Source organism: Haemaphysalis longicornis, unplaced genomic scaffold, assembly GCF_048455015.1.
Source record: "Haemaphysalis longicornis isolate Haplotype H1 unplaced genomic scaffold, Haemaphysalis longicornis Haplotype H1 scaffold_3, whole genome shotgun sequence".
Classification (NCBI taxonomy): Eukaryota; Metazoa; Arthropoda; class Arachnida; order Ixodida; family Ixodidae; genus Haemaphysalis; species Haemaphysalis longicornis.
Genome location: NW_027526335.1, coordinates 172,233,019 through 172,301,339, shown reverse-complemented (window position 1 = coordinate 172,301,339; position 68,321 = coordinate 172,233,019). Strand labels below are relative to the sequence as shown.

The 68,321-nt window shown below is 47.7% G+C and overlaps 1 protein-coding gene and 3 non-coding genes across 4 annotated transcripts; 2 read left to right on the top strand and 2 right to left on the bottom strand.

The window, feature by feature from the left end:
* Nucleotides 1-2,441: 2,441 nt before the first annotated feature.
* On the top strand, nt 2,442-2,514 carry Trnav-aac (transfer RNA valine (anticodon AAC)). Its single transcript has one exon. It is a non-coding gene; the product is annotated as a tRNA-Val (tRNA).
* Nucleotides 2,515-18,468: 15,954 nt separating this feature from the next.
* Trnav-aac (transfer RNA valine (anticodon AAC)) lies at nt 18,469-18,541 on the bottom strand. Its single transcript has one exon. It is a non-coding gene; the product is annotated as a tRNA-Val (tRNA).
* A 7,639-nt stretch (nt 18,542-26,180) lies between these two features.
* Trnav-aac (transfer RNA valine (anticodon AAC)) lies at nt 26,181-26,253 on the top strand. Its single transcript has one exon. It is a non-coding gene; the product is annotated as a tRNA-Val (tRNA).
* Nucleotides 26,254-48,574: 22,321 nt separating this feature from the next.
* LOC144175792 (uncharacterized) lies at nt 48,575-51,546 on the bottom strand. Its single transcript, XM_077704801.1, has 2 exons — nt 51,486-51,546; nt 48,575-48,911 (listed from the first exon to the last, which is right to left on the bottom strand). The coding sequence occupies exon 2, from the start codon at nt 48,902-48,904 to the stop codon at nt 48,683-48,685; it is 222 nt and encodes a 73-aa protein (XP_077560927.1). The 5' UTR covers nt 48,905-48,911; nt 51,486-51,546; the 3' UTR covers nt 48,575-48,682.
* Between the last annotated feature and the right edge of the window lie 16,775 nt (nt 51,547-68,321).

Here is a 68,321-nt window from a genome sequence, read left to right as displayed (position 1 = left end):
TGTGGGTTTGTTCCCGCGTTTCTCACGTTCCGTAACCTAGATGGCGCCACCATACCGTGGCAAGCGTTTGGTTTGTTTTTGCCCGCATTTAAACCTGGCTTGTTTTTGTTCTGGGAGAAAATATTCGTTCCCTGAAACAGTGCTCGCTCGACAAATGGGGTCACGTAAGACACCGTTGCTTGCTTCAATCGGCCAGTGTCGTCTGAGACAACCCCAAGCCCCGTAGTGCTGTGCAGCTGGCTAAACCAAGCATGCTGTGCGCAGTACGAACAGCAGAACGCATCAGTACTTCTATGTTTACATGTGCTTTCGTAACTTCCACTGTTTGTCCCATCATTCTTATTGCTTTGTAAAGAAGGTGCCCTAAATTTAAGCGCAAATCGCTCGTTCGTCTAGTTTGTAAGCTCTACCTAATTTTCGTCTGCTTCTGCCAGCCTCCGCCAATCGCAGAGCTTAGCTCATGTGACATCATAGGTTCAGTTGCGGGAAATGAGCTGGTGGGTCGCATGACCATTCCCGTTTTTCCTAATTATGTAGCTTATTTGAGCGAAGTTTACGTTAAAAGTGGTGTCAGTATGATTCTAACGAGACAATCTTTTGAATGAACCAAACTTGTGTTTTCTCTTCATGGCTCCTTTAAGGTAAACAGTTTAATGTTGTTCCTCATGGCAATTGAAACATATCTCGCGTGAAATAATCGACTAAAGGAGCACTTTGTACATCCCTTACAAATGTACTATCAGAATACATCCTATACTGCAGTATCTGGAGAAATACTCTCGGCCTTCTATTATATACGCTATGCTACGGTGTGTTATGTTCAGGCCTGGTTAGCGAACCGTTCAAGTAGAGTATAGGCAGATTTCACTATGAATGGGCGGAAATAGTGTGCCGTCCATGCTCTTGTAGGCACAAAGGGAGCTACAATGTACTGATACTGAACAGCTGTCTAAGTCCAGTAATGCCTTTGGCGTGTCTTTTATCGGTGCGAAATTGAGCTTTTTTTGCAGACGCAATCATCTACTCTTCTTCCCTACGTCGACATCCAAAGTTATCCTTAGTGGAATCCACTTCATTGGTTGGTGGCTTAGTTCACTTCCTGCTGTCATGTCGAACAGGACTTTAGAAGACATGGTTGGCCCACATTTTCGAAGTACAAAAAAAAAACATTCCCAAGTACTGGTAAGCATTATTTCAGTTCTTTTATCATTTTATTGCATTTTTTACACCCTTAAGAGCCCGGAGGCATTACATGAGGGATGGGAAGATAACAGGGTTTGCAGGAGTACTATTGAACAAAACAGGCAAAAGGAAGAAGGTGAACATGAAAGCCCGAAAATACAAAACAAAGAATACCTTAAATAAAAATTACACAAGGAAATGTACAAAGGTAACGCTGAAGTAATATAAAATATTCATTCAGGCGCAAAATAGAAACATTATCCGAAACGGCGAAAAAATAAGCCCATCTCTGCACCATAATAATCACAACCATCATCATTACCATAATCATCAACAGCGGCAGTAGCAGCCTATTTAGGTACACAGCAGGACGAAAGTGTCTCCCATTTACTTCCAACCTTGCCTGTCCTGCGCTTTTCGAGTATATTCTTTGCACTAAATTTCCTTCATTCTTCTCTCCATCGAATTAACGGTCTTCTACTTCTGTTGCCGTCTCTCGGTATCCACTCTGTACATACTTCGTGAAAAAAAAGCGCAGATGAAAGATTAGAAGTTGATGCTAACGATTCGAAGAAACCAGGGCTGTTAGTAATGATGTCGGTGCATGTGGGATGTATTCGGCTGAAGCCCGTACAATAGAGAATATTATACTGAAACGAAAGTTATGCCGCTCAAATGCATCGCAAGAAAACCCAGACAATTACATCTCAACAAAAACGTCGGAAAATTAAAAATATCCAATGAGGCAGCCGACTGGGAACGGCTATTAAATGCGAACACCGCCAATGAAGCCTTACGAGACATGACCGCTCAAATGATTTTTTTGTGAGGACGCATTCAGACTGCAGAGCGCTAAGCTCCTCTGTCCATCCACACAACCAATTCACATCATCAAAACAAAACACGTGACTATTCGTATTACTGCAGGGCTGCGTAAAACGATTAGATGAGTTACGCAGATTTGGTTCGCGTATAAACATTTTATTTTCTGGGCATGCAGCAGTTGCGGCCATTGCTTTTGTACTCGTATAGTTAGACCTAGGATGAGCAAAGGATACAGGGCACCTGACCGCTGGCGTTGTTCGCGGTGGTACCCAGCCACATTTCGCGTTTCAGAGCCCGACCGTTGCGACCTGCTGCGCGTATAAAGGGACAGGCGCAACCGGTTGCGAAAGTATGCCGCCGCGATATAGATCCATCGAAAAAAAAAAGGTATCGTTCCGTAGTCAGGTGCGCCCTTTGAAACAGTGAGGACAGCTGTGCTTGTGGTGTAGTGGTTATCACATCCGCCTAACACGCGGAAGGTCCCAGGTTCGATCCCTGGCAGGCACACTCCTTTTACCGGGGCTCGGACTTTGTTAAGTGAATTAAGTTCGCTTTTTCCGAGCCTCGCGAATGTCGGAAAAATATTTTGTCCCATCTTATCTTCAGATTTGACATTTGAGACGATGGAGCCTCTCCGGGTACCCTAAATGAAGGTGGACTTGGTTTAAAAAGAAAATATTAGTGCGTTGAAAATAAGTATGTGCACAGAAATCGGGTCGGCGATACTTACTGGTAATCTTTGTGACGCCTTTTTGTTGCGATCAACTATATTTAAAATACGGACAAAGATTTTAGCTAGTTAGCGTTCGGGGACCTAATGGGTTGACCGAAACCCTATAGCTCATTTCCAGGCTCAGTGAGTCTATGGCTTCTTAGCGGTTCTGCGAGCCTAACAGCAGCAGCTGCGATACAAATCAGATTCATTTTTCAGTTTTTACAGCGACTTTGTAGATAGCTATCTTCCGTCAGATATGAGTGCTTTGTATCGCGCCGACACGAAACATTTTTATCTCCAGGTTCTCGCTTATGCTCTGTCGCTCTCAATCTAAGTTGGGTGCAAACGACGTACTGGAATTAGCGGCTGCCAGAACTCTATCATTATGGCGAGTTTCATTTACTTGTCGTGATTACTTAGCTCACAGTGAATCTCTAAATGCGGAGCAATTACCGTCTACAAGCAATACATGACCGTCCACGTTGCGAATGTTGTTACTCCAAATGACCGCAACTTCTTGTTTTATTCGAACTATCCCGAAACACATTATCCAATAATTAGGCGTGGAGACGACTCTAACGTTTCACCAAACCTTATCTAGTGTTCGGAATTGCGTAGCTCATAATGAACTTGTAAATTTATGGATTTCCCGTCTCCTGTCAACACATAGGTTTCGACGGTACAGAAAGGACAGTATCATATTTGCCCGCTGGAACAAAACTCGTGTCAGAGACCCCTGGTCACCTAATTCCGACCTCCTGAAACGTTCCGTATATAAGGAATAATGAGATTACGAAACTATTTTCTTCGTTTGCCCACCGCCGGAATCATTAGACAGCGATCCGTGCTGCAACACATGATAACAAAATACGGTACTACGTTTTAAAAATTTGGCACTAGTTTTATCTCTCTACGACTGTCAGAAACGTCAAATCATTGCCCGATTGAATTGCGTATATGCTGAATATACGGAAAACCTACGGAAAACGTATGGTGCCATATCTCGCGCTTTAATTAGGACAGAAAAAAAAAACTGTGTAAAGCATTTATATTCTGACAAATCATTTGATATTTTTGGTTCTGAAAAAAAAAATGCCCGCTTATCTGCTAACTTCGTTGCCAATATCCGCGAAACACGATAGTCGTCTGGCGCCCGGCCAAGTAAATGCCTCCCTTCTCTTCCCGCTAACGTTTTATGCTGTTCCTCTCCCGTCTCACTCCTCCCAAGATAAACAAGCTAGAGTTTTGCTGAAGTCAATTTAAATTTACCACGTTGCAGTGCTCCACGCCGAATGCTTCGATGCCAGCTGTGCCGTACGGCGGGGGCGCGTTAATCGAGCCACCCTACTCCGCGTGCGTCCCAAACGAAACGTTTAAACTGTCTAGTGGAACCTTTTGTTACTGTTTCCGTTTGACTGCTTAAAATGCCGCTAGGGAAACCGCGGGCGACAGCTTTTCTATTTTCTTGGCTTATTTTTCATTGAATAAACCATTCGTGTATTTTTAATAAATAAAGCACAGCGAATATCACTTATGTATTGATGTTTCGCCCCAGATATGTGTAATACTTTCTTTTGGCTCAACAATGTTGACAAGTATGAACATCGCAGCCGGACTTGGACGTTTGGATTTGGCTGTGGGTATACAAACCTATTCTGCGGCATCTGTCTTAACTTTGACCGGGCGGATGAATTGGGGGACTGACAGAGTGGGTTATAATAAATTCTCTTTGCGACAGACAGACCAAAATTTTCGCTTTAAAGTAGCCCAAGAAAAACTATCGTCTTTAAAAATAATCTGCATTAGGTACGCGTGCGTTCCGTTTTCCCATAATTCCGTATTCACGGAACGTTTCCCAAACACAGAAAGAATGCTTGATCGCAAATTACAAACAAATCGATTTGTTTCGCGCGGTCCTTGGGCTATGCACCGGTCAGCGCACACAGTCGCTGGGGCTTCGGGGCTCGTCCTTCTTTACAGATTGGAAGGGCTTCGGAGTTATAATGCGTAGCACTCTTTGCCGAATCCCTCCAAGAGCAAGGACTGTGTAACGCCCTGCATTTCCCCGAAATGCAGGATTGGCAGAAGTAACACTTTTAATCGTTATGATAGAGTCGTCGTCCCGATTGTCATCATCACCACCACCATCATCCATCAGCCTGTCTACCACCACTCTGCAGGGCGAAGGCCTCTCCCATAGATCTGCAAGTATCCCGGTCATGTGCTAACTCCGACAAATTTACCCCCGCCTTGGAGCGGTGGCGTAGAGGCAGAGCATCCGCCTCGCGTGCAGGGCCGTGGTTTAAATTCCGGTGCGGCACGATTCGCATCCTATAAAGAAAATCCGCATGTTGGTGCAATTGCTGAAAGAGACTTGGGGTTCGGTTTGATCCCGGCGACCATTGCCGGTAACGCACTCCCTCACCAGAGCAGGACTGGCCACCCTTGGGTAGTAATGGCCACAACCTCCCGTGAATACGCCAATTCTTATAGAGGAGACGTAGACAATTGGTGTTATGGAATTTTTAGAAACCTGCAAAAAACGAGGATTGAACTTTTTTAAAAAGCTTCGAACAGAATGGCAACATTTCATCAATAAAGAAAAAAATGTGCGCAAATCAACCCTGTTAAGATGGTTAGAAAGTAATGCTGTAAGCGACACCTACAACTATTACCCATGCGACGTCCCTTGAATCCGCACACGTGGCTTTACAAATAGGGAAACGAGAGACAAGTGAAATGCCCTTACCCCCACGCTTGATTACTTCAAAGAGATATTCTTTGCTGAGGTTAAATCGATGCATGATTCATGAACGGTGGTTGGTTGAATTGTATTGGTGAAGCACATGAGTGGAAACTCATTTGTTTAGATAAAATTAGAGAAAGCTCAAACCCGTTGTTAGAGGATCTCGCTTCTCCGTCCCTGCTGCCGCCGACGCAGGCGACGAGATCGGAGGCAGAGACGGAGAAGTGACTCCAGGCGTTGGTGTGAGCTCTCTTGAATTTTTATAACTCCTAACGCATGCGCAAGGCGCGCACACAGCCGCTACACCTGCCGTGGGGGGAGCACGCAGCGGCGCGAGAGGTCAGGTGACGGTATCACGTGACATGCAGCTAAAACGCAGAAGGTAAACTCGCAGATGTGATCGGTGATTTCACCATCTGTCTCCCCCGTCTCCGCGTGGGCTCGTAGCTCAATGGGTAAGAGAGAACTCCTCGCTCTGTTTCTCTTTTCGTTCCAGGTTCGATTCCTGGCTGTGCACGTAACTTTTTTTATTTGTTCGGGTGAGTTCCCTGTTGACGCCAACATTCGAGACAGAATCCTTGGGGATAGAGGTAAAAACCCTGGCTTTAAAATCACAAGAACTGACAACCCTGCACTATGCCATGCCTCTGCAGAAAAAATATATTAATGAAAAACCAAACGTGATCAATCGCTGTAATGGTGTACATTTACTGCAAGGGAAAAAGAGACACAAGAAAACTTAAAGACAATAAATAACGTAACGTCGAGGTCTACTCATTGCCAAATCTGGCTTCATAGAACTCGGAACATTGCTGGCGCTAGGCGGGACAAGGACGACGAATTACACACAAATGAAGCGCACACTATATGATTGAATAATCACAACAAACACAACATATAAAGGAAAAATTCAGATGACGTGAATGGTGGAGTTAATCAATCTCGCTGAAAAATGTCTACAATATTTGTCATGCACGTGCGCTTGCCTACCAACTGTCAAGTAGTGCCATCTCAGTTGTCGACAGTGCAATCGATGGCGATCTGATAGTCTTTTTCTTTTCGGATGGCGTAGGCTTCCCATATCTCGCGGGTGATCGTTTCTGAAGATTTAAAGAGGACCGTGGTGCTTTCGAATTTCGCAGAGCACCCATGTCTGGCTCAGTGGGCAGCCAAGTGCCCTGGGGCTGAGACTTGCTTGCACATATTTTTGTCTTCTCTGAGTCGTTCATTAACGCAGCGTCCAGTTTGGCCTATGTAAGCCTTCCCGCATGACATAGGTATCCTATAGACAACCCCGGAGCAGCATGCGACAAACTTACTCGTGTGCTTAATGCCACATCCTGTTTGTTGTGGGGATCCTGACGCCCTAGCCATTGAGCGATCACTGGGTTTGTGCCATCACGCGGCGCTTTTCCCCTCTCTCCTCCAAAATTCCGGCTCGTCTTGGCGCCACTGCGTAGAGCCGAGCCGTCTCTCAAACTCTTGCGTGAGGTGAAGCCTGCAGAGACCGTTGCGGCGATAAAACACTGTCACGCAGCGGGCGCTCCGCCCTGGTAGCGGAGCTAACCTCACCTCATTGGTCCGTTTGAACGAGGCCCGAACCCGACTCTCGCTTGGACGCGAACGCGCGCCCTGCGCGGGGTTCCGTTCGGGGAGACGCTTCCAGGACGCCGAAGGCGTTGGCCGAAGGTATGTGACGCTTTCTTTACCAGCCGGCTGCCACTCTGTGGCGCCGGCGAAAGCCCACCAGCCCTTCCAGCTGCGGCCCGTGCCTAAGGCTGCTCCTGTTGTCCCTACGCTTGCATATAGTAAGGCCGTACCTACCACTCGACGAACACGCCGTGCGGTACGCGCCTGTGAGCGAATGGGCCCCGTCTCCCTCGCTGCTGCGAGCCGATCCGGCCAGCACGGCGATGCGCGCGCGCACAACGTGCGAGCACCCCGGAATTTGCCCTGACAGAAGAGCCCACTGGCTCTGCGCCGACGAAACGTGCGCACTTGCGCGTGGCGCCCCATCGCCCCTTTCACCTAACGGGAAGTACGTACCTGTACTGTAAATTGTGTAATTGGGACTGTAAAATATGTGACTAGAAGGTTAGTATAAAATAAACGTCTTCCCTCCGTACCCTGGGCATATTCCTTTGTCGCCCCTTTCTCCACCTGCCCAACAGAGGCGGTGTTGATTTGGCGCGACGGCGTTTCAGTATCGTGAGCGTGCTCAACTTGCTCGAACCCACGGTGGTTCCTCGCGGTGTGCATGAATGCCTGCCTTGTGCAAAGCTAGCGTTATGCATATTGCGAGGTAGAGAGACCACAAACTGGCGCCCAACGTGGGGCCATTAACTCATTAGCCTTTGGCCGCTAATTAAGCTGAGTACGCAACCGGAATCAGTCTTAACGCTTATCTGCTAGCGGTAGCTGCTACGGGGACGAGGCGACTGCCCCTCCGTACGCGAGTGTGCGTGCACCCCTCGTTAACGCAGCCCTACGGGCAGTGCGACGGTGCAACCGCGCCCCACTGGAGCGGCGGTATACGTATTCCGGGAGAAAGGCCACAGCCGCCACTCGGAGTAGTGCACGCGAGATATATGCTTGTTGCCGTCCCCTGAGAGTAGAGCACGAACATGGTAGTTGACGCGCTATCTCGTGCTTCGTAAGCCATCGAGATTTATTGTCCAAGTGTGACTTTAGCCGGCGGCGCAAAAGCGTGTGCCCGTAAAGGAGGCGAAATTGACAGCCGTTGAGGGGAGGAAGAGGACCCAGAGTTGAGAAAGGACGCGCGGACACCCCGCAGAGAGGGGCAGGCGCTTTTCGCGAACTCCATACCGCGGGAAAGCGGACGGGCCTCGGCTGTAAAATCAGGGGGAAGCGATGCCCGTTTCAAGGCGGTTGTATTGAGCCGAAAAGAGCTAGTAGCCGGCTAGCAGAATGACCCGTTTTGTCGCCGGATTTGCGACGGTCTCTGGGAGACACTTTTTTTTTAATTTGATTTTTTTAGACGCCGAGACGTAGCTTGTCCTGCTGCGGGCGTGCGCCGAGATGCTACTTGTCTTGTAGCAGGCGCGGGAGGGGGGCTGAAGTCAGCGTGTGTCGCCGACGCCCCGGGGGACTCATTTCTGCTTGACGGTGAAGGACTCGTGCTTAACTACGTAGCCACCGATGATGAGGCAATTGAACCATTCAATGTGGTAACCCCCTAAGTCTGAGTTGCGCACTGCTGCGCTAAGCTCATGACGAACCATTCGCCGGGCATTTAGGCGGCTCCAAAGTTTTGGTAAACTGAGTCGCTCCGTGACCTGGCCCGGGACGAGGCGAGACATTTTCGCTGTTGCCGATCCTGCCATGTCTGTCAAACGGCGAGGGCGCACTGTGGGAAGCCGCCTGGAATTGTGAAGCCATTTGACAGTATGCGTCCTTGGCAGGTAGTCGCTTGCGACTTGAAGGGACCTTTGCCGAGAAGCAAGCAGAGCTTTACTTATATGGTGTCACGGGCTGACTATTTGGCGCTAGAGCACAGTGGCTCTGCGCGGTGATGACAAGGCACCCACGCTCATCCAGACTTCCCTCGGCCAGCTCATCACCTCCGTAATCATGGCACACTAAAGGGCAGGTACTTTCGCCGCCCGTGCTGACCACTTCTTTCAGTCTCAGTCAGCGCGGCCGCCCTGGCCGCCCCAGCCCATTGTGTGTGGTCAGTTTCCGCTACCCTCCAGCAAGTTGTAAGCAAATATTTCTCTTTTGTTTGGTTTGTAAGAGTGTGCATGTTACGGGGCATTGTTTGTCTTATCGTGTTCCATTTTATGCCTGCTGAGGGCGAATGGTGTATTTAGTACCCGTTGGTTTGGGTGATTATTTTGCGCGCGCATTTCAGCGCACTGCACGTTGGAGTTGTGTTGACTTTTTGTACCATAGCGTGTAGCGTGAAGGCATTTTTTTTTGCTTATTTATATGGTTCTGTATGGTCCGAGTGTTTGGCCTTGCTGAAGGCGATAAGTGTTACTTTTCTTTTTTTTTGTGCAGGATGTAAAGTAGTGTTTCTTTTCTGTGTGTTGTTTTTTGTTATTTGTTTCGGTACAGGAAACCTCTTTTGTCTATGCATGTAGGACGAAGTATGTTCTATGGTTCTTTTTATTTACTTCTAAGTAGTAGCGAAAAGGGCTAGCTTTCTTTTGGAGTTGCTCCTTCGGGGCATACGGTATTGCCTGGAGAGAGGGTGGGGAAGTGGAAGCTCGGTCGGTCTTCGAGGACATCCCCCTGCTCCTCGCGCACGGGGTTCGAGAAGTAATGGGCTTGTTTTTGAAAGTGTCGGATTGCGGCCGTCCACGGCCCCAGTGTTGAGGCGAGCAGGCGAGCAGCGTGTTTTGGAGGCCGTTGCGTGAACTGTGCGAAGTTGGGAGAGCGAGCCAGACTTTGGGGGACCATATACTCAGTGCCAACGGGAGGTTGTGTTTTCCTGGAAAACGCGGGCCGGGCGTATGCTACGAGTGGAGCGGACCGCGTTGTGGCGAAGGAACTTGGCCCCGGTGGCACGAACACTGTGACACGCATGTTGTGCGGGTATTCGTGAGTGCGTGTGGTGTGTGCTTCTGCCGGCTTCAGCGAACCCAACGGTGCATTCCGCGAGTGGCTTCGGCTTCGTCCGGTGCGGGCCGCCATCACGTGGTGTCTCGTCGGTGTGGTGGAGGGTCCGCAGGTGCCCGTTTCTGGAACTTGACCGAGCCCGGAACAGTTACGCTGACTATGGGGGTTCAACGGCATGTAAGGCTGGCGAATGCAGCCGGGCTGCCCGGCACCGACGAGAGCGGGACGGGCGGCCAGTTGCGAGCTGCGGAAGAGGTGCCCTCTCCAGATGTGGGCAATGTGGTGCCATATCGGAACCGCACTACGCGTCATCGGCACCACGGCTGTCGTCCGGCAGCTGCCTCGCTCGCGCTGGGTGGCAGCCACCACCCGCGCCGCTCGTCGCTCTTTGGCGGGGCACCCATCGAGTGCCACGGGAGGTATACACCTGAGCGGGCGCCATCGCGGTCATCATACCTGTCGGCTGGCGGCTCCAGCCGCATGTCCTCCTGGCTGGTACCCCCCTCGTGGAGTGCTATCTCGCGCAACGGTGATCGTTCCGGCACTGGTGCCCACCATCTTCTCTCCTCGATTTTCCACAACGAACGTTTCCCCGAAAAACTTTTGTGCTCCCAACCGCCGAACTTTGCACAAGCCCCGCGGAACGGTGTCTCCCGAATTTTTTTTGCAAATATTATTTTCGCACCGCAGCGTAGTTTGTATAGCATGCCTGTGCCGTCTCTTTTGTCCTAATTCTTTATTGTCGTAGTGCGTGTTTCTTTTTCTTGTAATCCTATGTAGCATAGTATCGTCCTGCATGTATATACTATTATTACCATTATTGTTATTATCGTAGTGTCGCGTTCATTGTAATTGTATATTTCAATAGCTTCATTTTGTGTATGCATGTGGAACCGATTATGTATCTCAGTGTCGCGTGTAGTTTCCTGTGTGTATCATTCGTGCTGGAGGGGGGTAGTGTTGGTAGTGTAGTTTGTAAATATTTTGTATGGGCTGGGGACTGAGACTGCCCTGTGCATGCATACTTTTCTACTCTTCGCCGTCTTTTGCATGCCTGGGCGATGGCCGGTCAACTCTTCTCAGACCGGCGAGGGCATTTAAGGAGAGGGGAGTGTGGGGATCCTGACGCCCTAGCCATTGCGCGATCACTGGGTTTGTGCCATCACGCGGCGCTTTTCCCCTCTCTCCTCCAAAATTCCGGCTCGTCTTGGCGCCACTGCGTAGAGCCGAGCCGTCTCTCAAACTCTTGCGTGAGGTGAAGCCTGCAGAGACCGTTGCGGCGATAAAACACTGTCACGCAGCGGGCGCTCCGCCCTGGTAGCGGAGCTAACCTCACCTCATTGGTCCGTTTGAACGAGGCCCGAACCCGACTCTCGCTTGGACGCGAACGCGCGCCCTGCGCGGGGTTCCGTTCGGGGAGACGCTTCCAGGACGCCGAAGGCGTTGGCCGAAGGTATGTGACGCTTTCTTTACCAGCCGGCTGCCACTCTGTGGCGCCGGCGAAAGCCCACCAGCCCTTCCGGCTGCGGCCCGTGCCTAAGGCTGCTCCTGTTGTCCCTACGCTTGCATATAGTAAGGCCGTACCTACCACTCGACGAACACGCCGTGCGGTACGCGCCTGTGAGCGAATGGGCCCCGTCTCCCTCGCTGCTGCGAGCCGATCCGGCCAGCACGGCGATGCGCGCGCGCACAACGTGCGAGCACCCCGGAATTTGCCCTGACAGAAGAGCCCACTGGCTCTGCGCCGACGAAACGTGCGCACTTGCGCGTGGCGCCCCATCGCCCCTTTCACCTAACGGGAAGTACGTACCTGTACTGTAAATTGTGTAATTGGGACTGTAAAATATGTGACTAGAAGGTTAGTATAAAATAAACGTCTTCCCTCCGTACCCTGGGCATATTCCTTTGTCGCCCCTTTCTCCACCTGCCCAACAGAGGCGGTGTTGATTTGGCGCGACGGCGTTTCAGTATCGTGAGCGTGCTCAACTTGCTCGAACCCACGGTGGTTCCTCGCGGTGTGCATGAATGCCTGCCTTGTGCAAAGCTAGCGTTATGCATATTGCGAGGTAGAGAGACCACATTGTTTAGCATCTCTGGTTTGGTTAGTCATCTTGCACAGCATTTTTAGTTTTTGGGAGCAAAAAAAACAACCGGGACATCATGCCTCGTGCCAACCTCCTTTAACCTGTGGGACAATTTGTGGATGTACTGCAGAACGATCGGCCGCTTATTTGGTTTTTTGCTGTCTTTCTCTTTGTAAATCTCCTTTACCACTGTTCTTAACACTTTTTTCTGCAACAGAGACAAGTGCTTGATTAGTGAACCCACTTTTTGTTATACGATCAATTTGAAAAGACAGACTTTCCGTGACTCTGTGTTCGCAGGATTTTTTGATGGCTTGCGACATGCAAGAAGTGACTATGGCTCTCTTAATCAACTTTGAGCTTGCCGAATCGTATGGCAGCAGCGCCCTCTCTCCTCTCGTGCGATAGCACCACTTCTTGCATGTCGCAAGCCATCAAAAATTTCTGCGAACACAGAGTCACTGAAAGTCTGTCTTTTCAAATTGACCGTCTAACAAAAAAGCAGGTTCACTAATCAAGCACTTGTCTCTGTTGCAGAGAAAGTGTTAAGAACAGTGGTAAAGGAGATTAACAAAGAGAAAGACAGCAAAAAACCAAAGAAGCGGCCGATCGTTCTGCAGTACATCCACAAATTGTCCCACAGGTTAAAGAAGGTTGGCACGAGGCATGATGTCCCGGTTGTTTTTTCTGCTCCCAAAAAACTAAAAATGCTGTGCAAGATGACTAACAAAGCCAGAGATGCTAAACAAACAGGATGTGGCATTAAGCACACGAGTAAGTTTGTCGCATGCTGCTCCGGGGTTGTCTATGGGATACCTATGTCATGCAGGAAGGCTTACATAGGCCAAACTGGACGGTGCGTTAACGAACGAATCCGATAACACAAAAATATGACCAAGCAAGTCTCAGCCCCAGTGCACTTGCCTGCCCACTGCTCCAGACATGGGTGCTCTGCGAAATTCGAAAGTAGCACGGTCCTCTTTAAATCTTCAGAAACGATCACCCGCGAGATATGGAAGCCTACGCCATCCGAAAAGAAAAAAGACTGCATGAGTTCGCCATCGATTGCACTGCCGACAACTGAGATGGCACTACTTGACAGTTCGTAGGCAAGCGCATGCGCATGACAAATATTGTATACATTTTTCAGCGAGATTGATTAACTCCACCTTTCACGTCATCTGAATTTTTCCTTTATAAGTTCTGTTTGTTGTGATTAATAAATCAGTTGGTAGTGTGCGCTTCATTTGTGTGTAATTCGTCATCCTTGTCCCGCCTAGTGCCAGCAATATTCCGAGTAAAAAACCAACTGGCCCCATTTCAAGCTCTGGTTAAATATAGAACTCGCAATGTAGACAAGCGGCATAAGAGTGCTGTGCATTACTAGATAATTCTTGTAGTTTCTGCAGTCTTTTTTTATTTTTTGCTATGTAACAATTCGGTCCCTACAGTATTCTAAATACTCCGAAGTGTGAAAATTCTTCGGTGCTCGCAGTTCGCGCCCCTTACTCCGCTCGAAAATCAGCAACTATAGCATCAACGGAAACAGTAATATTAAAACACATTTTGTTCCTCGTTCCATCCCCGCGTCATCCGTTTATAATTGATTGTAGGGTTTAACGCACCGATGCAAGCCAGGCGATGAGGCGCGCCGTAGTGGAGGGCTCCGTTATAATTCTGACCACCTGGGTATCTTTAACGTGCGCCGAAATCTCATACACACGGGAGTTTTTGCTTTTCGCCTCGATCAGGAAACCGGCCGCAGCGGCCGAGAATCGAACCCGCGACCTCATGCCCAACAGCGCAACGCCTTGGCAGCACCCACCACAGCGGGTGTTATCCGTTTGTAGACGACTTGCGGTAGTACCTGGGGATGTCCACGTGGGCAACTATACTGATATACTGATGGACATAATAGGCGTTGAGTTATTTGTACTTGTTGGTTCACCGGGGAATCGTAGACCATTATGAACTGGTCACGAGAAACCATTATGACAAATATAGTGGAGGATGTGCGCGTTGAAATAGGTGTTTTTTTGTAATTGACGTCGGGTTATTGCTTCCTCCTTGATTAGTTGAGGGTGAGACTGAGGCAAGGTGAGGCGAAGGTTGCGATAATGGTGGAGGATGCCGTAGTAGCGTGATGGAACAGCGGGAGGTTGAGGAGACTTGGGCTGTGGGTTCTGACCCTGAGGTAAATGGCTGATGTGGAAGGGTGCGGGCAACTGCTCGGCCGCCTCATTATTCGAACTATACCTAAAGAAATGTTATTTTAAAAATGTCGTTATTCTAACTATAGCGGAAGATATTGTAGTAATATAGTGCACTCTAACGACTGCTTACTCATGCAAAGTGTTATCCTATTACCTGCAATGGATAATTGTCAGTCACAGTTGTATAAGAAATAACATTGGCTCCTACCGGAGGTGTGTGGTAACAGAAAGTCCCAACAGATGGCGAGCGCTATTGTAACGCCCGAAAATTGAGCGGAATTTCACTTCCTGATGGGTGTAATTTAAAACTCCCGGTGGCATGTTTATATGTTTGTTGGGAGAAAATCCTGAAATCGGTTTTTGCACGTTTGAAGGGGCAGAATTTGTCAGCAAAAGCGAATTGGGTATATCAATTGGGCTGAATAATTAGTGAGATATCCGTATAAACACTTAATTGTAAGAAAATCCTCATTTTAATTTTTTTGCTCATAGTGTGTGAGTGTGAGAGAAATTGTGGGTGTACTGCCTTTTTTTTACCTTACATTTATTCGCCCTTCTTCATCTCGCCCTTCTATCTGCCTATAAAGAGAGAGAGCGAGAGATGTTTATTATAGTCGCTGAATTTGGAATGGTTCCCTAGTCCGCGAGTCTACGAGGTGACCAGAAAGCCTTCTCTCTGGATGCCAAAAGTAGCTAGATATCCACATAGCCGTTGACCTCCAGGTTCTCGCACAGCTCAGGGGTGGGAAGAGGGGATCGGAGAGGAGGAAGCTAGGGATTGTGCCCACACTGTATTATATTATGAGGTGGAGTTCCAGGTTGCGAACAGAACTGACATTCCGCAGAATATTTGTTTGGAAACATACGACGCGGGTGAACTGGGTGAGGAAAGGTATTATTTTGTAGTCTGTGGAATAGCGATTCTTCTTCCTTAGAGAGGACAGGTTGAGCGGGAGGAAAGTGGAGTCCAAGATTGGCAGATAGATGCAGTTTTACCGGTCCCTATGTGCCTACCATCTCCTTTCCTAACCCCCACACGAGCAGGCGTTCCTTTGTCCACCCCAAGGTGTGACAAACTACTTCTGGAGGACTTTTCTTTGAAGTTTCGTTCCAAGAAATTCATTCTTTGAGTCATTACGTGTCCATTGGGGTTAAATGTAAAACAGTTCTTGTACGCTTGTATCGGTTACCTATAACAACAATAAACATGTTCGGCATTTCAACGGGCCTGCGATAGAAAGAAAAAATTGTGAAACAGTATTTTAGCGCTTTTCACTCTCGCAGGTGTATAATTTCTAAAAAATCAGCAATATGAAGCTCCTGCACTATAATAACAATGTGCGCTTTAAATTTGATGACTCCATGACGGGCACTTTGGCTGGGCTTTGATATTATCTCGCAGGTCTTTTCCGCGTGCCAGGGTCTAATTTAAAAAAAACTCTGTTCACCCCTGAAGCAGCGTCGCTTCAAGCAAAGCAATTCGATATCTTAACGGGTAAATGACATCACGAATTTACAAAAACGCTCTTTTCGCCTTTATCTTCTTTAAGGGGATTAATTTACGAAAATCCCACTTTTGTGAGCCCCTACTCCACAGTATAAATGTACCACCGAACTTTTACAGGTGTGGCAGTTTTGGCTGGGCCGGTCGGTCGGTCGGTCGGTCCGTCGGTCATTCGGTGGGTCTGTTGGTCGGTCGGTCGGTCAGTGAGTGAGTGAGTGAGTGAGTGAGTGAGTGAGTCGTTCTGTCAGTTGGTCAGCCAGTCAGTCGGGCTATTTTTTACGTGTAGGTGTACAGAAAGACAATGTTATGATTGGCGGCGCGTTTCCTTAATAGTACCAAGTAGGGACAGGTGGGCTACCTCACGCGGTTTGGAGCCATAAGGTCGACCCCGTCGGAATCACCGTGACCGGCGATGCCGAGATAGCGCCCGCTGCGGGAAGAAAAGCGACGCGGAGAAAACCGGTCGGGCGCTCCGCTAGTTCAGCAGTGCCACAAGGGATGGCACCACCACGCCGCGCGCTGGCGCCGCGAAAGTGTGCGTGCGGGAGACGAGGAGTCAGATCGGAGGGCCGTTTTGGGTGACATCGGCTGAACAACGCGGCCGTGGCGGACCATGTCTCTCAGGTGGGGACTGTTGTCCAGCGTTGTGAGTGCTTGCCTCCTTTTCGCGATCACGACCGGATGGCGTGGTTCGTGTGCGCCATCGAGCTTCGTGCTCGCATGATTTGGGACATCCCAAATAAACGGCCGTGATTCGGCACTACTGTCTTCTGTGTTCTCGTATCGGCGAACCTCTCTGGGCTGCCTTTAATGCTTTGGCCCGTGTGGTTGATGCACCGGGAGCTAGCATGGTGGCCTACGCCGTAGAGCCCGGCTAGGTCGCCCCTAAGAAAACACGTATTCCACAACCCCAACCTCAAATGGATCTCAGCGTCACCATGCCATGTGAGGTTGAAGTAAATTCGAAAGGAGTCAGTTACGGTGTGAGTTGAATCCGGGTTTTCGACCTCAACCTCCGCTGACGAATTTGAGGTTGAGTAAGGTTGAAGCTGGAACGGAAGCTTCACCAGTATCACAAATTGGTGCACTTACTTTTTCGCCGTGAAAATCACACTCTAACAATTGCATGTGTCGACTGCAAGCGAGATCTAATATGTATAAGTATTAAGGTTTACCTACGCACAAACCTCCCAAGGACCGCTTCACCATCAACGTCCTCATCATAATTAAAATGGAAACCTGAAGTACACGCATAAAAATGAACTATCCACGTGAAACATATGTCTGTATAATCTACCTCCTTCTGCAACTCAGAGAAACAAATCCGAAAACCAGACCGAAGCATTGCAAAAGTGTCGTAAAAAATCTTGAACAATGTAACGCGTGGTATGTGCACAAAAACGCATGATTGGTGAAGTTAGCACGCTTAATCATTACAATAGTGCAAATTTAGATTGTCGGACGACATAAGAAGCAAGAAAACACATAACAAATTAACAAACCCAGAAGACATTACAAATCAACTAACCAAGTTAAAAAAGGCTGTCTAATCAATTATCTTCACATGGCTGAGACAATAATAAGCAACCAGGAAAAAAACGGAAACACGACAACAAATCGTAAAAGAGTGCCAGGAGTGCTACGCCTTCTATCTGCACGAAATTGCGTGTTCGCGAATTCAGATATTTCCTGTTTATAGCAAGTAAATCTAGATTAATATAAAACAGACAGAATAATCACAAACCTGAAATACATCAAGCGTAACAACAAGACGCCCGATTTGGCTTAATAGGAGCCCATTTCACTGCTTAGTAAAGCTGTCAATAAATATTAGAAGAAACACAAGCGACGGAATGCTGGTGCACAACAAGTCTTGAAATTTCAGGGAAGATTTAGAGGGTGCCATTTTTTCAACATTCACAGAATTGTCCATGTCGTCTTCTTTAACATTGCTACTTTGTATTTTTCTCTCAACGTTCTCTCATTGCTTGTATTTGTGCATTTGTACTCTGCACTGTGCCTTTCCTAGTGTTATATAAATATCATTTTGTTGGTTTTCTTTTACATTCGTGGCTACGTCTCCAACTCTGTGTGGTTAGAGAAAGCCGTGCATCTGATGGCCCTCCCGCGTCCCCGGCGATCGGCAGTGGGATTTTTTTATTGGCATGCACCTCTCACGGTGACAGATGAACACAGCGCCGGTTGACACGAATAACAGATTTGCCTTCCGGTGCTCGCATGACGTCACGGTGTTCTCGGGGTTGTGCAAACAGCACGTTTAGCATTTGGGGATTGCGGCGGTACGCATATGGGCGGCCAAGACCACGGCTCACAATCGGAAAGTGGATTTTACAGGGTAAAGTTTGCCGTTTTTATTATCCTATCTACTGCTTCCAAGCTTACAGAACTGCTCTAACGGGACCTTCTATTACGCGAAATTATCCCTCTTATTCTCTTAACATTTCTAAAAGTTGTATCCGTGGCCGCCTTCATGAAACGTAGGTAATCATGACATAGACACGTAAATGAATAGCGGCCGCAGTTGTTGAGTTCGCAATCCGTGTCCGCTCCCTTTTTTTTGGAAAAGCTCAGCTGGCGTACTTGAAAAAAATGAACCGTGTGCCTGCCAGGGATCGAACCTGGGACCTTCCGCGTGTTAGGCGGATGTGATAACCACTACACCACAAGCACAGCCGCCGGCTGAGCTTGAAATGCCGCATTGGTCGGCTGCAAGATTTCGCGCCGACCTACTTTCATAACCAGTTGCCTCTTTTCCAGTCTATGAGGCACATATCTCCACCCTCGATATCAGAAGCATGGAACTTCGATAGAAGTGTTTGTACGTGTCTGGGTAACCCGGTAGATAGAGGCTGCGCCAGACGCCCTACACATCGTGGCCCTCCTTCTCACCCTAGCTGGGAACTATAGTAATACATGACCCAAGGAAAAAGGCGCGGCTTCGTAACCAGTACATATATTGTTTGTATAAGCGAAGCATGTACTGCCCAATCCAGCATGCTTTTGAGCATTTTTTTTAATGAGTATACATTGTTTTACGCGTAGCCCGGAGCACCAACCATGTAAAATCCCTTATCTGCTCAAAAATGCGCGATAAGCGAAGTTAACTGACCGAACTAGTGTAAAAGTGTAAACGCAAATTATTGGTGGAAAAAAATTTTAGGAATAAAAAATAACAACAATAATTACCCAGGAACACGAAAAGGTTTAGATCGACCCCATGCGCCCGATTAAATGAAATTTTAAAAAATTTGAAAGAATACAGACACATAAATTCGTACAAAAGCAGCCCCCGTGGGCGCAGGAATGCATATTGGCAAAAAGAACACATTCATTCTGTATAATTGTGCATATGAAGAATACTGGTGGAAGAATATCAAAAGAAATGTAATACACAAAGCACGAATGACAAGAAATAATTTAACGAAACAAAAAGGTTCGTGTAATCCACTGCCCTCACATAAATAAGACAAAAATAAAACCCGAAAAACGCGCAGGATCCGGGGGCCAAGTCGTGGAAAAAGCCCAAATTATGTAATACCCCATTTCCGCCCAGACGTACGTAGACAGAAGTACGTAGACAGAAGACATTTTTTTGTTATTGTACTTCAGATGTAGCGTGTAAAGATAAACAAAAAGTAACAGAACTAACCGAACAACAAAATTCGCTGAATCTATCCAAATAAATCGAAAGTGCACAGACAAGACAATGAAAACCAAAAATAAATGGGCTGAATGGTCGCATCACTCTCAAAACGTTTCGGTATAAATTTTCGAAATTGTAGGACATTTTTTGTTGAGATAGTTTTGTGGGCAACACCACCTCAGTTTATTCCTTTCGGACCACACCATGGTTAGTTCCTTGATAGGGACTGTGTGTCCTCATTCTGGAATAAGTTTCTAAATCAGCAATAATATCTCAAAACCTGTAAATACTGTTCACTTAATGCGCACGAGCCACCTTGCCCTTGCCCTTCTTGCAAATATTTACCAATAATATCTCGTTATCTCTGCTGACGCTAGATATAAATACTCCTACTGGTACAACAAAGACTGCAAATAAATGTTACACGGAAAAAATGTAATTTCGCTTCAATAAATTACTTCGGTGAATTCATTGACACCTCCTTTGAAAACTTTGATGACCGTTCTGCTGCAGCTTAGAGGGGACTTTTTCCGCATAACATGTATAAATAACTTCGTAAACAGATTTCTTATTGTAATGTAATGATGGCCAATGTGCATCCGCATTGGCAAAAAAGTACGTACATCAAATCATTGTCCGACAGAGACGCCTTTATTGCGTCACAAGCTTCTTCCCGCCGTAATTCACGCTTTTCCGGCGACATTTACCCCTAGATTGTGGTACAAGCTGTTTTAAAGGGAACCATGATGACGTCATACAACTTCCTTTAATTGGAAGGATTGGGCATATGATATTTTGTTACAGCTTCATTCGGCGGAGACATTTGTGCCTACACAGCGGTCGTGAAAAAGCCGGATTCGAAATTTCCCGCTCATTGCCCCGTTATATGAGGTGTAAATGGGCTTGTGAAGGTAATTGGGGTAGCAGCCAACACAAGGCAGTAAATAAAATGACGCAGGGCAGTCCGAAACAAAAAAGCCAGAAATTACGAATTCCTGATGAAACCTAGTAAACAAAATGGCTTTTCGGAGTGTAATAAACCTGTACCGCATAGCAGCAAAGCCATTTTTTTTTGTTCCTGCTTCAGGCGATGAAAGCGGCTAAAATTGGATGACTGAAAGTGCACTGCGTCGCTACGAGAGCTGCTCGTTCGGAGCTCCTGACATTTTTTATAGCGATGTCATAGTTGCGAGAGCTGCTCAAGAGATGGCGCAGCGCCCCCGGAACTCGTAAGGCTCCTAAGTAATATGAGGGGCCTTAGGAACTCGTACAGCCAATCGCAGCTTCCGCCGCCTATACATGTTGATAGCATTTTGTTACTCGCCGTATCGATTCACTGTAATATTTATGCATGCCCTACTCAGCCAAAAGCCGATGGCGGCTCTACAGGTGTCGGCTTATTTAACGTGTATTTCATACTATCATTTCAATGGCTAGTTAATTTAAACATCGCTGCTAGTTTATTTATTCATTATGTTTTTTTAAAGCAGATATACTCTTCCCGAACAACTTTGTCATGCTTGGGCCGGGCCACCACGACGAACACTTTTCAAATGACCAGACAATACGCATTCCATTATTTGGAAAGCACGGAGCCAGGACTTTCCGCTTACTTTCCTGGTAGACAACACTCCAAATGGACAACCCAGCAATTCACCAGCGCCCGTTTCGGTGCCACTGACTCGTGATTCCAGCGTCCCATTTCACTAAGTATCCCGCGCTAGTAGGCCGCCCATCGTTGCCATCTCTGGGTAATGGTGGAATTCACGAAGTCTTATTCCTACTTGATCTGGAGGGAGAGCGGTGTTGTACCAAGTGGGACGTGCAAATTTTGCGCGGCGCCAAACACTACACGGCACGTTTTATGCGAGTGCCAACGTTTTCATCCAGCAGAAAGCACCCTTCGTCAGCCCTTTGGAATAAAGACTCAATGGGCTCTCTGAGGAGTACTTACGTCGCTGGCATTCTTCGTCAACCGCCTCCAAGGTGACGAAGGCGCTCATGTTCCCTTTGCGGACGACGAACTTGAGCAAAATTCTATATAACCCGAAACACTCTGTGACAACGACTTTAGTCAAACGTCTAGTCCCTAACACCGCGAATATCTCTCTATACTTTGCTCCTAAATCTATCCTTCTGTTTTCGGTATTTATTTTTGGCAATATTTCCCCTGTAACCACTCGGAAGAGAGTATAATAAGCTATAGCGTTGCTAACCTTCCTTTCTTTGTTACCTCTTTCTTCCGTTCCTCCTTGTCCGCATATCCTTTCTGTTCATATGGAAGGGGTTGTGATGCGGTACACGGTCCCAGGTATACTGCATTAAGAAAGCGGTGCGTTAAAACCGACGCAAAAAAAAAAAATTCTTGGGGTTCTTAAGTCAGCACACCTACTTTGAAGTCGAAAGCCTTGTTATACTCATCAACCGCCTGTTCATATTTGGGTCCCCTCCTTCGCTGTCGTTTTGTCGTGTTCTCGTGCGAATTCCTTCGACCGGCTTCTTTACTGCGACACTGTGCTTGCGCCTTTTTGTCGCTTTCGTTCCTTTGCCTTACGACACGAATTACGCTAGCAAGCAGATTGGCGCACGCCACAGCTTCCTATATGTTCAGGGTGTTGAGCAGCTTGCCTGTACGTTTTCTACGCTCCCGTTCAGGTTTGCACGCTTAGGTGTCACGCGGCACGCAATATTCTGTAGCTGTTCCGATTCCAATTCACAGATATTTTGGGCACACTAGCCCCACAAAACTTCCGGTTTCTGGACAAAAACCCTAAGCTGTTATGTGCAACGAAGGAAGGAACCGATGAAAGTACTACGCTGCCTCATAATCGTCGTTATGTTCTTTTTTCCTTTGCATTGCATCCTTATTGTTTGTGTAAATATGGAACGTTTTAGGGAATCGCGCAAGCTAGGACCGCCGTTACGCGGATTGGAACTCGGTACCTCCCACATACGTAGCAAGTGCTGTACCTCTGAGCCATCGCTGCGGTGGTGCATGGCTCAGAGGTACAGCACTCGCCCCGCACTCGGGAGATACTTGGTACGAATCCGCGTACCGCCGGTCACCCACCAGTTTCTTGATTCGGTACAGGCATGCCTGGCCTATCCGATTCCGCCATTACGGCACGGTCGCCATTACGGCACGGTCGAAGCAGTTTGAATATGGAGAGGGCTCCATGAACGTGGAAAAAATACCTGCAGAAATCCAGAGAGTGGTCTGTAATGCGTAGTCTTCTAACGCCGCTTGTATATATTGTGAGTTCTTTAGAGCCACATCTGGCCATGAGTAGCCAAAGTCTTCGGGTTATTTTCTTCTGTTGAAGATTTCTTTCATTTCTTTTCTCCAATAATTTAAATTTACACCATTATAGTGATTATAGAAAAAGAAGAAGATCAGACACACACACCGCATCTGAATTAGGCATGAGGCGATTATAGACATCTAAATCCCTAGCCCGCACGATAGTTGGAATTTATGCAAAAGAAATTCATGCAATTCACTCAGCTGAGCTTGTTGGTCACGCCACATGATCACAAGCTTAGACCAGCGACCGAGGCACAAAGAAAACCTGCAACGGCATGTGCCCGAGCACTGGCATCGGCGGCGCGGCGCCTGCTGCGGAAGAGAAACAAGCTGTCGCAGCAACGTGGCACGCGCAATACGCGGTTCTTTTCTGTTTCGGTATTTCGCATCCCGCGCAAACGTGGTTTGGTTTGGATTTGCAGCACATTCTAATCACTATGCCTAAGTCTTCTAGTCTTCTGCGAGGAGCGACGGAAAACAGGGGATCCCGTTCGAATTAACCGTTCCGGATACCGACGCGTTCGAATTCGCGGGAGTTTCCCCCATTAAACTATACAGGGCTGTACCGGTACCAGGGCGTCAGTTCGAATTATCCGGAAGTTCGAATTACCTGAGTGCGAATTAATGAGATTTTACTGTACATACAATTCTGTGTCATATCAAATAAGCAGGGTTAATAACGTATAATGATGGAACCTTAACGTCAAAATGATAATATTTTCAAAGTAATTATGTTTAAGCAAGTAAAATTGAGAATAGCTTTAGAAGTAAGTTCTGAGTGCTGAGCAAATACTACTCGCAAGTTGTCTATCGATCTACATCTACTCTCCTAATTACGAATTTTCCCGCACATGCAAGGTGTCGTGCAGGGTGGACCCATTTTCGCAATTTCTTCGTTCGCATTTTCAGCGTCCTCTTCTCGGCACTTCCGGTTGAATCCAAGTTTTATAGAGGAGATGTATAAGATCATCATCATCATCATCACCATCAGCCTATCTAAGCCCACTGCAGGGCACAGGCCTCTCCCATTATTCTCCAATCACCCCGGTCCAGTGCCAACTGTGACCAATTTATCCCTGCAAACTTCTTGGTCTCATCTGCCCATCTAACATTCTGCCGCCCCCTGCTACGCTTCCCTTCTCTAGGGATCCACTCTGTTACTCTTAAAGACCAGCGGTTATCTTGTCTTCGCATTACATGCCCTGCCCGCGTCCATTTCTTCTTAATTTCTACTAGTATGTCCTCAAGACGCGTTTGTTCCCTGACCCACTCCGCTCTCTTCTTGTCTCTTAATGTTACACCTATCATCTTCCGCTGAATTTCTCGCTGAGCCGTCCCCAATTTAAGTTGAACCTCTTAGTGAGCCTCCAAGTTTGTGCCCCGTAGGTGAGTACCGGTAAGATGCAGGTAACATACCGGTATAAGATGCATATTTTTAAATTCGTCCGTTAATTTCTGTAAAAACATTTTGTATATTTTTCTTATATTTTGGTATTTCAAAACTCCGTTCTACAAATTCTCTCCATTCTCGCTATTATAGCTATTAAATGTGTTACTCCTGCCTCTTGAGCATTTTTGTGGAACTGCATGGCTTTACGTGGTTTGTTCGTTTTCGCCATTCGTTTATTTGTATTTCCGTCGTTCTTATCCGGGCGTATTTAATTTAGTCCTTGTATTTCAGAGATGTACAAGATTAAGATTTTTTATTTCGTCATACCTTCTTGCAAAATGTTTGTTTTCTATTTTCCTCATTTTTTTGGTTTTTCACAACTTCCTTCGGTAGTTATCTCCCTTTACGCAATTATAACGACTGAAGGTGTCACTTCCGCTAATTGTGTATTTTTGTGGGAATGTAGGACGTTGCAACGTTTGCTCATGTTAACCATTGTTTTATTCGTATTTCCATCATTCTTTTTCGGTCATTTTTATTTTACCTGCGTTTTCGGAGGAGACGAACCCGCTACATATTTTCGATTTCATAAATTCATTTTTGCAAAATTTTTATTCTTTCTTTTTCCTTATTATTTGGTTTCTAAAAATACCGTTCGACCAATTATCTCCATTTACGATGGTATAATGATAAAATTGGTTACTTCCGCCAATTATTTCTTTTTGTGCATATGCAGGCCGTTACACCGTCCCGGCTGTGGAAGAACTGCGAAAAGAATGCTACGCACTGGTAAACAGAAAATGCACCCCTCGGTGTAATGACCACGATGGTTGAATGCTAGGGAAAGCCATGGAACTCCCGTGTTAGTAAAGCACTAATTAGAACAAGAGCAGTGCAGCACACCGTCCTGACCAGAAAGCTTCGCATTCTGCCACCGTTGTCGTTTCGACAGAGGGGTAATTGAGTTTTTTTTAGTGCGAATGCACTTCTTAAGCGACCCTGAACCTGCGTCCACCGGCGATGTCCGCATAGCATAGCCACGTGGGGGATTGGCCAGGAATCACCTCGTCTTCCTTGGCAACGGGGGGAGATGGGCGCGCGCTGCCTGGCCGCTGACATGGCACATACCCACGCGGGGGATTGGCCAGGAATCGGGCGTGAGAAGGGCTAATGCACCCGCTTAAAGGAGTACTGACACGAAATTTCAAAGCTGAGATCCGCTCTAGCAATCAAGTACAACGACAACACAAATAGGTGTCTGTGAATAAATGCATCTTTCTTTCTTTGTAGTTGTGTGTGTGTGTGTGATCTCTCTTTCGCGAACATTACCGAACCGCGCAAATTCAACTCGTGCATTCGCACTTTCACATTCTTCCCCTCGGGGAAATGCGGGGAATTTTTATCTCGTTAGTTTATTTTTAGTCTCTTTTCTTCTAACGCCTGTTTTACAAAATTTACCTTAACAAATAGTTTGCATGTTTGCGATTATAAACGTTTAATGCTTTAAGTTTTCTAGATTATGCATTTTTGCGCTGATGCAGGTACCGGTTAAACTGTTAACGAGCTTGGGGTCCTAGTTAACCCGGGAAAAAATTCTTCCCAGTAAAACTCAACGTTGAAGAACCTTCCGGGGTTCGGCGACACATACTAGTCACGTGAAAAGCTTATATGTGCTTTGTATGAAGATTCGGCATCCGGCCACGGTCTTGCACCCCTAAAGTGCAGAGTTAGGGTTAGAAAGGTGCGCGAATGGATGCGTATGGAGTTGAGCGCCACTTCCCTTTGCCTTGTTACCCTGCCGCGTGCACGGGCTGCTATCAACTAGCATCGCTGCCATGGAAGTTAGCGTGTCTTTGCGCGACGGTTGCGATATGCACCGGCGCCAGTGGGACAGGAGCAACCGGTTGCGAAAGTAGGTCAGGGAGAAATAATTCAGCCAAGAGATGCGCCTTTCGGGGTAACAGCGACAGCGGTGCTTGTGGTGTAGTGGCTATCACATCCGCCTAACACGCGGAAGGTCCCAGGTTCGATCCCTGGCAGGCACACGTATCTGTTTTGCCTTGTTTTGCGTAGCTGTAAGCACAAGTGACTTAATAAATATGCGTAGGCACAAGTTACTTCATAGAAGGAAGTTGGATTCACCTGTCTAAATAGTAGGTGCGATTGAAAGGTGAGAATCCGCGAAACTTAGCGGTATGTTTTCAATACCTGATTCCTGGTATTACTATTTTTAATTAGAAAGGCGAGAGATTAAACTGTAGGGTTAAAGGGATAACATGAATGTTTTCGTGCGCTACAAGGTTTGACTGTAGAAGTTTTGAAAGCTTGACAGCCCTAGCTGCAACCAATTGTGAAAACAAAGGAAAGTCATCGAAATACCATAGGGGAAACTTGTGGTTTGCGCCGCCCACAATTGGGCCGATCTGCACCGTTGAGGGTGTGGGCCAAGAAATAATTGCTCTGACGATCTCCAGTAACGAGTGGCGGCTGTCAGATTCTCGGCTTTATATCATTTGATTCAGCGGAGGGGGCGAGTTACTGCCTGGAATCTAAAATAACAAAAAAAAACGATATTTATGTAACACTATGAGCAGCACAACACAGCCTGAAATACATAACACCAGCGATGGAGCAATGCTGAGAAATAATTCGAGGTAGTGATCTTGAATAAGATGACATTTGCTTTTCAGCGAATATGCAAGACAACTATTGTACTAGAATATTCACCGAATGCGGCCGCTGATATACAGCTGTATCGGGGAGTAAACTGGCTTGTGTCGAAGGAAACTTTCCTAAGTAGCGGATCCTTTCTGAAAGCGAAACGGTGATTCGCCGCAAAACGTCCCGGTAGCCGACGTTGAAGGCTTGTTTTGAGCCCAGAGCTGGTCAATCTTTTGGTTGCGCCATCCATGAACCGAAACAAATACTAATAAAATACCGAACGCTCGTGAGCGTGCGCCTCGTGAGGAGCGCCAGGCGTCGTGCAGGCTTGCGCGTGGGCTTGATGTGAGGGGCACATAAAAAAGAAAAAAAAATGCCGAGTGCAAGTGAGAGTACGCATCGTGACGAGCGCCCGGTATCGTACAACTCCACCTACGAGAACACTCTGTCCAACGTTCGTGGCGTGATCTCTTGCGTGCTAAGCCGTTGCGCTGCTGAGCACGAGGTCGCGGGTTCGATTCCCGGCCGCGGGGGCCGCTTTTCTGATGGAGGCGAAAAGCAAAAACGCCCGTGTGTACGAGATTTCGGCGCACGATAAAGATCCCCAGGTGGTCCAAATTAATCCGGAGCCCTCCACTACGGCGCGCCTCATCGCCTGCGTTGCGTCGGCGCGTTAAACCCCACAATCAATCAATGATCTCTTGCGTGCTCTTGTCTTAACCAGTTCACGCCAAGTTCTCGAAGCCGGTTGCCGCTGGTTCTAGCGAGTGCTAACGCGGTACACTTTGGAGGAGATGTGAAAGGTTCGGACAAAACAATGCGAGCCTGCCAATCTTTCAGCAGCAAGTTCGGAAAAAATCCTTGTCAGTAGCAACGGCCGGGTCGCCGACGAACGGAGAGAGGCCGCCAGCTCTGCTGTTTCTCCAGCCTTGCACCACTAGTTGAAGCTGCGGCATTTTTTTCTAGTTACTAATAAAGAATGGGTATACCCACAAAGCAATATACTTTATTTTTATGTAATGGTGGCATGTTACTTGCACCTGAAGGTAACCGTGGCCCTAACACGTTGCTTTAGTATGGATGTGAGTAACGTATTTATCATCACAGCGAGCTGGCCTAGTTAAAATAATGCATAATTAAAACTTGCGCTGAAAAACCGGTGTGGGGAGAGGTGTTGGAGTGGGTTCGTCGGTGTGTTACTTCCTGTGGCACCGTTCGTTGGTGCAAGTAATTTGTGTGTGTTAGATTTGCAAAGTAGGTTTTTCAATAAGAACCAGGCCATTACCAGGTGCACGACGTAACAGAGAGGACCACCTTTTGAGGACATTATCTCGCATGTTTTACAGCAATGAACTTAAGTGAGTTGAAGGGTCACTGACGTGAGTTATAAACAATGTCTAATGATCCTATTAGATTGAATTCTATGATCCTTAGAGCACGTTTATGCAATCCTGGTAATTTAATCGCAATGTCACCAATTAAATCAGCAGGACCTCGCCAGCGCTTTTCGGTACGCGGAATCCCGGAGTCCCTAAACCTACAGTGCGTACAGCGGGTATCAGCGTGGGAAGTTTTCTATTGTTGACACTAGGGGACAGTAGGTGAATGTTTAGGAACAGTCTGCTTCTTTGTCATCGTCGTTTGCAGGAGGGGCAACTTCTACATGGTATAAAGAATTACGCTCCTGAGTTTTGACGTTGCCTTAAAAAATGAAACATCGGTGCACTACCCAACCATCGCACTTCCATAACCACAAGGAGTTCTGGGTAGAAATTGTGGTATCTCCTTCAAAGAATGGGGCGTAACATTGGTCCCACGTGAAATACATTTTGTTTTTCAAGTATGTGCTACAAGTGTAGAGCTCTGCGTGTACGCGTTAAAGCACAAACGTTGGAATACCACATGGGTACCGCTAGTGGCTATTTCTTAACTTGCACACCGAGTAAACACTAAAGCTCATGCACCCAGTAAACATTGAACAAGTGAGCCCTTTCGTATTAGTCATATTTGAGCTCTCGTGCTTTCAGACAGCCGGATATAAACCCTTCACTTCTAACGCAAAACGTCGTGTAACTTCACCATATTGATGCGGACGTGGACTTGGTTTTTCCGCACTCCTCCTTTATCGAAAGAAGGTAAAAGGTTGAGGTGGTGCATGGTCGGGGGAAGTGGACTGAAGAGGGGCAGATGTTTGCGAGGAGACGAGCTTTGGCAGCCTGAGGTCTTTGCGGCCGTCGTGTTGAAGATACAGCCCTTATTTTGATGCCTGCCTCTACAAGAAACATTTGAGCAATCGGGTGCTCGTAGAAGCAAACAATGCGTATAGCGTTCAGTGCTGCAGTGTTGTGTTTGTTCTGGCGAGCAGACATTATAACGAGCAGCCACGGCGCTAATGCCGTGCTTTCTCAGAAGTAGCACCGGGCAACCGACGAAACGCTTTGTTTAACCCATCGCAGCATGGATTCCGGAAGGGTTTATCTTGCGTCACTCAACTCATACAGTTCAGACATGATATCGCACTAACACTTGATGGTCGTGAATCTGTTGATTGCATTTTCTTAGATTTTAGAAAAGCATTTGATGTAGTACCACATAAACTGTTATTGAAAAAAACTATCCTTCTATGGTATCACCCCTAAGACTTTGTCATGGCTTTCAGCGTACCTTACCGGTAGACAACAATATGTAATCATCAATGGTGCAGCCTCTCATACCTCAGCTGTGTCGTCAGGGGTGCCCCAGGGATCGGTCTTGGGGCCTTTGTTGTTTCTGCTTTATATAAATGATATCAGTGATAACATTACATCATCCATGAGGCTCTTCGCTGACGATTGTGTGCTGTACAGGAAAATTTCTTGTAAAAGTGATACCCACGTAATTCAAAATGATCTGAACAAGATTAATACTTGGTGCGAAAAATGGGGCATGTCTTTAAACCTGGAAAAAACTGTCTTTATTAGGCTTACCAGAAAAGAAAAAGTCCACTACCCAACTTATAAAATAAGAGATTGCTCATTAAAGGGTGTAAGGGAATTTAAATACTTAGGAGTTTACTTTACATCAACACTCTGCTGGCACAGACACATCGATTATATTACCCGTAAGGCTTCAAGGACATTAGGTTTTCTGCGCCGCAACACAAGCACCTTTCCGCAAACTGCCAGAGAAATATTGTACAAAACAAACATACGGCCTATACTCGAATATGCTTGCACGGCATGGGACCCGCCAACCCTGCTTGACAAAGCTAAATTAGAAAAACTTCAAAGCCTCGCCACCAGGTATGTGTTAGAAAAATTGGCAAAAGAGACAAGTTTTAGTAGAAATACCCGCTTGAACTTACTGAATTGGGAATCACTTGAGCATCGCAGAACTGTATTTAGCTTAAAATTATTGTATGAAGTTTATTTTTTACAGAATGGTATGCCGCGCGAATCGTATATTTTCCCGCCTCATCACATATCCGCCCGCATAGACCATATTTATAAAGTTCGTGAGATAGATTGTAAATCTAGTGCGTTCTTTCACTAATTTTTTCCTAAAACCATTCGTCAGTGGAACAGATTACCTTCTTCCGTGTTTGTACACCATTCTAGTAACACGTTCCTGTCCACAGTTACGTCATTCGAAGGCCTAAACTAACATTGTCATGTGTTTGCTACAGTGCAGGTTTTGCTGTTTCCTCAAATCACCTGTCGAGTGCGCTTACTATTGTGTAATTGCTTCTTGTAATACATGAATTGCATTTTTGCAGTCTCGCCGAACGCACTGTTTTTTCAATTATCGTACCAATGCCGTCATTTCACGTGGTGTGTCTGAGGGCTATCGAAAATGTTATATGCGCTTTCCATTGCTTTGTCGTTTTTTGAACCTTCGATTCCCGCTTGTGTAAAGTACTTGTGAGTGCCTTTTTCTGAATTATTGTAATAATGCAGTATTTTTTCGTGGCATGTCTTCAGCTATTTGAAATGTATATATGCGTTCTCATTTAACTTGCTTTCTTGCTTGCTGATACGTACTTCTTGTGACGGCCTTTTTGTACACCCCCCCCCCCCACTTTAATGCCGCAAGGCGCTGTGGGTACTAAATAAATAAAAAATAAATAAATAAATATTTTACACTGAGGACGCGTGAACGCTTAGAAGTGTGGGCAAACTTGAACCAATGAATAGCGTGAATGACTTCGATTTCTTGATCGTTGTTTTTTTGGGGCATCTGACTATAAAAAGTCAGTTAATGCACGTACAAAAATTGTAATCATGGACACAAAATCGGGCATCGTTTCTCACCGTCTACATCAGAAGATGCCACAAATTGCCGATGGCGGAAAGAAAAATTACACATCGGAGATGCCCGGTCTGACATGACATTCATCACAAAGGTTCCTGTAACCTAAACGTGTGAGGGTGCCGCCCAGTTGAAAAACCATAATGCTCCCAGCACAAAATTCATACAAAAAAGCGAACAAGAAAACGCTTCTTTGTGGTTCTTTCTCTGTCCGTTTTGCGTTTTATTTTCCTGTAAGTATTATGTTTCTTGGGGACAAGTAATTTATTTCAAAAATAAAGGGGTTCTACTTGACCTGAAAACTGAAGTGCGGAGCAGTGATCCACCAAAGGGGCTATGGCGCACTTTCTTGACTAGTTTCAATATCAGCCTGGCATTGGTACCTAAAGTATTCAAGAGACGACGACGCTGTAGCGCAGGAAATGGCCTATAAAGAGACACTGGATTTCTCTCATTAATTTGGTGTAATTAATACTTTAACTCGTAACTGTTTGTTTATATTTTTGTGTACGTTTTTGCTGCGTAGCAACGGCAGACTGCGCGGCAACGGCGCCGCGCAAATGTCACCCCCAACACTTCGCATACGAGTAACGTGTACCTCCGTGGCGAAATGCGAGTGACATCGGCTTTGTAACGCGAGGGGCCCAGGTAAGATCCCGACCAGGGGAAGAGGGGATGTTTTGAAGCTTCCGTTTGGGCGCGTGACGCCGCGTGACTACGGGGGCTGGAACCGTGACCCCGGACGACCTACGACGACAAGCGCGGCGGCCCTTAATGTGCTCCGTAATTGAAAATGATTGGCATATTTTGTCCAAGGTGGGAATTGCACACGGGGCACCGGGTGCGAGACCGGCACATTAGAGTGTTTTAGCATACCGGGTACAGTCCGCTAACGCTAAGGCGGCGGGTAGCGGGGCCCGACTGGGGAGAGCAAATTCGTTACGGTGGGGTGGATTAGTTCCGCGCGGCCTGTCTTCGCAATGCCCGCTCGTTCCCTCCGCTGAGGCGCAACCTCCTCGCACTCCCCGCGCGCGCATGCGCCGTCAGGCCCCGCTAACCCGCCGCCGTAGCGTGAGCCTCCGCTAGCCGCTATGGTAAACTCTCTATTGTCGGGACGCCACGCTCCTCCACTGTACTGGCTGACTTAAGGTGCGCTTAGTGTGTCCACATTTGCCCCGTGACAGAGCGGCGAATGAGGAGCAGGTGCGCATCCCTGCTTAAAGGGCTGGTGAAGAGCTTTTCAAAAACATTTTGTTGTGGGAGTAGCGCCCTTTGGTTGGCGCTCTTAGCCGGCGCCTTAGCGCCGGCTATGAAAGACGAGAATAAAGAAACGAGCGGCACGGGCTTGGTGCGCCAGCACGGCACGGGCAGTTCGATTCCTAAAGGCTGCCACGCTGGTACTTTCTCTCTTGCGTTGCGCTGCGACCCCGCGGTACCCGACGGTGGTGACCCGGACTAAGACATGACCGACCCCAGCAACCTCGCGCCCTCAGGCCCTCTTTTGCCTGACGTTTCCTCGCGGCCGCCGGACGTCGCAGTCATACAGCTCCGTCTGCGCACCTTCGTGAGCAAGAACCCACACGTTTGGTTCGCCCAGGTCGAAGCCGTCTTCGATCTGTACCGCGTCACCTCGGAGACTACTTGGTTTCGCCACTTGCTTTGCAACCTGCCGCCGGAGGTGGCTAATGAAGTGGCAGACGTCATCGGTGCACCTTTGAACGATGCTCCGTACCAGCGGCTGAAACAGAGTATTCTGAACCGAACCACGGCGTCCGAGAGCGCGCGCCTCCGGCACCTGCTCACCCACGAAGAGCTTGGAGATCACCGCCCTTCCCAGCTGCTCAACACCATGCGACAGCTCGTAGGCGCGAGCAACGTGGACTCGAACGGTGCACTTTTAAAAGAGCTCTTTCTGCAGCGCTTGCCACAGTCCACTCGCATCGTTTTAGCTGCTGCAGGGGACTTGACCCTCGACCGCGCCGCCGAGCTTGCTGATAGAGTTCACGACGCGACTTCTCCTTCAGTCGCCCCCCTCGCTTCGACGGCAGAGTCATCGGCCGTGTCCCGCTTAGACACTCGGATCGATCAACTCGCCGCTTCCATTGAAGCGCTTCGGACGTCCTCTGATCGCCGATGCGGCTCCTCCCCACGTCCTAGCCGTCGTTCGTCTTTCCCGGGCGGTTCTTGCTCGCACAGCCCTCGAAGCTCGTCTATCTGCTGGTACCATCGCACTTTCCAGCACCACGCCTGTCACCGCACTTCCCCATGCAGCTGGTCGGGAAACGCTACGCGAGATCACTGATGGCGGCATGTGACCTCGCCTTACAACCTGGCCGCCTTTTAAATGCAGAGCATTTCAGTAACTCACGATGTCACCCGCGTTGACGTCCGTAGTCGTCCGTAGTCGTAGTCCGCACCCCTCCCCCTACACAATATAAAAAAAAATACTATCCGGCGCCTGGTTTCGATCCCTCGACCCTGCGGGCGGAACGCAATGTACATGGTGTTCTACCCACTGCGCCACAAAGCCGACACAGAATGGGAGGCTACGAACGCGCCTTATATCCTTGACTCATTCAAATTACTGCTGACGAGTGCTCTCTCATCAGCAGTTGCAACAAGTGCAACAACATTAACGTAACGCAAACTACTTAACGTCGTGCGCCCCCAGAAATGCTCTGCATTTGATCGTGCCCCTCGCGAGGGGGATGTTTCACTGCGTCGCCATGCGAACGGTTTGCCATTATAGTTTCCGCCCGCTCCGGTCGGTGTCGCCACGGTTCAAACCACGGCAGGGGAGCTCCGCGGGCGTTCGTTGATCGGCGTGCGTTCCGGCGTGGTGGTTTGGTGGTTGTGGCGAGTTCAGTCTGCACTTGGGATTTTTTCGACAGTGAAGCAAAACGTTATCGCATCACGACCCCTTGATTCGGCTGTCGCCAGCCACAGAGTGGTACTGGCCTTTATGACACTGACCACCCATACAAAAATATTCGATGGTCGGCTATAGAAAATCCTTCTTATGGTCGGCTTTAGCTATTTGGCCCAATATTCTTTAGACGTTTCTATGGGTGTCTTTAGCGAATCATATCGACATTCCTATGGGTGTCTTTAGCTTCTTCTATAGCCGGTTCTATGGTTGTCTTTAGCGATTCGTATCGCTATTCCTATGGGTGTCTTTCACGTCTTCTATAGCCGGTTCTATGGTTGTCTTTAGCTAATAGTATCGACATTTCTATGGGTGTCTTTAGCTTCTTCTATAGCCGGTTCTATGGCTTTCTTTAGGTCTTCTTTTGATATCGCTATGGCTATAGAAGAAGCTAAAGACACCCATAGGAATATCCATAGGAATGGCTAAAGACAGCCGTAGAAACGTCTAAAGATAATTGGGCCAAATAGCTAAAGACAACCATAAGAAGGATTTTCAATAGCCGACCATACGATATTTTTGCATGGGCTGCAGCCAGAAGGGAATCACCACTACTTGAAACACAGCGACAGCAGCAGCCTCTGAGAAATTATTAACACGCGGCCATGCCGGCATATAGCCTTGCGGATCTCTAGAACTTCTGTGGCACTTAGGTTGTGTGGCTATATGCTCCATGAACACTTCAGCGATATAGGGGGAGTGCAAGGTTGCGATTGCAAACACGTCGCCAGTTTTCATTCACAAAAGGCTTAAACACGGGCAAACAAGGAAAGCAAAACCAAGGGGTTTATTCATTCCATTCATTACATAAAGGGCTACTATCTACGCTACTTCGCCGCCAGTAAACTGTTGTTCACATACACCGATCGAAACACACAGCACACGCATTCCAACACTCTGGCTCACGCTTACGTCATTCGCTCGACAACCACACTACGCGGCACATTTTCCACGAACGCCCATTGAGACACATATACCTACAGGTGCTGGGTAGTCCACAGAAAATAGAACACTCAGAAGTCATTCATTTCACTCAGTACTCAATGCACAAAGTTACAAGTATGGTGGTTAAAATGGAAATGCACTGTTAATTAAACAATGAAGAAGGTAGCACATTCTGCAATAATAAAAAACGTTTTCCAAGTCCGTTCAATTAGTTCCTTGTAAGTTTTCTCAGTTCGCGAAAAAGTAATTATCTTTGTCTCATCACCACGGCGAAATCTTCACTTCTGTGTACATTACAATGCCTATGTGGCGCAGGGTAGCTTGGAAACGTATTCTTGAAAACCAAAAAAAGTCCTGCATTTCTCGCACAATACAGCCTCTTTAGTTCGTAAGATCACTCACCCTGGTGTTTTGCGTACGATGAAATTCTTGTCGCGGTATCGCAGGTATCCATTTTCGAATAACTAACGAGTTGATGTTGAATTAATTGTGACACTGTCACCGTAAACGCCGAAATTTCCCACAGAAAAGCGGCACATTTGCTTGGAGTCACACCATCAACACGAACACATTGCAGTCGAGTCGTAAATTCCCAACATTACGCAACACGTGCCATGCCCGCGCACATGAGCAAGGAGACGAGATGTGGCTGACTGAGTACATCCTGGTATAAGCAGGTCCATCGCGCTAGCAAATAGTGCGGAGATACGTGCCCATCTTTCGACCTTTTTCTAACTTGTTTTCTGGTAAATATTTTATTTGGCGAATACAACATCGCTTAACGTTTTGTTTTCTTCATCTGAAAAAACTATATCTGTGATCAGTACTCAGGGAAAATTGTCTGTCACTATCATTGCTGCGCGCACGAATACTAACACAGCACGGAACGCCTGACCCTCTTTTCAACGAAAACTTCCCTTCGCACTACGGGGCCGACGGGGCTACCGCGTCGACGCGCGCGGCACTCACGCCGCCCCTCCCCGGCCGGTCGTTGTCCCCTCTACCTTTTCAACGCTTCCCAGAATTTCCTTTCTGTTCCTGCTTGGGTCCAGCTTGGGTCGCTCTCCCCCTTTCTCAATGACTAATTTCAAAGTGGGCTCCGCCGGAGGAGGAATGCGGTCGTTCGCAGATGCCACCATATTTCTGACTGCGCCCTCACGTACCAGGGGCCGCGAAAGTTCTTTCCGATTTGCTTCGACGCTGAGAGGGCCGTTTTCAGAGAAGCCCGCTTTTTTACTTGACCGCGGCAGCGAAGGGCCGCAGAGAAAGAATTCTCCGAACTTATACGTCTTGCGGCCGACGTTCATTTGCAACCTTTTCGGACACACAGTATCCAAAGTTGCAACCTGAATTTGAGCGTTAATCCGTCTGTAGCTTGCTTTAATTGTACTTTTCCCGTATTGTTGGTATAATAAGTACCTAACATTATTGAACAAAAACTTTCATATAACCAGCTGATGAACCTCATCATCGTTATTCAGTCTGTGTTGTAGATGTAGCTAGGTAAATCATGAGTGTACAAATTATGCGTCATAAGTCATATTGAAACCAGCAGAATAGGATTTAGTGGTTGCTCGAATTATACTTTTATAGGCTAACACCTTTTTATTAGCCGCTAGAGACTTGGAGCCTTGTCACTATGTAGTTAGCTAAGGAAGCTTTGATGGATGCAGGCGTGGAAATTCTGCGCCAAACGCTTTCCTAATTCCGGCTAAATGTTCCTTAATTGTCACATGTCTAAAGGTTTACAGTTATATGTTGCGCTGTAGCCAGCCGCAGAAGCTTTTATGGGTGCCTCCCCTTAGCTTTAGGGCAGATTCTCTCCAATAGCTGGCAGAAGACAGCTGAATGGTTCCAAGTATGTAGACATAGAGCTAGACTACGGCCTATATCCAGCCAAATAAGCTCTTATGGCTTTCTCTCTTTAGCTTTAGGACGAATTCTTTTCAATAGCTGGCGAAAGACAACTCACTGGTTTTGAGTCTGTAGAGTTAGAGCTAAACAACGGCCTATAGCCAGCCAAATGAGCTTTTATGGCTTTCTCTCTTTAGCTTTAGGGCGAACTCTTTTCAATAGCTGGCAAAAGACAGCTGAATGGTTTCAAGTCTGTAGAATTAAAGCTAAACAATGGTCTATAGCCAGCCAAAAGAGCTTTGTCGCGGCTGGTCTATAAAACTAAAGCCATAGATTTTTCTTTAGCTGGCTACAGTAGCCTGAATAGCTGTGACTCTATAGACTAAACATACTAGGATGTTCTATAGTCGTCTAAAGAGAATGGTATGATTTACATTCTTTAGTGCAGGATGCATAAAAACTTCAATAGCTGGCTATAGCCTAATTTATGCCCTTTTATGGGTGACCATAGGGACCCATTGGTGGCCATAGCTCACCATACATTTTTCTATAGACGCCCATAAGGCATTTTTGTATGGGCAGGCACTTGAAGGTAGTTATGCCTTGTTAGAGTAGCCTGAGTGACAACAGATGCAACACACGCCCTGGATCAATATGTGGTTAAACGTTGTGAGTTTGCGCTTTTGGGGTTTCAAGACGATCTGAAGCATTTGCACTCGGCGGTACACTTAGGCAGCTCCAGTGCAGATCACCGCAGGAATAAGAAGGCGTTGTCTGAGAATTACAATGTAGAGACGGAGAAAAGAGCGCTTATCCTTCATTGAGTTCAGAGAAGGTACTGAGTAGAAAAGGAAAGAGGGATATGCGCTACGAGTCTGCTCAAGCGCTAGAGTGGTAACAGATAAATGCACTTAGACGTCATGCGCCGTACAAATTCCCAAGCATTATAGACCTCTTGCGCGCTTATCACCGGCAAGAAATCTGTAGTTTCCTTTCTTAAAACCGGCGCGAAGTGCGTCTGTGCCGGTTAACGAACAAGGAATTAAAAATGGAATGAATACAATACACCTAGAGTTATGGCAGAACGTCTACTTACGCTGTTTTTTTTGTTGTTTGTTTGGACTGTCGTTTTGTTTTATCATCGGGTCAATGAACTCTTAAAGGGGGGGGGGGGCTAATGCCGCGAAGCATGCATTGGGTTTGTTTATTTATGTCTTGATTTTGCCGCCCGGCTGCGCCGGGCTGTTTTATCTGTGGGCCTAGTGAAGTGCGTGTTTCATTCCTTATTCCTGGTGACGGATCGTATTTCTGGTTTGCGCCTCCTTGTAGACACGGGTGCTGAGGTCAGTGTATTGCTAGCCACCAAGGATGTGCGTACTTCTTAGTCACCTGGGCCTACTCTTCGTGCAGCGAACTCTACCTCTATCGCCACGTATGGTCTGTGGTCCCTCACCCTCGACCTTGGTTTGCGGCGTGCCTTCCGGTGGGTCTTCGTAGTAGCCGACGTCAATCAGCCCATCCTCGGCTCCGATTTCCTCACCCACTTTGACCTAGACGTCAGCATGCGTCACCATCGCCTGATTGACAGCAAGACGCGCCTTTCCATCCTGGGCGTACTGTCTACTGTCGCTCCAACTGGCATCCGCACGCTGCTTCCCTCATTCCCGTACGCAAGAATCCTGGAAGACTTGCCTGAGGTTACGAGACCCCGCAACTTAAAGCAGCCGCCCAAGGACATGCGTTACCCACCACATCGTCACGCGTGGTCCACCAGTCGCAGCTCGGCCGCGTCGTCTCTTTGGTGAGTGTCTGGCGACTGCTAAACGTGAATTCGAGCACATGCTGGAACTCGGTATTATCCGCCCATCGTCCAGCAACCACGCGTCTCCACTGCATATGGTTCCTAAGAAAAGTGGAGACTGGCGTCCGTGCGGCGATTACCGAGCGCTCAACGCTCAGACTGTCCACGACAGCTATCCCCTACCCACATCCAGGATTTCACAAGCCACTTGGAAGGGTGCACACTCTTTAGCAAAGTGGCCCTTGTCAAAGCGTATCACCAAATCCCCGTAGAGCCTGCCGATATCCCGAAGACGGCCATCACTACACCCTTCGGCTTGTTTGAGTATGTGCGCATGCCCTTTGGGCTACGCAACTCAGCCCCAAACATTTCAAAGGTTCATTGCCGAGGTGACGCGCGGCCTTCCGGCTGTATTCGCGTACATCGATGACATCCTAGTCGCGAGTCCTACTCCACAAGATCACGAGCGTCACCTCCGAGAACTCTTTGAACGCCTTCAAGAATTTGGCCTGGTTGTCAATGCCCAGAAATTCGTCTTCGGGACGTCCGAGCTCGAGTTCCTGGGCCATCACATTTCGGCGCAGGGAATTCGTCCTTTACCCTCTCACGTTCAAGCCGTGAAGGACTTCCCCGAACCTACCAGCCTCCGCCAGCTTCGTGAGTTCCTGGGCCTGGTGAATTTCTCGCGAAGCTTCATACCCCACTTCGCCGAGCTTCTGCATCCACTGACTGAGCTTCTTCGCACAACCAAGAGCTCCTCATCCGCGATTTCCTGGTCTCCCGAAGCTCAAGCCGCTTTCAACGCTGCTAAACAAGCCGTTGCCGATTCGGTGCTTCTCATCCACCCGAGAACCGACGTCCCCACTCGCATCATGGTGGATGCTTCCAGCGTTGCAATCGGCGCTGTTCTCCAGCAGAGAATCGACTCTAAGTGGCACCCGCTGGGTTTCTTCTCTCAGAAGCTCCAACGTGCCGAGACGCGCTACAGCGTTTTTGGTCGTGAGCTGCTCGCCATTTACGCGACCATCCAGCACTTCCGGCACTTCTTGGAGGACCAGTCCTTTCACGTTCTTACGGACCATAAGCCTCTGGCGTACGTTTTCCGTACGAACTCCTCCAAGTACGTCGCACGGGAACTCCGTCAGCTCGCCTATATTTCGGAATTTACGATGGACATTCGGCACATCAAAGGTACCGACAATGAGGTTGCTGACGCGCTTTCACGCATTACCTCCATCGGCAGTGCTGCATCTACTGTGGACTGGGAACGCCTAGCTCAGGCGCAGATTGAAGACCCTGAGCTGCAAGCACTGCGGGACCACCCGGGTTCCCTTAGTCTACAACTTGTGCCTCATCCGTTCGTGCCTGGCTCACTGTGGTGTGACATGTCAGCGGCGGCGCCTCGACCCTTCGTTCCGGCTGCCTTTCGTCGTGCTGTGTTTCACTCGCTCCACGGCATCTGCCACCCCAGCATCCGAGCCACGGAGCGCCTCATTACACAGCGGTACGTCTGGCCGAGCATCAACACTGATGTCTTTCAGTGGGCCCATTCATGCCTCGCTTGTCAGACAGCCAAGGTGACCCGCCACATGAAGACCCCAACGCAGCCTTTTTTGCCACCTAGGTGTCGCTTTGACCACGTGCATCTTGATTTGGTCGGACCATTTCCTCCCTCACGTGACGGCCGGTACATTCTCACAATGATTGACCGCTTCACCCGTTGGGCCGAAGCCGTACCAATTCCGGACATCACGGCAGAAATGGTCGCAAAAGCCTTCGTTTCGACATGGGTTTGCCGTTTCGGCTGCCCCGGCATTGTCACCACGGATCGAGGCAGGCAGTTTGAATGTACTCTGTTCACTTCCCTATGCCGCTTGCTTGGCACTAAACACTGCCGCACCACGGCATACCATCCCTGTGCCAACGGCATCGTTGAGCGGCTCCATCAACAGCTAAAAAGTGCTCTCACTGCGCGCCTGGATAGAGAGCACTGGGTTGATCACCTTCCTGTAGTGCTTCTTGGCCTGCGTGCTGTCCTTCGTCGCGACCTCGGCTGCTCAACTGCTGAACTTGTCTACGGCGCACCCCTGCGCGCCTTCCTGGCGATTTGTTCGTCCCTACGGCCTCCTCGCCCCAGCCGCTTGAGTACCTACAATGCCTGCAGGACTGCATGCCGCACCGGCGACCGGTCCCGCCTCGGTCTTCTGACCACCGCATCTTTGTGCATCCCGACCTGGCGTCTTCGACACACGTTTTCCTCAGGCGGGACGCTGTAAAGGCGCCTCTTACCCCTCCTACGATGGGCCGTACCGTGTCCTTAACAAGACCCAGAAGTCCGCCACCATCCTCTTGAATGGCCGCGAAGAAGTCGTCTCGTTGGACCGCCTCAAACCAGCCTACTTCGAGATGCCACCCAACGAACTCCGCGCAGACATCGCAGGCCTAAACACTCCACTGCTCGCCCCCAAAACCAACGCCCGCCCGCCTCGCCGTCGCGTTAAGTTCGACATTTCGTCTGGGTGGGGGGCCGTGTAGCGCCCTCTGGTTGGCGCTGTTAGCCGGCGCCTTGGCGCCGGCTATGAAAGACGAGAATAAAGAAACGAGCGGCACGGGCTTGGAGCGCCAGCACGGCACGGGCAGTTCGAATCCTAAAGCCTGCCACACTGGTACTTTCTCTATTGCGTTGCGCTGCGACCCCGCGGTACCCGGCAGGGGCATTACATTATGTTTTTCTTGACGCTGAATACGAAAAACATGTTTATTTTATGTGTAAATACACCCAAACCGTCTTTTTTTTGTCAAAACAAACGACCCCTGCCCACGGGCGCGGTGAGAGCCCTGGCTGCCTTTCGCGATTGGGTGGCGACAGATGACGTCATATTCGGAAAGGCCGGCGCTGCGGTGACCGCTCATCCTGACGATCTCATTCTGTTCCCGTTCAGATACGGGCCAGAAGGTCCTCTGGTGAATGGAGGGCTTACACAATCTTTCCTTAGAATAGGAGAGCCTGATGGAAGTATAAACGCAACATGTTCGCTCGCGGCGAGCTTTAGAAAGAGGTTCTCCCCCGAAAACTCATGGCCGACTTGTTTCTCGGGTGCAGGGAAGTTGCGCAGATATTGGTTCGCTGCTTTCACTACCAGCGCTAGTGAAAATTCATGGCACAATTTTTCAACCCCCCATCATCACCATCCTCGAATGTGGAACTTTGTTTTTACAGTTCGACAGGCGGCAACAAGCTTTGTGCAGCGGCCTGCGATGCGCACAGGCAGTGCGGCCGCCGCCGGTCGCTGCGTCGCGCAGAGGTGCTGGTGCCGGGTCGCTGCTCGGCCAGTCAGCGGAACGTGACATTGCTGCACATACGCATGTTTTAGAATAGGGAAGCCGAACGTTGGTCGTCCCCAAAAGGTAGAGGAACCCAAGCGCAGCACGCTGGTCCCCGACGAGCTTTAGAACGCCTTCCCCAACAGGTCCAGCCGGCTCAGGTTGCACGGAGTCGCCGCTGATGTTGGGAACTTTAGGCTTAGCCCCATGGGAGATAGTTGGTCGCTGCTATCTCTACAATTGCGAACGACTATCCTTAACATAGTTTTTCACCACACTATCATCCCCTTTCTCGCATGTGGAACCTTATTCCTACGTTGATAGTCATTGTAGCAATCGGCGTTGTGGTCATTCTTGCGCGCAGGTAACGCCATCCATCGGCCTCTCGCCGCATCTCGTGCTCGGGCAGGTTCCTTTGCGGCCGTCGACGAGCCTCCGCGACCGGTCGGCGCTCCGCATCGCGATACAAATTCGATCACCTCTTTCGAAATCACCTTGGATAACAATCCCTAACACAATTTTTCACCACACTATCATGCTCTCTTGACGTTTACCTTGCTTTTCGCAACGGCCTTGATTCTGGACGGCACCGAAGAGCGGTCGCTGCCGCGGCATGTGTGGTGTGAGCCGTTTCGTGCGCCGTACGGGCATGCACGCCGTTCGTGCATGCCCGTACGGCGCACGAACGGCGAGTGAGCGACGCGCATCCGCGCGCAGAAAACGCTACATGTTTTGAGCTTGTTTGTTTTCTTCTTAAAATCTAGCTATTCAGCTAAGCTGTCGTCACAGCCAACAACGTTGATCGGGAAAACGAGCAAGAAGTTCGGGAAGCCTAGAGCGCTTTGGTCCCCGAAATTTTCTAATTCCCTTATAATAATGGACCGGGAACTTGGGGTACCTCCGTATTTGTTTGAGCCCGTCGCTTCGCGTATGCAGCACAGAGCACCCGACGACACGGCCGGCCCCGCGACTATATTCGTGAAGGCAATGTAGTAGCCACGGGCGCTCGGGTAGGAAATCTCTAATATTGGAGTCGCATTAGGGAATCACACAATAGCATTACGGTTAAAAATCGACGCGGAAGCAACTCTAGACAATGGCGATTATTAAAGTGCAGATTACACGCCTGCTTAACTCGGAACTTCACCCAGAAAACTGGGGCACAGCGAAGCGGCGGCGCACGTCACTGGCCGCCTTCCGAATATGACGCCACTTCCGGTCGCGGCCTCTCAGTTTCTCGCTCTTCCGGAGATGCGGCGGAGAGCAGTGGGCGGGGCGTAGGGTAAACTTTAACAACGAATACCGCATTCCCCAAGCTAAAAATGACGATAAAAACTTTACAGGCATAAACTGACCATTGTAATAATTGTAAAAAGCAGAGTTTTGCCCGGTTTTAAAAGCACTTCAGTAGCCCTTTAAGAGGAGACCACGTCTCCGCACAGCCAACGAGAACGCCGATTTCGAGGTAGTGGCTTTTAGTGACGGCGCGTTTCATGTTGACGTAATTATTGAGGGAAGGAGCCTTTTACGTCGCTGCACCACCAGTTTCTTTGTCGCCTCACAGCAGTCGACAATGCAAACACGTAAACAAGTTGAAGCGCAGCAGGTTACGAACACAAGGAGAGCCATAAGACTAAAGCGTGAACCACGTGAAGTGTTTTCTGCCCGCGAAAACGCGCCGCGCACGCTACCGGCGCGTTCACGCAGCCGCGGAACCACCCGCACGCTGCGCGCGGCGCGGCCGGCGGCGGAAACAAGGCGGCGGCTTCGGCCGCGACGTGGTGTCGGGAGGTCGAGCGGCCGCTTCTAGGCGCTCTCAGAAATTCCGCTCAAGGCACGCACGAAGTTGCTCGTGCGATAAAGGAGCTTATAATGTGGGCAAAAAGAGCACTATAAAACATCATCCGCGCCGCCAGTGAAAGCGCCCATGCAATATCTGCCGGAGTGGTAAGCCTAAACATGTCGCTGTATCGAGCGCTTCGAAACTGCCGCCATGAGGCGCGCGCCTCCCCATTGGCGCAAGTCGTCAGGATCCTCCCACTGCCGCGCGCGCCGCGCGTCAATTTCTGAGTGAGGCTGGTGAGGCAGAAGCTGCCGCGCGCGCGGAGTCGTCGACGCGGGCGTCAAAAAATCGCACGCTCAACGCCGACGCGCACGAATAGCGTGCAAAAAGGCACCTTGCGGTTCACGCTTAAAGAAGTACTGACACCAGAATTTTATGTTCCTTTTTTATTGATTTTATCAATGCTTAACAGCCTGGCCAAGTCGAAACAGCACTTTAAATACTTGAGCGAGCGATAATTAATTAAATTGAACGGCCTGAACATCGTCCGTTTTGGTTTCCCGCGCTTCCAGCACGGAGGGCGCGTTTGACAGAATCACGGGATGACCTCGCCGTTTTGTGCGGGCGTCGAAACACCGCAAGGCTGGAGGAGGCGGGGTTTCGACCACGCCGCCGCCGGAGCTGAGCGGATGAGCTGCCTGAAGGCGCTAGGCCTTGCATTGCGGCGGAAATTTGATGGCCGATTTCACTAAAAGACCTGAAGCCAGCTTCTGTTGCGATTGCGATTCTGGGCATTATTATAGGTTCCTTTCCCACGTGTGGAACTTTACTTTTGGCAGAGTGTTTTTTTCTGGGCAGCGGTTGTGCCTGTAGCTCTGGCTATGTTTATCACTTCATGAGCGGGCCCGCGTTCAATCGCCGCTCGCCGGGACGCACGCGTGAAGCGGCGTATTTGATGATTGGTTGGTTGGCGTTGGAGGCAGACCGCCGCGTCACTTCTTTTTCCTCTCACGGAGTAATGGCACGCTGATGTCCATTTCCTGTGCATAGCTCTGCATGCTGTTCCGTCGGTGCGGTTCTTCAGATCGAATTGAAGTATGTTCCACTCGTCGCAGGGCGCTCATATTTCAGTCAGAGTATTCTGTTGAGTAAAGGAAGCGAAATGTGTAATACTGTTACACCGAAAATTGGTGTCAGTACTCCTTTAAGGAAGCAAGGAGAACGATTGATTGATTGTAGGGTTTAAGGTGCCGACGCAACGCAGGCGATAATGCGCGCCGTAGTGGGGGGCTCCGGCTTAATTTTGACCACCTGGGGATCTTTAACGTGCACCCAAATCTCGTGCACACGAGAGTTTTTGCAGGAAAGCGAACGAGACAACTTCAGCTCAATGCACCGGCAAAAATGTATTTGATAAGTATCGCCAGAAGAGCTGTAATGCCTACGCATTCAAAACCACGAAACATACTTAAAGGGACACTGAAGTGAATTTGTCAACCTCCCGTTTATGCTTGCACTGCGTGAGTGGCTCAAATTAACACACTTTTCATCGTTTATCCGGTTGATAAGTCGATAATTATTTTATAAAGCACAAAAGAAGAAACACTACCATGCGCGGTCAGTGGAGGCCGCGCCAACTAAATGCTATGACGTCGGGAGGAGGTGCACCATGATTGGAGGATGTCCAAGATTAGCATTCAAACAAGTTTCGGTTTCGGTTCTGTAAAACAACATGCTTGACATCCGACGTTATCGTTGGATGGTCATTTGCGATATCTCAATAATCGTCATACCGCGCTTCTGCCATGTTCTCGGTTGTAAAATGCGTAAAATACCGTATAAACCGGATTATAGGTCGACCCGGTATATAGGTCGACCCCTTACCTTGAGGTGGGAAAAGTTGACAAAAAAAAATAATTCTGCACAGAAGCTCACTCACAATGTCTATATTTATTTTCGACGCCCGTCCGTCACTGCCACTCACTATGCCTGCCGAAGTCACTCGTCCGAGCTCTCAGAGTCGTCCACGGATGACTGCTTCGTACTGCCATCTTCCATGCCATCAGGCGCGTTGCTGATGGAGCACTTCCTGAACGCTCGTGTAACCATGTCGTCGGGCAGCGACTGCCCAGAGAAGGACACCCAGGTTGACACGGTCGCAACCGGCCCGTATAGGTCTTTTTGTTGTCGCCGGCTATCCACTCATTGTACAGTTCGCGGAGCCCGTCCGCGCATGGCCTCCGGAGCGATCGTGAGCGAAGTTCCCGGACGAAGTCCGCCACTTTGTTCTCCAACTCGGGGTGCACCGCTTGACGTCCACGGAACGATCGGTTTCGGGGGTCGCACGCGCACAGCTTAGCTTTCTGGCTCCGCCAGTACCGCACACTTTTCTCCGAAACGCCTAACTGGCGTTGCGCCGCCATATTCCCATTCTGCTCGGTGAGTCAATCGCCGTCAGCTTAAACGCCGCGGTGAACTGGCGTCGACTGCCGCCACTCATCTCGGAACCCAGACGTACAGAAATGTACGCACGCCCGCAGAATAAACGAGTAAAAGACGAAAAACTAGAGAAAAACGAAATCAAATAAAGGCCTGATAGTGCGAGAGAACAGTCCGACACGAATGGCGATGGCACGCGATGGCGACGGACTGCGCTTAAACATTGTTGCCAGACAACGATTTACATTCTGCCAATGACCGCTATATAAGACGAGGGGTGACTTTTGTGCGGATTTTTTTGGAAAAAAACTCGACCTATATTCCGATTTATACGGTAAGCCTCCTAGTACGGCTTGGAATCACAGCAATCACTAGCCGAGGCCTACGCATGCAGTAGATGAACGCCCTCCGCGTCACCGCAGACGCTCAAATGCCATGCGCTTTTCCCCCATATTCGGAACTTGCCTCACTCATGCTTGTATTGTAAAAAACGTGTTCGCACCAGGGGCGGTATTCCCGAGTTTTGTCCCTTTTGCGTCCCTTTCAAAAGTGTCCCTTTTGGCGAGCCCTGATTGGCTAAAAGCAAACAACCGGAAGTGACGTAACGCAAGCGCAACAAACCTACTGCCAACGCCCACTGCTTAACCGGAAGTACGTCACGATGAAAGGGACTCAAAAGGGACGTTTTCAAAAGGGACAGTTACGAGAATACCGCCCCAGTCTAAGGGTCAGCTGATTCTGGCCTGTGCCCACTGCCCGCAAGCAGTTGGTGCTTATGGCAACAACACGCCAAAGAGAACTCGCTAGCGCGTCAGTGTCAGTCCGCGCGCGTTTTGCGAACTCGTTCGTGGAGCAGTGAACGTTACGGCCCAAAAATGGTGAACTCAGTATAGGAAACATCGGCCGAAAACGAAAAAAATCAACTTAATAAAAGAATGTATCCTCGGAGATTCGAACTTGCAACTCGCAAAACAACAAGCCTAAAGCTCCAGACCACTCGACCACAATCCACCGATGACTGCCTTGGAAATATGAGGTATATAATGTATAACCAGCTTACACTTTTATTTAGTTTTAGCATTTCAAGTAGCTTAGGGAGACTAGTTGTTGTATAACGCTCGTGGAGTAAGCGTCCCCCAAATTTCCACAATATCGCACGTCTGGCAATTGCTCGGTGGAAAAGCGTTCGCAGATGCGTAGTCGTGCTGCTGACCGCTCTGCTTGTGCACCGAGCTAAAAAAAGTGCTTCCTGCACCCTAGTTTTACGCTGTACGGTACAAGTGTCAGTTGATGGTATTTCCTTAGTGCCTATATTGACTTCGCTGACTCCTGCCGCCCTTAAGTAGCCTGAGAGTTTCCTACTAGCGTACCAGTCAGCGAAGCGTCGGATGTGCGCTTGTGTGGAGCGACCTGGACTTGTAGCTTGATACAGTGTACAAACTAACAAACTAAAGAAACACACATCGTGGCTTAGTTTCAACTGAGAGAGTGAAGTGCGACGACCCGTCGGCGGCCGGCAGACTGATTGATTGATTGATTGTAGGGTTTAACGCGCCGACGCAACGCAGGCGATGAGGCGCGCCGTAGTGGAGGGCGCCGGATTAATTTTGACCACCTGGGGATCTTTAACGTGCGCCGAAATCTCGAACACACGGGCGTTTTTGCTTTTCGCCTCCATCAGAAAAGCGGCCGCCGCGGCCGGGAATCGCAGGCCGGCAGACTAGGCCGACTGACTCTGTCGGAAAGTCGACAAGCCGTGCAGTAAAGCATTCAAGCCAAGTCATCTCCTCCTGACGTCACACGAAAACACCACTGAAAATGGGCGAGGATGCAGTGAGGAGGACAGCATGTTAGAATTGGTTGTTCTACTAATCAAATCCGAGTAAACACACTCAGAGTGGCCGAAACATGGCTTATGGACTCCGGACTACAATTTGCGCTCTTAATCCCGCAATGTTTAAAAATCACTTCAGTGACCCTTTAGGTATCCGAGGAAGTTTTTTTTACCCCTAACGAATCACTTCAATGCCATGTCATCATTTGATGCGTTGTTTAAAAAATGACTTAGCACTACCTTCATCCTCCTGCTAGATATATGCTCCAAAAAACTACAAGGTATTGCGAAACATTCGCTACAACACCACGGAAATGTTCAGAGTTACCGCACATTTGGCAGAGCCGGCGTCAGTTTTGAAGGCAGGGTATGGTCTGGTTTGTGCATAATTTTTTGGGTCCTAAATTTAAAACAATACGTAGCGGTTGTTTACTTATTCCATGAGCCTCATATCCGCCCCTCAGCTTTGTGATCGGAACGTTTCCAAGTAACTAGCATGAGAGACGGTCATATATGGCTTGACAAAAATCCTTTATTTCATGGAAGACTAGCTGGGTTATGCCGTCACTCGTGCAAGTTCCTTGGCAGTGGTCGCACGACTGGATCCACCTGGGTGTTGTTTAGCCATAGAAGCCACGGCCGTATCCGCCGCCATAGCCGCCGCCGAATCCACGGTTGAAGCCGCCTCCGTACCCGCCGTAGCCTCCGCCGTATCCGCGGTTGAAACCGCCCCCATATCCGCCGCCGTAACCGCCGTAGCCGAATTGGGCGGCGGCCAGGCTACACAGGGTGGCCAGTACCATCAAGGTGGCCAGGAGGGACTTGCTGCTCACGGCAATCATGGCTGGGCTGTAGGCACCGAAAGTAAGAAAGAAGAGCGCATGAGCGCACCAGTGGAATCTACAGATACACCCCGCACCCTTGGCTCAAGCAAGGAAATATTAGGCCCTCGTCGGACCCAACTGCCGAAAAGTTTGTTCAGTCCAATCCAATCTCTTTCACATCATCTTCTTCTTCTTCTTCATAATATTTTATTTCCTAAGGGCCCCTTTTGGGGTATTACAAAAGCGGGGGGGGGGGGGGGGGGCAAAAAAACAATACAAACAATGCCTACCTCCGTTGTTAACCAGCACTGTAGAATCACTTGACTGTATTGAACCATGAATTATGTTTTGCAGTTACATATTTTTATTTATTGTTCGTGGATTGATTGATTGTGAGGTTTAACGCGCCGACGCTACACAGGGGAGCACGCGTGCCATAGTAGAGGGCTCCTGATGAATTTTGACCCCCTGGGGATCTCTAAAGCGCGCCGAAATCTGGAACACACGAGTGTTTTCGCTTTTCACCTCCATCAAATGCATTGTTCGCGCTGATGCACTGTGATGTTAGTGCTATATTCAGGCCCCTCCAACTGGGGCCTTTAAATGAGCCTGCAGTATTTTGTAAATAAGTAAAAAATCATTAATAAAGAAGTAAATTTAAAAAACCCAAATGAATGGTCAAGTAAAAAGCAACAAAAGACTACAATTAAAAACGACACCAAAATACGCGTACACAAACCCAACAAAAACTCAAGACATGTTTTCGCATGATTAGTTTAGAGTATAGTAACTCGCGGATTTTTGAAGTGTCTTGCTTTTCAACGACAGATTTTGCGAGGGAGCCCCATTTTTATATTGCAACGGGAACGAAACATCAACTCTCGTGCTTCTGACATCCACAATTCCAGATATTTTAAGTGTTGCTTCATGCTTGATGACCAGCCGGTGAGATTGTCGTCCTGGTTTGTGCGCCTCAAGATTTCGGTCGTTGACAAGGCATTATCATTTATTCCAGAAAATTCCATACACCTGCGCAATTAAACATTGACACCACACACCTGTATTGTAATCTTGACACCTAATGATCAATAGGCAGGCAGCACGTTTGAAAAGCAACAAGTGCTCCGCATCTTCTACGAACAGTGCAACAAATTATTATCAGACAGGTCGTACGCACGCATAAACAACAATGTAAAACTTTGTAAAGAAAACGTCGGTACCACTAATAAACAGTTCAAACAAGTGCATTTCTGCGTGTTATCGTAGTTGTATCTCGCACAGGCCTTTGAAATAAATAAATAGTATGAAATGAAAATTTGCAAACGGAAACTAATATGCATTACACCTTCATGCAGGTACTTCTAAATGTGCCTGTCGTGCTACGAAAGCCTTATTGACGTACCTAAAAGGCACAGGTCATGATCACACATTGCACATAGTTAAAAGCATACCAACTTCATTATCATTATAATCATCGTCGTCACCACGTTCATCTGGCCTAGCAAGCCAGGCAGCTTAGCTCGGCTGACACAGCCAGCTTCATGAACAAAACGTTCTCTCTCACTCCCTCTCTCTTTTAAACGAATTTTTATGCTGACAACGATTATCAAGAGAAGAGAAATGTGATGCTGGAAAAAACAAACAGTACCTAGGTGTTGATCGGCAGTTTCGCATTTTTTTTCCTATCACCGATGCCATATACCAAGCTAGCTCACTGCGGCATATGTAGGGTTTCAAAACACCTCGATAATAGGGAAATGAAAAGTGCTATGTGGTAATACTTGTAGAAAGTACGCTAAAACCGTCGTGCCGACTGACCTACATTTGCCTTCAATAAATGTATATCTCGATATATTTACAAATTACAATATGCAATTCGCGACTTCGTTTTTAAGGATAAAATATTCTTTGACCTTCGATTACGTGGAGAAAATTGCTGTAACGTGCAGAATATAGCTGTGTTCTGCCCAACGCCCTATAATCAAGAAAAGGAGCTTTTGTAAATTGGGGCCACCTTCACAAAAAAGCGAAGCTACGTCAGCTCTCAAGCCATTGAGGAGAATAATCGGCGTTTAATAAGAGGCCTCGAAATCAAACACCCCCTTTTAGGTGAGACGTCATGCAGGAATTTCTTTCTATCAGCCTAAAATAAAACTCTGGAAGATATTTCGAGGATATTAAGCAGTATGCTCGGCATGCTCTCGCGTTTCAGGTACTTCATGCATCATACTTCAGAAAAAAAATTGCTGTACTTTATTTCTCAATGCTTAACAGGATGGGCTTAGAGTGCCAGTTCTGTACATAATTTTTTGAGTGCATATAATTTAATTGTGCTTCTAGAGCGACCCCCAAAAAGCAATGTGAACAGAACAGAAGAAACTACGCCTATTCTGTAGCCGTATTGGGACTACGTATACAATTCCCACTCTATTTTGGTGCCCCAACGACAGTTTGTTGACAGCCTTTTACCAACCATATTTTTTTACTAAATCATTTTCAGAAGGGCGTGAGATAAAGTTAAAAGCCAGCATTGAAGTTTAAATGCAGAGATAACGCCAAATCTTCATCCAACTCCCGTATACTCCTAAACAGGACTCACCTGGCTGGTTCGAAGTGCACTGGGCTGGCAATAATCGAGGCTCCGTTGTTGTGTGGCGGGCAAAAATAGCACAGCTTTTATACCCACCTTGGCCGGACGGACGTGCTCGGGGCGCACCCGTTTCCACCGGTCGGTTGCTTCCGTCCGGACGAGCTGTTTCTTCTGCCCCCGGGAAATTCACCGCCAAGGCTTTGCAAACAGCATACCCAGGTTCAGGGCATCGCGGGTCGCTACGTGCTGGAAGCAACACTGACTTTAGAAATTTTCGTTACTAACGACACCAGAGAAAATAGAAAAAACCACCGTAAGGTGAATGACTGCACGATCAGTAGTCTAAAGACAACGCGGATCAGTCTCTATCGTTTCTGAGAATTCTTGATATACACCAGTTGTACATTGGCATGCCAAGCCCAAGGCGTAGATCAGATGGCCGTGTTGTTACGTGTTCTAGTATTCATGTAGCCAAACCAATGCCGAATATGCGAAACTGGTGCATCTATTTTATGAGCGCAACAAATCGATCGTGATGGACTAAGAGAAAGCGGCAGCCCACGCTTCACATGGGCTACCATCCTTCGCCAAAAAAACTTGAGTGCTTTCGTGGGTCTCACGGGAGGCATAAGAAACAAAATTTAACAAAATTGTTATATGCAGCCACATTGTCAACCGTTTATGATGCGCCGTATTGTGTATCAGTAACGCAACTTTGCTTCCCTGGTAATGATGCATAGATCGGTAGTACGGGAGACACATAACACATCATCTTTATTTATTCTACAAACAGTTCGGTTCCTCTGGCAGTGTCTCATCATGCGTTCCAACTTTCCCGCCAATCAATCGGACAGCTACATCTTGGCAGCAATGATTTTCTTACGTCTGTTACAGCTTCCCTTTGCTTCTGCTAATGCTGCAATACTGCTCTCCATATTGTGTTAATTGATTGAATATGGGGTTTAACGCGCCAAAACTGCACAGTTTCTGATTGATTGATTGATTGATTGATTGATTGATTGATTGATTGATTGATTGATTGATTGATTGATTGATTGATTGATTGATTGATTGATTGATTGATTGATTGATTGATTGATTGATTGATTGATTGTAGGGTTTAACGCGCCGACGCAACGCAGGCAATGAGGCGCGCCGTAGTGGAGGGCTCCGGGTTAATTTTGACCACCTGGGGATCTGTAACGTGCGCCGAAATCTCGTGCACACGGGCGTTTTTGCTGTTCGCTTCCATCAGACAAGCGGCCGCCGCGGCCGAGAATCAAACCCGCGACCTCGTGCTCAGCAGCGCAACACCTTAGCCACTGAGCCACCGCGGCGGGTCAAAACTGCACAGTTTCTGAGGCACGCCGTAGTGGAGGGCTCTAAATTAATTTCGACCACCTGGGGACCTTTAACGTCCGCCGAAATCTCGAACACACAGGGTTTTTGCTTTTCGCCTCTACCAGAAAAGCGGCCCTCGCGGCCTGGAATCGAACCCGCGTCCTTGTGCTCAGCAGCACAAAGCCTTAGTGACTGAGCCACCGCGGCGGGTTCTCCATGTTGCGTCGTTGAGCTAGAGCTGAAGTTAAACTATTCAGTCAACTCCCGAGCAGCTTAGAGTCCCTAAGGTTTAATCCACTTTTCCCCATATGCCACAGGAGCATAGAGCCTGGATAGGCAATATCAACGCAGGCACGAGTAATGGGCGGCTGAAGTTATACCCTTTGGAAAATGCGGCATCTGTGCACTCAGACCACAGGTGAGGGCTTGAATATTTCTGATGTTTGGTTTTCCGCGTCTATTTTTGTCTATGCTGAGAAGTGATGGAACATTTTGATTGGGTTGGTGCTTACATTGTTGCTCCTACCTTTCGTACGTTTTCTGCTACTGATTTTTGAATACTTCCTACATATTTGCTCCAGGAAGCTTGTATTGTAACGTTTAATGGCAGAAAAGTCCCAGGACAAGTGGGGCTATAAGCAAAATAGGCAAAAAAGCACCGGTTTCATCTTCCAAAAGTTTCATTGTTAAAATGCGGGCTTGCTCGTTTGGACTGGTAACCACAGGTATCGGAACATTATAGCAAAGCCCCTAAGCATGACTCTAAAGAGCTGATTTCTGCGTGTCACTCATGCGACAGGAAAGTACAGTCACTGGGCGTTGTTTCCCCAGCTTATGCGATATACTCTGCGTCTCTGTTCAAATCACTGTTTTGCGCCTGGATGTCTCAATAGGACTATGAGGCACACTGTTGTTGAGGGTTTGCGAACAAATTATACCACATGTGGTTCTAGAACACGCACCAAAATCTCGTTTGGGCGTTTGCGCAATAATTGTGGATTTGAAAAAAAAAAAGAAACAGTGCGTGCTGTTTGACCGTAAAAAGCCGAACTCGTGTGCAGCGGCTCTGCCCGTATGCTTTCGCGACACAATGGTGTCTGGTGAACGTCCGATCTCGCATTTATTTGCCATTCTGGGGAGGTGGGGGGTTGGGGCAGGGATGTAGGAACATATGTCGAATACTGCGACGGAGACACTCGTGCCATCTAATGCAAGAAGGGAACTGTGCGAGTAATTTTTTAATAGGTTCTGCGTGTCGAAGCTGGGCTGACTGGCTTGGTTGCACGCATCCGCGAGTTGTCATGCGCTGCTGTCGCCTGTGGCGCAGTAGTGCAGTTTTTCAATTACACGGAGCAGTTTCCTTATTTCTGGCAGCAAGAAGCGATTCAGCGTACAAAATTTTTGGTTCGCCAAGGAAAATCACTGACGATATTCAATCTGAGAAAATAGTCAATTACCAGAATTCTCCAGCGGGGTACCGTGTTTGTCACGTCTGCGTATTTTTTAAAATAACATTTGCGCAAAGTCACGTCATTTTGAGAAAGTCCATGGACAGTGTTGATTGATTTTTTACAGCTACGGCCGCTAAATCTGGAGGAATGCCTCGGACATTCCTTTTACGGCGTCCGACAGAACTACGCGTGTGAGTGAAAATATGACATAGAAGGCGGGTACGGCTGATTGCTTAGAGATTTCGCAAAATCAGCCGGTTTCTGCGGCGTCGTAGTGCCCCGGAGTGCCCGAACAGCTGGTCCTTGAACGAGAGTAGCGGTGGTGAAGGCGAGGCGAGCAGGAGGAGAATGGGGAAGAGAAGTGGGCTCTGTGGACATCCTAACATGAGCTCGAAAAGTGATATTGTGGCTTCGCGTGAAATTCCTCCATTGCTTCTATAGCCTTCATGAGAAATAGAGGGGCGGAAAAATGAGCCGACCGAAAGATTTCCCGCACTGTGAGCATTCTCTGCGTTATCAAACAGCCGTTCACAAAGAGATAGTTTGGATTCCAATTGCTGAAATGTACTAACACGGGACAACTTGCTTTCACACTACCCTGCCGCTGTAATCGAGTGTTATCCCCTGTGCGTGTGGATAATGTATGACATGTATGACTGCTTTCTTTCTTTTTTTTTCACGTGGTTGCCATTTGCTTCATTTGTATTCATTTTTTCCTGGAATACGCTAACGCATGCAAAAAAAAAGCGTAACTCCTTAGGAGACTTCCAACGCATGCTTCTATCAATCACTTTTGACGTTCCTGTTATTTTGAAACTAGCAAGACAGTGAGTAGCCAGAGACTGTAGGAAAATAAGAAATTACAAGACCGTTCTTATCATTCAATGCGGCCTATCCGCATGGCGTCAAACCTACCGCAGTAATTGACATATGCCCACATAAAATGGCTAAAGCATTCATTGGTTCATTAGTCTCATTCACTAAGGTTATGTTTGCGAGGCGCATGCGTCCTGCTTACTAATGACGTAAGATTACCCGTTACCACCGTTACAGGAGAGCCTCGGAGATTTGCGTCTTGACAACTGAAGCCTTGCCCCGCCGAAAGAAGACCCATGTATGTGCATATTGAGTGCATACACGTCTCCGGCGATGTGTCTCCTTGCCTGAAGGTCTTAATGTGCCCGGCAGATCACAGTCCGCTCGTGCCGTTCCTTCGTATAGGGGTGGCCCAACACGAAGGGAGACAGAGAAAAATAACTTTATTGCGTGACAGCAATTATTCCTGGACATCGGCCAATAGCCCCTGAGCAGTTGCGGCGTCTTCGTCCAGCTAAATGTCCCAGACTTGATCCAATGGGTCGGAAATGAGCCGTACGGTCTCCCATTGCTCTTCACTAGTGCTGTTGCTACCTCACGACTCCGCCTGTGGACAGGCCCGCAGCGTGCGTGCCAGGTCTGCTTTGTCTTGGCAGGTAAAAAAGAGCGCAAAAAAGGGCAGAAATTGGGAGAAGGACGACATAGATGCGCTACCCAAGAATGTTTATTCCAAGGAAACGATGGCGGCTTAAGTGAGTTCGGTATGAACACACGCACAAAAACAACACGACACCGTCGAAGATATGACAAAAAGTAGCCACTGCCTATGAAAGAATTGGCTCCAATCTACGCTGTGAAAGTGGTCGCAAAGCAAAGCTTTAAACGACATCTACAATAATTGCCCAAGCAACGTCACTTGAATTCACACACGTGAACGAAGCAGCGTCGGGCACGGACGGGCTAGAGCGGCGGACGACGCCGCTGTTGCCCGGCCGTGCGTCGGCGGAAAGAAAACGAAGAGGAGCGTCTTCGGAAGGGTGAGACAGCGGAACCTAGCCATCCTGATGTGGTAGCTCTGGGCTACACGACCCCGCGCGACAGAAGCGCAGACACCGAAACAATTTGACATGTGAGCTTTTAGGTTCTCATGTATACCGATTTAAAGTAATTAGTTTAGTATGTTTGAAAATTGCGAGAAAGCTATTTGTGAGAAAGCTATGATCGCTATTTATCAGATCTTGTGTCTCCTTTCACATTAGGTAATACCTCTTAAAACACAACCGAATTAGTATTCACCAATTTAGAAAACGGAGTCCTATTCGTGGCCAGCAGTTCGCAGAAGGCAGCGTTTCTTTAACGACCATACTAGTACCTATATGTGGTCTCTATATTTTGTTTTCCCGCCATTCAAAGCAATCCTTAACGCCTCTTTGCCGTACGCTCACTTGATTCCATCGGGTCCGTGTTCCCCAGCTGGTCAGGTAGACAAAAGTTAATAAACTTAAGCTGTGCAAAAAAGCGCGATTGGACGCGAAGCATCGCCAAAACAGGCCCACAACGACTGTTGCTACAGCAGACGACAAAGCCCTCCTGCCGACTCGCCCGGCGGTGCGAGCAGTCACCTGCGTGCGGTGAACGCTAAATAATAGCGGCCTATCGCCACGACCTCTACACTATGCTCCGTGAGTAAAAAGTGCCCTCCCCGTTCCCATCCGCGCTGGGACTTCCTTGTTCCACACGCCACTAAAAAACCGTCGGCAGGTAGAGGTAGAAAGCTTTGCTTTAAAATAACCGCTTTCCCCTACGGCATATTGTAACCGGCGACAATGTGGGGAAAGCAAATTGGTAGTGGCTCCTGTGTTATCGTTTATGGTGCCCCATTGTTTGCTTGTGTGTTCGTAAAAATCCCTCTTAAGCCGCCGTCGGTTTCTTAAGATAAGCAGTTGTGGGTAAGCACATCTGTGTCGTCCTTCTTCCCATTTCTATTCATTTTTTTTGCGCTCTTTTCTTTTAGCTACAACTCACCAGCTACCCCAACAGAAGATTTCATTGAAGTACAAGTCCTTACACCGGTGGCACTTGTCATAATATTGCTCGCGGTAACCACGACTGTACGCAACCGGGTTGCAGTGCGAGTTCGCTTGCAGAAGTCGCCAAGCCACCTATTACCACTTGCTGAGGTTAGGATGAGCTGTGGGAAAGAAATGTCCTCCTGGAGGCCGATCAACTAAGTGACCAGTGTTAAAAAAAGCCGCCGATTGACTCAACGCACAGCCCGACATTGCACTTGCACGTGGGACTGGCCGCAACCTCCTCAAGGTTGATGACGCCGTGTCGGAAAAGCCGATGGCCTTCGCGCTGCGCGCCGCTTTCAGCCGTCGTCACTGGTCATAAGCGGTTTGTTGACGTTGCGCAATACAAGTCACGTACAATGTGTGACTCGCTAGGATGGCCTTCGGCGTACTTACCTGGCACTGATCCGAGGCCTTTCTTTCGCACCTCTATTTGGCCAGAGCTGTATACGCGTGTGTCATGGTTTTTTAATCTAGAGACGCGAAACAACAGGCACTACTTGTGAAATTGAAATATTGTTTAGAAGATACCTGTATACAGAGGGCAACTTGCGGCGAGGTGAATACCGCTCTCGCTACGTCGTTTTGACTGCTTAGGCCTTACAACGCAGACACATTAAAACCCGCCGGTCCACCTGTACCGCTTGATGTGTCACGCAGCGTGCAAAACTGGCATTATTGAAATGCGATAGAGCCAGCATAATTTCAGAAATACTCTTTATATAGCCCCTAAACCCACTCCCTCTTAGCAATTTGTTTGTGTATTGTAGTCAGGCCGACTGTAAAGGGGCTTGATGTATAGCTATTTGAAAGGCGGTGAACAGCGCGGAAAAACAACACAACATGGAAGGGTACACAGGCACAGCGCTGACTAACAATTGGTGTTTATTGTTGCTTGACGAGCCATAAACAGAAAAAAAAAAAACAGGAAACACGTGACTTTTTATTCATGGAACAGATTAAAAACATACACTAAAAGAACGACAACGAAATATATAAGGCGTTCTTTTTAGAGATGAGCCAGATCCAGAAACCGAAGCTAGGTCACGTAAAACTAAAGTGACCAGAAAAACTCGGCAACTATCCCCTAAAAAAGGGTGGCAAGAAAATAGGTTGAATGACGCTCCCCAAATGTGTACGGAGATAGTAGTTCGTACCGAAAATGAACCAGATCCAGCTTTTCACGGATCAAAATGAGCCAAATCCATTTGCCCAATAGGAGTTTCCTTTAGGCTTTGAATGTTCAGACTTGTTCGTGGGTGTTTTCAGAAGCTTTCTTTTTTTCTTTTCGGAGCTGGCTTATGATGCATTCAGACAGTAATTAGGAAATTGGCGAAATATTTGTTCCCAGATGTCAACGACGAAGTAAACGGAAGACGTGAACGAAACGATAATGAGAAATCTCAAACGATGATTTTATCTTGCCTTTCCCGTAACTACGGAGTAACTTTTACTCCCATATTTACCATTTTAGCACTTAACTAAATAGCAGCCGCTTACAAACCCTGGCAAATCTTTCCGCCCCCTCTGAGACTACGAACTTCATTAATGTGAAGAAGATATGAGCAGCCTTCTTGAGAAGCGTTTTGGAAATTCATGGCAAGGCAGCGAAGAGCTTGCTTACTTCGTGAGTGCCTTCACGCATGCCCAAGAAAATTATCCAAGGGAAGAATTCTAAAAGAGCTGCCAACGGTGCCAAGAGGACTCACCTATTCTCCATGTGTAGTTCTACTGTTCTTGAAGCCCTGTTGCATATCTTTAATGCCTTTTCCACCAAAAATAAGTCGGACCATGCTTGAAAGTCAATTTAAACAAAGTTTTTATAAAAATGCCGCAACAACTTGAGGGTTTCAATTCATCATTGGCCATATCCAAACTTGTCACTCTAATATTGCTCAAATTCACAGCATATTTTTTAATTACTTGTGGGCATAAACTCCCGCTAGCTGACATGTAAAATATATCATATAATAGCTTTGACGGCGTTGCATTTAGGCCTGATAACAAACTTTCTCCAATTCGTGTTAGGTGGATTTGGCTCAATTAGAAAAAAAACGCCTCATATGTCACAGCAATCCGCACTCCTGAGACATATACGTAGCCACTAGCACACCTCATTACAGAGCACGCACGAAATCCCCCCTAGCCTAAAAAAAAATCAACTTCTTGCCCAAGTTCTCTGTTTTTTCCTATTTATTACTTCTGAAACGATAATCAACATCAGTTGTTCACCAGCGCTGTGTCTGTGTGCCAGTCCTGCCGCGCTGTTCTCCCGCGCTATTCATCGCTCTGATATGTTCAGTCATGGCCGAATTAAACACGATCACGAAAATATGAACCAAAATACATTTTCCAACTTTGTTACTGCAATTGCACTACGCGTCAATTAATCTTGGATGAAAAGAAAGCGGGCTATTTGTGTGTTCTCATTCATTTTTCCGTGATCGCGTTTCATTTGTGCATGACTGTATCAGCTGGCCCTCCTACAACCGTGTCGCGTATAGTTCGGTTTTTGATAAAGGGCTTCCTGAGCTGCAGTAAAACGTTTCTTCCCAGCAATGCATTTAGGCATGGCAGTGAAGTCGACTATATAAACGGTCGTCCCATAAGAAAGCAAAGGGTTTTATGGAGGATTAGCCTTCGTTTTTTCATATAGGCCTCATGCACCGTTACAGAGGCGCCATTGAATTTGAACTCTTGGTGCCTGTTTTTCCCATTGCCTCATCTCGCTTGTTTTGTACAACTCCGGTGGTGCTTTCACTAGCCGCCTCGTGTATTCCGTGCGCCAGCGTGACATCACGGAGCGGGCCATGTGTGAAACGGTGAAGCGGGTTCCAATGAGTATAAACCCACCAGAAATACTGAAACAATTAAGGTTGCTTCAGCCAAGGCGAAAAACTAGACGCCACCAATCGCATATTTGGCGTCAACGGAGAAATTCAGACCGAAACAAAGCCGCCAGTAGTCCTGACAAACGGTGTTCCCCAAATGAATATTATGAACTGCAAATAACAGCTGGAGGTATGCGAATAGTATTGAATATAATATTTAATGCTGCATCATTTTGTGCACTGTAGCGCAAAGCATAAAGTGTGTAATAGCTTGCAATTGGACAAAAAATCCCAACCGGCGATTGAAGTTAACACGTGCGGTCTCTGCAATTTTTGAAATGTAGATAATTTATCGAAGAAAACCAGAAAGGCACAAACTACGAAAGAATACAAACATACCCACGGTATCACAAAATCTACCTTATTCACCACCAACACGAGATTACGGCGAAATTATAAAGAAAACCGAAAGCACATGCCGAACTACACAAAAAGTCTGTAAGAAAGCACCAAACGTTTAACGCATTTCATTTGCCCAAGAAGACATGATCATCGAAGTTAAAATGTTTGCATTTATAATAATATGTTATTTATATGTTATTGGACAAAGGGAATTTGAATATATGAACGAAGCTACGAATGAACTAGCGAAATAAAAAATACACTATTACACCGTACTCACCTCCCGTTATTGAGAAAAAACACGAAACAGCAAACAGAAATAGGAAAAAAACATAGAAAAGCACCAGCCTGGTTTCAAAATACTCAAAATGAGCAGGAGTGGCGTAGAGATGCTTACACTGTCGACAACTCTCAAAATCTCTTAAATTTTTTTGTTACACCCACAGAAACCTGCTTTTTGTACTTGAGAGGGAACCCGACGAGGATATTTTCAGGAAGCTGCTTCAAGGCTACTTGCCGCGGCTGGTGCTGGTTAAAGAGCCATGAAGAGAAAATACAATTTAGTTTAATTTGAAAGAACTAGGATTCAGTATCTCACTCAGCTCCATTACAGCCACAAAAGATGTTTTTTTAAAGGAAAAAAAAGCAGAAAATGTTTAAAAACTTTCAGTTTCCGCCACAGTGACGTGTTATGAGCAAGAATGACGTCATACGGGCCAACAATAAAACATAATTTTCAGTGCGTTAACTGCGCGTTAGCATTCAAGTGATGCGGTCAAATGGGACCAGAGGCCCCATTACAGACGTCCAGTCATGTGTCGTCACGACAGGTCAGTTCGGCGGCCGCCAATCGCACAAACAAGGTTCCGTGACGTCATAGAAAAGTTCCGGGAAATTGGCCAGGGGGTCGCGACTGCTTCACACGTTTTCTTTATTATCTCCGTTATTTTTCGAAGATTGCCATGATATTGGTATCATTGGTTTCGGGACTAAGCAGTCTTTCTAATGAGCCCAGCTTGCATTTTGTCTTCATGGTTCCTTTAACACTGCGGCGACGCTGGCTGCTTACATTTGCATGAACCACCACGACCGCAAATTGTCTACGGAGTTGCCGCGTGTGTGCGAGAGCGATGTCTGCGTCCAACGCTGAACTTATTGCAGCAAACAAAACGCTTTTCAAATGTTAGCACGACGAGCTCTTTTGAAATTATTGAATATCAAATTTATGGCACAAGTCACCCTATGCCGGCTACAAGTAATCCCCTGTACCCGAAAAAGGCACACGCTCTAGTTCTCGATGTGAGATACGGGTTTGCTGATATTTATTTTTGGCTGGCAAGGACGGTGTAAGAATATATCTAGGTGTTGACACTGACCGACCGCCGCGCCGGTGAACGCGACCACGGGCGGTATTCTGAAGTTTTCTCCGCTTCGTGTTGGTGTCAAAAGTGTTCGTTTGAGCGTGCCCCGATTGGCTGAAAGCGAACACCCGGATGGGACGCACTGCAAGTATAGTGTACAATACGAGACAAGTATGTCGTGCGGCGGACGAACCGATGCACAGCGCGGGCTCCTTTTGCGATGAAAAAAAAACTTTATTGAGCACCGGCGTTCCCCAGAGCACTCCTGTTGCAGCCAGCGCCACCTAGAAAATTTTAATCAAAGCTGAACAGTAATTTAAGATGTTTTGTGAAACATTATACCATAAAATGAAAAATAAGACCATTTAATGCAATAAATAATAATGAATTTATGAGACAAAATTCTTGAAGCCATCAGGTAAGCAACGGCTCATCAGAAATTTTCATCGCAAAAGAGGCCCCCCCGACAAGCCCTGAACGACACACCTCTCTCTTCTAGTAAACCCTAATGCAATCACAGTGGAGCGACTAAGTGGACCCACGGTTTTCCAGAGCAGACGATTTCGAGCAGACGATTTTTCTTACCTTTGTTGTTGGATCGCTGCGGAACAGGAGGGTTAAAATATTCAGGGAAGCTTGAACTCACACGAAAGACTTAAAAGGGGAAGCGGTTGTAGCTGTATGGAAGAAGTGCGTTTCTCAGTCTGCAATTTCTCAGCAATGAAAGCATATTTCGCAGCCGAATAAACACTGAGGGGGTTACAGGGTAGTTGAACTTTCGTCTGAGCCCAACTTGCTAGCTGCCTTCAATGTCCCTTTGAATCTCTGGCGATTGCAAGTTATCGCAATTAAAATTATTGGCGCCGCGCCCGGTGGCGCAGCGCCACACGTGGACCAACTTTATGGGGACCAAATGTTGGCTTCACAAATACCAGAGCTATTCAATCAGTATCCTACGATATCTGGTGTAATTTAAACTACTATCTAGGGAGATAGTAGTCTACATGGGTTTAAAGTTACTTCAAAACAACGTTTTTCTTCCTCCTGAGTAGCACGTGTAGTGTGCGTTAGCAATAGGCGATTATTTTATTTATATTCTTTTATAAAGTAAATATGCCTCGGTGTTTCACTTGTATCTGAAAGAAAATATTGTATAATGTGTATTTACTTTTATTTAGTTATGCTGCATGCAATTATCTATAGAGCTTTAAAAATGTTTTCCTTGTATCAAGTTGCCTGATGCAAGTGATTGTTGTGCAAGGAGTTTCAGCTGTGGTAGCCAAAGCCCTTGTTATCTCAGAATATTTGTCCCGATGTACCTATTGTTTTCTTGGTTTCTGCTATGTTGATTTGTTTGGTTCCGCTGTGCCTTGTGAGGGTGGCGTGGCCTTGTCAGGCATTTATTTGCCTTTAGCCTTGTCACCCGAGACAATACTTGTGCAAGAATTGTCTCGAATAAATGCAAACAACAATAGCAATGATATCGAGTTTTCTCCGCACCAGATATGGCGGCCCAGCGGCTTCTGCCCTGTGGAACTCAGAAGTTACTTCCAGCTTGGTATTTCAGGCCAACGAGCTGGTTTACTGATTCAAGCAAAATACACGCGTGTCCATGTGTGTACGATATTCTTCCACAGCATAGCTGGTTAAACAGCTATGCAGTGACCTCAGAAGAGCGTGTGCTGTAGCTTTCACTTCTGATTGATGATTGTTGGTGTTTAATGGCGCAAGGCCGACGAGGGCAAATAGCGCCACTTTCACTTTCACTTTCAAAGAGCTTTCACTTCTCTCCTAAAGTGGACCGCTTAAGGACGCTCTACAACCCTTCCAAAGCCAGCGCTACCAATAATCCAAAGGAAATGCTGTGCGCCCAGGATGCGATGATAGCTCAGTCGGATGGACCCCGGTATCGAAACGCGAGAAACCTAGGTTCGATTCCAACCAGGGAAAGCATGTTTTAGGTGCAGAGCACTTTAGGCGCTCGCCTTGGCCTAGCTCGCTCGCGGAAACCAAGCATATCGCCAACGCGTTACGGTGTAGCCTGTCACGGTCCCTCCGCCGCGGCGTAACCCAGAGGCTTCGAAAGCCAAGCGGCTATGCCAGGATACGTAGCGTGAGCTAAGCTTCAGCTGCTTATTCTTAGCTTTCCTGGTTGTCTAGGATTTGCTGATTATCATGCTTACTCATCCAATCATCCCAATCCAATCAGTTCAATCCAATCCAATTCGAAACCAATCCAATCCAAGCCAAGCCAATCCAATCCAATCTAATCCCCGCGCTTGCGGAGCACGGCTCTCCAGGAGCTACGCGAAACTATTCAACCTCGGCCAGTGTAGCCAATCCAATTAAATCCAATCCATCCAAGTAAAGCTGTTGGTCGCGGCGTACCCCAGAGGCTTCGAAAGCCAAGCGGTTTATATAGTCATAAGCGTTCGAGATTCGTGAAACGCTGGCGCTTGTTATACATTTTCCCGTTGTTTAGCGCAAACAAAACTGTGGGTACATTTGAGGAAAAGTATACGTAATTAACTGGCAGCGCCCGCGTTCCTTTAGTTAAGGACGCCCGTTGGGTTGGTTTTTGCTAAACACAAAATGTGGCAGTGCAACGCCGGCACGTGCGCGGAGAAAAGCACAAAGAGAACAGAACTGCCGCTGGTGCAGTTTTAGGCACGGGGCACGCGAGCACTGCTAAGGCGGGAAATTTGAATTGCATGGGGTGTTAGCAGTAAGCGGATAAAGGCGGTACAGGCCATTATGGCGAATCACTGCTCTGCACTTCCGGCAGCTTTCACATTGAGTGGAACGGCTTTACTTTTTCCATTTAGCGGTTTTCCATTCGGTTTGGACAACTCAAAGCCTGGTTAAACTGCTCTGCTCTTAAAATCCGGGGTCATGTAAGTACTTACTATGAGTTGTAAGGGAGACAGCATCTTTGCCCAATTGAACGCCGCTGACGGTTTGTGCGCTGCAATACATAATTCTCTCTTTTGCGCCGCCGTGCCAGGTGAAAGCAGTGAATGCTCCATAATCCGTCGAACACCGCACTCACAGCTACAGCTGCGACTTTCACATGGATCAGCACGGGCGCTAGCTTGTGTTGTACAGTGAAATCTCGATATAACGAACTTCAGGGGACCGTGGAAAATTGCTCGTTATTCTGAAAGGTCGATATAGTGAAAATCGCAAAATTTAAGAAAACAAATAGTATTTCAATGCCTAAAACGACCTACGTGTACAGCAGTGCATCCTTGGAGTCATTTTTCACAAAAAAAATGCACTAGTGATCATGAAACAATGCACGTTTATTTAAAGTGGTTGGCGATTTTCATCTAGCGCGAGTAGCACAAGCTTCCTAGCACGAAGGACTCAAACTCTTACACATTCCTGGGGAGTGAATCAGTGGCCGTGCGGTTTTTCCCCGGACATGTGCGCAGTTTTTGTATGCTGTCCACCACATCCGCAGTCGTCGCGTGCTCGTCGTAGTCTTCGAGTGCTGCTGCGGCACCCTCAGAGGCATCGTTGTTCCTGCCATCCTCGCTGCCATCTTCACTTCTTCATCCTGAACGCTCACAGTCTGGGCAATGTCCTCTGTTGTCAGCTCCGCTGATGTCCGTGAAGATCCAGCAAGCCACGTGAGCAGCGGCGGAACGTAGAAAAAGTTGGGGTGAGCGCGAATAGTGCGGCCGCGGCTTTCGGGACGGAGGAGGCTACAATGCTTCATTTTTTCTCTTCTCCTCACCTTTTTTGTCCCTCTTGCATCGGCTGCCGCATTCCGCGGAGCAAGTTGCAAGACGTCCTCTTCTTCGCTGCGCTTTGCCGTGTCGTCTACTAGCACACTGCCCCGGTTTCCGCGATTGTTTAACGGACTTCTAAGAGTCTCCGGCCTTGAAAATATGAGTTCGTAGTACTGAGGTGTTGTTAACATGGCACGTAACTAAATAAAACGATCGTTATTTTGAAACGTTCGCTATTCTGAAGTACGTTGTAGCGAAATAATTTTACATTGAAACAATAAGCAGTCGGCGTGGGATTTCTTAAACGCTCGTTAATCTGAAAAGTTCGTTAATGTGGTGTTCGTTGTACCGAGGTTTCACTGTAATACTATTGCGAAGCTTGTAGCATGCACTCACGTCACTTTAATGTTGGTGCACGCGTGAGCAATGCAAGGCTGTGAATGTTTCGGACACTCTTATTGCGAACAGCGCTGAGAAGGCCACGTTACGCTTTTCCTGGCCCATAGGTACCCTGCACCGGACAGTGGTCGTTGTGAGCGCAGCACTTTTCCCGATAAAGCTGCCTGAAGGGCACACTAGGCCATTGAAAAAGGAGAGGTGATTTCTCAACCAGTCATCACCCGCTTGCTGCACCAACGCGCCTTGCCTACGGTCTACGTAGCTGGCACTGACACAACGTGTAAAGAAAGACTGGCCATGATGAATGCGGATGTTCCTCCTTGCCCTTGTCATTTTCTACAATATAAAATCGGCTATAAATCAGCGAATAACGTCTTGTCCTGTGAGTCACTGAAACTGCTCACTCGTCTGGGCTTTTTGTTATTGCGACGTTTTCATAGATGCCTTGTTTGTGTGGGCGCCCGTAGCTTGGCGCGGGATAATCATGGCAGCTGGCATCTCGGGCGGAGCACCGACACATACTTAAGTTGAATGCTACGAGCAGAGGCCGTGATCGCCGTGGCATCTTTCACAATCGAAATGACGCCACGAATTATCATGATATAAAAAACTCAATGCTGCTTCTGATTTTACGGCAACCATAAAAGCAACGTGACTAGCGCAAACGCCGACATTAGACGATGGCTTTTCCGCACAATTCGCCATTCCATGCTTTCGCACTTAAAAATCAATGCACACTCTGAAGCGCCATTTTACGCTCAGCAAGGCGTTTATATATGTTTGATCGGTGAAGAATAGGCGTTTATCTAATGTGAAGAGGAATTACCGCTACGTGTCTGCATTGTGTGCGTGCGGACGATGGTACGCCGTGGGCGCGCGATGAACACGAGTGAAGTGCGCGTCAAAGCTCAACTATTCCATAGAGTTTACATTACCTTTCTCCCGAACCTAGCAGGTGATGCATTGAATCACGTGTAGGAATATTTCAATTTGTCGGATCATCTTTGCGGTCTACAACTTGCTCTCGCCATCCTGTTCTCGCCTAAACACTAAGATACGGGTTGGCGTTCCACGAGAGACTGGCGTGTCGTTTATTTTGCAGTGAAATCAAAGCGCGGTATATGGGAGCGGAACGCCATCTTTTGCACACGTTAACGCATTCAGCTTCTCGTGAGACATTTCCAGTCACACTATCAAAGAAAGCCTAGAATGACGCCACAGCCCTTCCAGTAGGCTTCTTGCGGCCTGTTGGAATTGACAGAGCCCCCAAGGGTGTGACACCGTCGTCGCGCAAGGCATGTTGGAACGTGGGAATTGCGGGGAGTGCGTTGTGGAGATTGTTGATCGCAAGACTGAATAACCGAAGGGATATTATGGAGCTCTGCGCGGTGTGCCGGGATATCTGAGTACTTTAAAATGGCTGCCTGTTGGGACCAATTAGACGAACCGCTTTGTTGTAGAGGAATAAAAGTATAGACCGGTAGCCTAGTTAGGTTTCTTGCGCTACTAATGCTGGAATCATGAGGCATTCTTAAAATAAGTTCACAGTGATGTGGAGTCGGGTGGGGCTGGTAGGAAACCGTCATCGTTTATGTAAGCAACATCGTACAAGCGGTGACATGCTTGCAGAATTCGATGAGGGGGAGCAAAGTTCTAGCTGTGTTTAAGTTTCCCTTATGGCTGAGCGAGCGGCATTGTCACCCCGAACCTTCATGAACCCCAAGTCAGAGAGTTAGGTTGAAGGCTGGTTATCCTTGGGAACAATGCAACGAAAGTTATGGTCTGCTGGTGACTCCCGCTCCTAAATGAATAAGATGACGACAATTTCGCTCGTTAGCCCCGCGGGCGATCTTGTACGCCAGCGAAGATGACGGAACCAGCTGTCATGGTTGTTCTGAGTATGGTCTGTTCACGCATCATTAAAAACAAAGGCGACAAATTGAATCTTAGATTGGCCATTTTTTTTCTATTTTCTACACTCAACTAAACCAAGGAGTGCTTGCTTGTGGGCTGGTTGGTGATTTTAACAGTGGAAACACAGGAATGCTCAGATTTGGAAGCTCGGAGAAGAAATAGAAAACGGACGAAATTACATACGAAAGCGGAAATAAAACGTGATTTTATTTTTCGAGCCTTTAAAAGCACGATAAAGCAAAGTAATCTATGTTCTTTCCGTTTTCATCCATCATTCTTTAAAAGGGTGGGATAAGGACTTTAAATGGGTGAGGTCAGTGTTAATAGTGATCCTATGTCAGTGATACGTCTATTTTAACGTTATTCCTGTGTTTTCTCCAACCTAAGCAGCACAGTGCTTCCGCAGTTCGACGAAGCTGGCGGAATTTTGCACACGCAAAGTGAGTTATAAAGCTACTTCGTGATAAACCAAGCTGTCAACACACGTGGTATAAAAATTGATTTTTCTTTGCTGCCTCCCCCAA

Excerpts from the sequence above, each read along its gene's own strand:
- LOC144175792 (XM_077704801.1), bottom strand. The coding sequence starts at position 48,904 with ATGATTGCCGTGAGCAGCAAGTCCCTCCTGGCCACCTTGATGGTACTG.